Source organism: Vitis vinifera, chromosome 18, assembly GCF_030704535.1.
Source record: "Vitis vinifera cultivar Pinot Noir 40024 chromosome 18, ASM3070453v1".
Classification (NCBI taxonomy): domain Eukaryota; kingdom Viridiplantae; phylum Streptophyta; class Magnoliopsida; order Vitales; family Vitaceae; genus Vitis; species Vitis vinifera.
This window is the reverse complement of record NC_081822.1, coordinates 26,103,475-26,175,563: the sequence shown is the minus strand read 5'-3', so window position 1 is coordinate 26,175,563 and position 72,089 is coordinate 26,103,475. Positions and strand designations below refer to the sequence as shown.

General features: G+C 34.1%; 1 protein-coding gene and 1 pseudogene across 1 annotated transcript; both read left to right on the top strand.

Moving 5' to 3' along the window:
* Window positions 1-18,983: 18,983 nt before the first annotated feature.
* LOC100261094 (disease resistance protein RPV1-like) lies at window positions 18,984-55,997 on the top strand (annotated as a pseudogene).
* A 3,495-nt stretch (window positions 55,998-59,492) lies between these two features.
* On the top strand, window positions 59,493-70,606 carry LOC100266302 (disease resistance protein RPV1). Its single transcript, XM_002264363.5, has 8 exons — window positions 59,493-60,142; window positions 60,927-62,010; window positions 62,125-62,463; window positions 62,560-62,662; window positions 62,750-63,513; window positions 65,677-67,206; window positions 67,283-68,065; window positions 70,419-70,606. The coding sequence occupies exons 1-7, from the start codon at window positions 59,679-59,681 to the stop codon at window positions 68,018-68,020; spliced, it is 5,022 nt and encodes a 1,673-aa protein (XP_002264399.1). The 5' UTR covers window positions 59,493-59,678; the 3' UTR covers window positions 68,021-68,065; window positions 70,419-70,606.
* The last annotated feature ends 1,483 nt before the right edge of the window (window positions 70,607-72,089 follow it).

Sequence of the window (72,089 nt, the reverse complement as noted above, 5' to 3'; positions counted from 1 at the left end):
TGAATTAACTCCATTGTTTTATGAAAGTATTTAACATGCTATTAAGATATGCTCATTCATTTCCTTGATTATTAATTCTTGGTGCATGACTTGTTTGAGTGATGTAAAATATGCTCTTATTGTAGTGTTGATTGTACATGATTACTACTCAAAAAGTGTTATTTGATAGCTTGTAATTAACTCTTTTAAACACTTTTGAGTAGTAGTTATTACCTTTTAACTCAATTAGCATATTAAGGACCTTTGCAATCATTTCTAATCAAATTGTGTAAGTTTTGGTGTTTTTGATAGTAATTTGATCACCAAAGCAATCCAAGATTGAGGAGAGTTCTATGGAATCCATGACAAAGAAATTGGAAGCTCATTAACATGAAGAACCAAAGCTTTGAAGCTTTATAGTCCTTTGCCATAAGCAAATCATGAATGCAAGGAGGGAAAGCAAAGAGAGAAATCTAACATGAAGAATTCAAGAGAACAGCCACTGTTGAAGACTTTTGGAGTACTTCCTGGACCTCAATTTATCATAATATATGTCGTTTCGAAGCTCGGGAAATTAGCAATCCAATGCTTTAAACGGTGCGCGATTCGGAGCTGAAATGAAGAAGTTAGAGCCATTGGAATCCGATCACACCAAGCTGAAAGCCAATTTCTCAGCCATCTTGCATGACTATGAAATCCTTCTGAGTGCTTCCAGATCTAAATCCCCATTTTCTCCTTATAATCCACCTATCATAGGATTTCTTAGTCTTTAAGTAAGAACAAAGGGTAAATAGCCATATATATATTGTTTGTAATTTCCATTACACATATATCTCAGGAGCTTGTTCTCAGAGACATCTTTGTATAGTTTTGGAAGGAAGTAAAATACAAAGCTTTGCTCTGCCTTACCTACTCAACTTGATTATATTGTATTTATTTTTTCTTATTAGCCAAACAAGCTCTGAGGATGTTTCCTCAGAGAATGGGTGGCTAGGCTTTTAGTTCCTTGGAGCTAATGTAGCCGGGTAAGGCCCCGAATGCAAGAATTGGTAGTTTTGTTGTTTCAGCTATTAATGAAGAGAAAGTGTGACCCGTTAATGATTTCTATGTTTTTAGTTAACTTAAAACGCCTTCAATGCACCTGGGCCAACACTTGGTAAGGCAAGTGATCTCCATTCATTGAGATGCACTAGTTTATCTCTTGCGAGCCTTTGGGAGGTGACTTGAAGGTAGGATTTTCTAGAATCGCCAACACTTGGTAAGCTTTTGGACTCTAAGGAGACATCCATTAGTTATCTCTTGCGAGCTTGAGAAAGGAAGTCCAAGGTTAATGATCACCTTGAATGGCAAATGCTAGGTGAGAGGCACGAGCCATTACAAGTTGCATCAGTGAGAGGGAATTAGTGCTGAAATCCATTAAAGGGAAACATATGTACAACACTGGTTAGAGAATTAACTATATGTTAATTCTCTAATGTGAGGAAAAGATTCAAGTGACCGGAGCTTTGTTTTTGCATGAGGAGCCTGATCCCAGTGAACCTAAAACTCCAAGGAACTCTTTTCTTCATAAGTAATTCCCATTACTTTCTTTTTAGTTAGCTTAAAACAAATCCTTTTTCAACCAAAGTTTATGTTTTCTTCTTAAGCTAACCTTGAAATGAAAAAGCACCAATTCAGCTTTGAATTGGTATCAGCTGTAAGTTGAAAACCCTTCCCAGTGAACGATCCTAGAGCCACTATGCTATGCTAGCTGAGGCTATCCTAGTATATGGTGTAATAGGTTATAAATTTTGTTGATTACTCCCGTCTAAGGACCAAAATCAAGGTACACTAGCTAGGCACGAATCAGTACATCCCTTGATTTTTGGTATCGGCATGATTTACCAATCAATTGTCATAATTACCTCAACTTGATTAGTAGAGACGTTTATTTAAAGCTTAAAGAGGTGCTACCTTATGGTACCTTCCTAATAGATAACCTGACTCTCGTACTTAGACTTGATTTTCAAAGACATGTTTTTCCGAATAAGGAGTCATTTTTAGGGTTTTATTTCTTATTTTATTTTCCCTTTAAAAAATAAATAAAAAGAAGTGATGATTCCAATTTTTATAAAAATAAATTTTTCACTAAAAAGCAAGTCTTACCATTGATTGGAGAGCACATGAAAAATGTAAGTCTACACATACGTTGGCTACTAAAACCAAGCTAAATTTCATAACCCCTACGGAATATTCAACAAACTATGAACCCTCATTGAAGATGAGTAAGGCCCAAAATAGAGCTATAGTGAGTTCTAACAATTCATATTGATCATAGCCTAACAAAATTTATAGTATTGATGAAAAAGATAATTGGAAAACCTTAGTCCCATCACCTCTATGTATCAATGGCCAAATTAAGCTAATGTTGATAGCAAGACTCACAATTAATCAACCTAGGTCCCTACAAATGATTTTCCACACCTAAACCTTTTTATATGTTCTTTTCATTATAACATAGAAACTTCTAACGTTACCACTTCTGGGGAAAATTTGCCTCTTAAAGTGGTATTTATCAACCTTGCTCTTATGAAGCCATTTGGTTCCAATCTAATCCATTTATTGCTTATAGGTAGGTGTATGCTTATGGTACCTAACCCCCCACCACCCTCATTTTTATTTTATTTTTTTGTTAGATTATGGTTACCTATTGTTGCAACAAAAAATGGTTGGCCAGGTGGATATTGTCAATTAGGTGTTGAACTAGCAGGTCCTATAGATTCTACCTATTTAGATCCTAGCCCATCATCCTAAGAATTCATGTATTGGACTTTCAATAGTTTTTTTCTATAAACCTACTTGTTTTATCTAATAGGGAACTATCAATTTTTCCGGGCAGTTAACTCCTCGTTGACCCACATGACCAAAAAGGCATAGTAAATTCCCTTCTAAAGCTACTTGCTAACAATATCTTATGGCTTCAATGCCATAAAAATGGGCTAAATTTTTATTTGCCCAAAACATATTGTAACTACTTACCCATGTTGAACACCACTGGAATCACCACCACAATGCCTATCTTAGGTTCATGCCAACTATTGAAGAACCGCCCATGAGTACTCCTACCGGATATAGAAGGCCTTTCCTTAAAGTTTTCTCTTGATGAAGTCTTCAAATTGAATGGAGAGCTTGATGCAACAACCATATTGAAGGAACTCATTGAAATTGTAATCCACATGGCTTCCTCCAATGGTAATTATAGTGCTCCACTATCCTGGAAAAAGGCAAAGGCTATATGTAATCGATTGTTATGATAACAATGAAGATTGCACTGAGAGATTACCAACAATTATAAAAAATATGATGACAACTATTAGTTTTAGCTCAAGCTGAATAAGATTTATATTATTGACTGGTTTGAGTTTACAAAAAATAGTAGAAAAGTTAAGATGTTTCCAAGTGAACTTACAAGAATTTGATGCATTGGTTTGTAACAGTGATAGGGAAATACTATCCATTGAGGGATTTGGTAGCTGATTTGAACTATGAATAGTTGTACTAAAAAAAAGCGTAATTCCTTTTAGATAATAAAATATGATGGCATGAAAAGAAACATATATACTAGTTCATCTGGCCACATTGCATCAGTATGGATCAAATTATCCATCATGTGTACATTCAGATATGGATAAAATTGCTTTCTACCCTTATATTTATGTAAAGAATCTAGTAAGCACATGCACAGTTGTGGACCCTCACTCGATCCACCTGACCGACGCGACTCGCTTTTAAAAGAAAAGAAAGAAGGAAAAGTTTGTGTTTTCCAGTTTTGAAAAACCCGCCCCTAGTGAGGAACGGTGTTGTTTGGAGTCGCCACTTACTTTTTATTTTCTTTTTTAAAATAGGGAAAATTAAGTAAGAACAAAAACCCCTAATGACCCCAGTATGGAAAAAGTGGTCTGCGAAAACTAGATTCTGGGTCCGAGGATCAGGTTACCCGTTGGGAAGGTACCTCATGCGAGGTAGCACCCCTCTAGGCCCGAAACTCGGTCTCTACTAATAAATTGGGTATGTGAGAGTATATGGGTCAAAGGTCAAATGAAACCCTAGGCTAAATAGATGTCATGAATCACACAATCCTAATTGGTATTTGGCATGCATATGAATTCAACCAAACAAAACAATAGGTGCGTACCTGTGGTCCCTAGCCAAGTGTTGCATAAAAGGTCAGTCAAGCACAGATGAACACATAACAAACATTCAAGATTAAGCACCATGCATGCATATGAATTCAACAACCAAAGCCAATGATGCGTACCTGTGGTCCCTAGCCATGTGCTACAGTAAAGGGTGAGTCAGCCACGCAACATGTATTCAGAATCAAGCATCAAATTTTGTGCTAAAAAGGAAGAAAGCTGATTGAAATCAGGTAATGGACTCCCCAAATGTCATACAAATCAAACTAGACTTACCTAGACCACACCACCCATAACCTCAAAATGGGCCCACACTAATTGAAATCAAACACTGAATTAAACCTTCAAGATGGCTCACAAGTGCCCCATAGCAAATGGGTTTGAGCCCCAATGGATGTGGGCTTGAAAAATGCCAAAATTGAGGGCTGCCCAAAGTCCTCTTGCAGAATAGGTTGAACCAGTTCTCAACTGGTACAACCTGTTGAGAAAAAGTTTCCAAATTTTTTTAGAAGACTCCTAAATAAATAAGGAATCAAACAAAAGCAATGGCACTCAATCCCGAGCTCGGACGAGTGAGAACCAAACAAAGAAAGATCAGGTATTCCTCATGACTGACAGAGTCAGCCAGCCATAGTGCTGAACTTGTTGAACCGGTTCCCAACTGATTCATTCGGTTGATAAAAAAATCCTAGATTTGGCCTGAAAGTTCCTAAATGATTAAGAAAGTAAAAAAAAGAAACGGTTCTCAATTTCGAGCCCGGATGAGTGAGAACCAGACAAAGAAAGGCAGGTGTTCCTCATGGCTAATAGAGGCAGCCAGTTATGGTGCTGAACCAGTTGAACTGGTTCCCAACTGGTTCATCTGGTTGATAAAAAATCCCAAATTTGTTCAGAAATTTCCTAAGTGATTAAGGAAGAAAAAAAAAGAAACGGTTTTCAATTCCAAGCCCGGATGAGTGAGAACCAGACAAAGAAAGGCAGGTGTTCCTCATGGCTGACAGAGGCAGCCAGCTATGGTGCTGAACAGGTTGAACCGGTTTCCAACTGGTTCATCTGGTTGATAAAAAACCCCAAATTTGGTCAGAAAGTTCCTAAGTGATCAAGGAAGCAAAAAAAAGAAACGGTTCTCAATTCTGAGCCCGGATGAGTGAGAACTGGACAAAGAAAGGCAGGTGTTCCTCATGGCTGACAGAGGCAGCCAGCTATGGTGCTGAACCGATTGAACCGGTTCCCAACCGGTTCATCCGGTTGATAAAAAATCCTAAATTCGATCAAAAAGTTCCTAAGTGATTAAGGAATCAAACAAAGGAAACGGTTCTCAATTCCGATCCCGGATGAGTGAGAACCAGACAAAGAAAGGCAGATGTTCCTCATGGCTGACAGGGGCAGCCAGCTATGGTGCTGAACCGGTTGAACCGGTTTCCAACCTGTTAAGCCGATTGATAAGAAATCCCAAATTTGGTCAGAAAGTTCCTAAGTGATTAAGGAATCAAACAAAAGAAACGGTTCTCAATTCCGAGCTTGGATGAGTGAGAACCGGACAAAGAAAGGCAGGTGTTCCTCATGGCTGATAGAGGCAGCCAGCTATTGTGCTGAACCGGTTGAACCGGTTTCCAACCGATTCGGCCGGTTGATAAAAAATCCCAAATTCGGTCAGAAAGTTCCTAAACCATTCATAACCAATCAACAACAATCATGTGTGGCCTTTATTATCCATACCCAAGCAATACAATCTTCATATCAAAGGAAAGAAAAGATGATGAGGAAGGAGAAAAAGCATATGAAGATGAGGAAGATAAACTGTAGGTAAAAAAAAATTCAGCATGCTTACCTCAGAATCTCCACCAAATATGATCTGTGTATGCCGATGATGACTTCCAAAACTGAGATGTTGTCATTCTCTTCTTCAAAAAAACCACAGTGTTGAAGCTTTCCCCCATGTTCTCAACTCAGAAGATGCTCCTGACCTTTTGTTTTTCTCACCAGCAAAATTTCCCCTCTCTAAAATGTCTCCTCTCCTTTCACCTTTTATACTCATACCCCTCTCAACATTTGAGCCTCCTGGGTTCCTTCCCCTTCAGCACCGAAATCCCCTCCATCAGCATGGGAACCACACCCTCCATTATTTCTCTTGCACTTACGAGGCCAGCTCACTCTCTTCAGTTTTCAGCTTGCTTCACCACCAAGAATCCATATGGATTCGTGGTGGGCTGCAAGGAACCCAAACCAAGGCCCAAAATGGGCCCACAACATTGCCCAAAACCGATCTAGAGCTTATGGGCCTGAGCCATGTAGGATTTGGGTCCCAAAATTACCAAAATCAGTGTTTTACACCAGCTAACTCGATGAACCGGCTGAACCGGATGCCAACCGATTGAACCGGTTGCAAAAAATCTTGAAAATTTGATAGCATGTTCCTGGAAGAGTGAGGAATCCATGAAAAAAAGCGGTACGCAATTCCAAGTTCGGAAAAAGGAGATATGATCAAAATAATTACCAAAAATCAGTGTTCTACACCGGCTGACTCGATGAATCGGCTAAACCGGATGCCAACTGATCGAACCGGTTGCAAAAAATCTTGAAAATTTGATAGAATGTTCCTGGAAGAGTGAGGAATCCATAAAAAAAATGGTATGCAATTCCAAGTTTGAATGAGAGAGCTATGATCAAAACATGCTGAGTGCTCCGAACCTCAACATGCCCTTATAAACTCCAACTAAGCTAAAACATCGGGATGACCCCACTTCCTTCCTATAGGGTGATGTGAACGACTAGGAAAATGGCCACAATGACCCTCCAAAATGAACCACATACGCAGCACAATAGACCACAGACAAGCCCACACGAGGCTCGGACACCGACTAAGCCTAAAAGGGGCCCTAGTGGTGCCATATGAGAACGATGGGTGCAGGTAAACCCAAAGGATAAATGTCAGTGTCGAGGGACAAAATTGAGGGTCTACAACAGTGTAAATGGCCTAATAAGACTGTTAGATCAATGGATGACATTGTGGAGTATGATAACAATCAACAAACCCTCAAGCACAACATCTCATTCACACCAAAATAACACTAGAATAACCTCTCAAACCTACCATTTGTTACATTGTTACATGTACTCATAAGTGGTTGTTTAGTTGAAGTTTTGTTACAAGTTCTCGTATAAATAGTTAAACAATATCAGATGTAAGAATTGATTCTTTTATAATCTGAACGTGAAACTCTTTCTTGGTATCAAAGCCTACATCCACATTTTCATATTTTTTTTCTCTTTATTTTCTAAGCCAAATTGATCCAGTTGTAAGCTTACTCATCCACAAAGAAACAAAAACCGAATATGAACACCTCAATTCAATATTCCAACCCACCAACCATTCCAAATATTATTTCATCATAGCAACAGAACATGGTTTAGTCACTACACATGATAAATTGTCTTTTTCCCATAAAGTTGGATAGAAACAACCACATTCTTTAGAAAACCCAAATGGAGAATGTAATGTATGTTAATGCGTTTGAAGAACATATTAAAGGGTTAAGGAATTATGCTCCCAAGACCAACATAGTCGATGCAATCAATCCAAAATTCCTCACCTAGCGTCGCTTTGATCACATGATCTGGAGTTAGATCTGTTCCTCCCTAACTTCTGAAATCATGGGACAAATAATTGGATATCAAATATGCAACACAACATGGACTACTCTTGAGAAAAAAATTTCAACATCATCTAAGGCAAAAAGAATGTAGCTCATGCTTGCATTCCAAACTACCTAGAAAGGATCTTTATCAATGATGGAATATATCCTCAAATTGAAGACATTAACTGATAACCTTGCTGTAATAGGAGAACCAGTCACTAAACAAGATCAAATCTTGCAACTTCTTGGAGCCCCAGGAGCCAATTACAATTCTATTGTAATTAAATTCCCTAATAGCCTACGATGATAATGTAATTCTACATTCTGTACATAGTCTCTTGCAGACTCATGAGCAAAGACTTCAACTCCAGAATTCAATACCAGAATATGAGGCTATTGCAGCACATATTGCTGCCTAAGGGCATCATTTTCATTCAAGAAGAACTCAAAATGGAAAGTTCACCACTTCATCTCATCATTAGAATACCAACTATCACACTCAAGGATGGGGCAAATCATGTGGTCGTGATCAAGGTCATCATACATAGCATTCTGGTGATAGACCACGATGTCAACTTTGTGGCAAACATGGTCATACTGTGGTCTCTATTATCATAGGTTTGTCATTAATTTTCAAGGACTCGATAACTTATCTACAAACTCTACTAAGCCTTCATTTACAGCACAAAACCAATACATTCTAGCAATGATGGCCTCACCCACTCCAAGTCTCAATGATTCTTGGCTCCTTGACATTGGTGTCAATCATCATTTTTCACACAAGAATGAAAATATCTCCAATTCACAACCTTTTCAAGGCAAGGATACAATCACTATTGGCTAAGGTAAGAAACTCTCCATATCAGATGTTGGCTCTAAGCATCTTTACATCCCTCATAAACTATTTCATTTAAAACATGTATTTTAGGTTCCTCACCTTACCATAAACCTTATCGGCATATCAAAATTTTGTACTAACAACAACTTGTTTCTTGAATTCCATCCTCACTTCTTTCTTATCAAGGTCAAGAAAACCAAGAAGACTCTTCTTCAAGGACTATTGAACATGGCCTCTACAAATTTCCCATTGTTAACCCCTCCTCAACATTCTCTTCATTAAACCACCTAGCATTCACCATCCAGTCCACAAATGAATTCTCTAAATGACATCGATGACTAGGCCACCCAACTGTACCAGTTTTAAAACAAATTCATGTTTCTTGTAACATTTCTTGTAATAATAATACTAATAATACTAATAATAATAATACCAAACAAATTTTTTGTCCTAAACTTGCCAAAAGCCACAAACTACCATTTACACCATATACATCCAAAGTCTCCCATTTACTTGAATTAATCCACGCAGATTTATAAGGGCCTACTCCTACTCTCTCCACTACAGGAGCCAAGTATTTTCTCATCTTTGTAGATAACTTTTCCAGGTGTCTCCAATGTTTCTTCAATTTAAAACTTTGGTAAAAAATCAGTCTAATTGTTCTATCAAAAGCCTCTAATATGATGAAGGAGAATTTAAAGCCCTTGCACCTCACTTTGTAAGATCTAGAATTCAACACCGTTATTCTTGTCCATATACATCATAACAAAATGGAAGAACTAAAAGGAAAATTTTCCATATTGTTGAGACCGGTTTAGTTATTCTCAACACTACCTCATTACCCCACAAATTTTGGGTCTATGCTTTTCAAATAGCCATGCACCCTATCAAATCTATGCCCATACTTGTTCTTGCTAATATATCTCATTTTCAACTCACTTTTCATAAACCACCAAATTACAAGTCCTTCAAAACCTTTGGTTATTTATGTTATCCATTCTTATGACCCTATATCTTCAACAAATCTCTTCCCTGATCAGGTCAATGCATTTTTCTTGGTTACAATTTGTCTCATAAAGGCTAGTTCCTTCACCCATCCACAAATCAAGTATATATTGTTGAAAAATGAAACCACAAACAGGATCTCATGAAAGACATTAAAGCATATAATAAAAAATTGTGAATTAAGAAAAGTTGACCTTGATTGATCCCATGGAAAGCCATTCCTATGCTCTTCTGGTGTTCAAGGATGCGCTCAATTCATGAAGGAGAAAAACCCCGGGTTCAATTGGCTCTTCCCTTTCTACACCCAAAAACTGTGTGTGATCTAAAGAGTTCATTCGTGTGGTACGTTCTCTTCTTAGCCCCTAAGAGAAAACAAAACATAATAGGATAGCCACCCTGCCTTTTTTCCCTTATATATATATATATATATATATATATCATATATCACATATCACATATATACAGTTTGGACCACTTGACTTAATGGGTCAATCAAGTGAATTAGGGTGAGCCCATAGAAATCAAGCAATAATGTGTCCAGCCCCATTATGGACCACAATGCAAAAATTAAATTAACACTGATTTATAGCATTATCAAATTGATTATGTAAGTCCACACATAAAATTTCAACAATTCTCCCACTTGGACTACATAATCAAACATCACAACATACACATAATCATAAATCAATGTCCCATAGAATCTTATAAAAAAATAATAATAATCAGAAAGCAATCATATATGCTTCATTGCTTGATTCAAAGGGAAATATACAATAATAGCAATCCTTCCAACAATAGCATAATATTACAATACCAAAAGTGGTTCCCACTAACTTAATACAACCTATTTCATCTTCCTTTTTCTAATTCTTTTTCTGTAATTGCACCATTTATCCGTCTCTCATGCTATTATTCCACTTGTCATTCCAATACCATTCCATAATACATCCAACAATTCTTCCAACCCTTCTACAACCAACTACCATCCTATGATAACCTGGTCTAAGGCTAGCATCATAAAAAAAAAAAAAAGGCCTATGTTGTTTCCTCACCTATTGAGCCACGCACTTTCAAACAAGTTATGACATATCACAACTAGTGCCAAGCAATGGCGATTGAATATGCAACTTTACTGCAAAAATCAAACATGGACCCTTATTCCACCACCCTCTCAAATAAACATTATTTGTTGCATATGGATTTTTAAACTCAAATATCAACCAGATGGTAACATTGATTGTTATAAAGCTAGGTCAGTTGCCAAAGGTTTTATCCAAACTTAGGGCATTGATTATTTTGAAACTTTTAGCCCAATTGTTAAGCCTTCAACCATTCGAATTGTCATTAATATTGCTCTGTATTCACATTGGTCAATACATTAACTAAACATTCAAAATGCTTTTCTTAATGAGGATCTTTATAGCAAGTATATATGCATCAACCACTTGGCTTTGTAAATTCGTAATTCTCATCTCATGTTTGTCATCTCAACAAGGCACTTTACGGGCTCAAACAAGCTCCTAGAGCCTGGTTCACTAAACCCAACAACCATCTAGTCTCATATGGATTTCAATGCTCCTAAGCTGATACTTCATTATTTTTTCATCATTCAGTTGTTGATCTTATTCTTCCACTTATCTATGTTGATGACATTTTGATCATTAGTAGCACTACTCAAGGATTTTTTAATTTATCAAGCATCTCAACAGCAATTTTGCTCTTCGAGACCTTGGTAACCTCAATTATTTTCTAGGAATTGAGGTCATTCATAAATCTAATTCACTACATCTCGGTCAACATAAGTCTGTTCAAGACCTTCTTTAAATAACAAAAATGGCAGACACCAAACCAACACTCACACCTAGAGCTCTTGGCAAATATGTCTTTCTTACTAATGGTGATCCAATACCAGATATCTCCCTATATTGCAACACAGTGAGAGCGTTTCAATACCTCATGATCACCCATCTAGAGATCTCTCATTTGCAGTGAATAAGGCATGCCAATTTGTGGCACAACCAACCACAACACACTAGCTTGTCATTAAACAGATCCTTAGGCACCTCAAAGGTACCCTCTCTCATGGAATATCACTATATGCATCTTCAAGATTTGATCTCCATTGCTATAGAAATGCATATTGGGCGTCATGTCCTGATGATCGGTGTAGCACAGGGGGATACTGTCTCTTTTGCAGCCTCAATCTCGTCTCCTGGTCCTCATTAAAACAAAAAAAGTCTCTTGAAGTAATGATGAATTAGAGTATAGGGCACTTACATCTCCCACAGTTGAAATTGTATGGGTACAAGAATTATTAAAGGAATCATGCATCCCACAAATTGTAACTCCATTGATATGGTGTGACAACAAAAGTGTTGTTGCCTTGGCTGCTAATCTAGTTTTCCATGCCCGGTTAAAACATATAGAAATAGACCTCCATTTTATCTGAGACAAGGTGCTTCATCATGAATTCAATAATCAGTATATTCCCTCCAATGAATAGGTGGTCGGTATCTTCACCAAACATCTATCAAGTTCTTAGTGCATCACACTTTGCAGCAAGCTATCTGTTGTTCCACACCTTGTGGGCTTTTTAGGAAGAGTGTAAATAATTTCTATTTTTATTTTTGGAAATTACTTTTAATTTATTTTATTTTATTCTATTAATCTTATATTTTTGGGAAGTGTCCTATTGAGAATTATTTTTTATTTTATTATATTATATTTTATTTTATTCTCTTAGTGTTATATTTTTTGGAAGAGTTCTATTGGGATTGTGCTAGTGGAGTTTCATTCTTTTTATAAGTAGATTATCATTCTACTTCGTATCATCTCCTAATTACAAGTAGATTCCTTTTGGGACTGTGTTAGTGGCCTATAAAAGTAGGTCACCCCTCTCTATACTTGAATACCAAATTTTCAGAGAATTTTTTCAGGGAGTATTTTCATAGATCTATTTGGAGGAATTTATTCAAAAACCTGAGTTGTACACATCTCGTTTTCAGAGTGCACCCAAGGCAAGATCTAGCTGTTGAATCCTGGAGGTAGACCATTGGTACCCTAGTGCACCGAGTTCGTCTTTGAGGAGGGTGGATCTATTTCAAGGATAGTGCTTGTCACACGTCAGCCGATAAGTTTTTCTTTTTATTCATTCTGTTCTTTGTTTATGTCTTTTGTTTCCATACCCTTAAATTCCAATAGGCTTATGGGGGGGGTGATAACAGTTAACAAACCCTTAACTCATCCACACTAGAACAACACCAGAATAACCTCTCAAACCTACCATTTGTTACACTATTACATGATTACTACTCAAAAAGTGTTATTTGATAGCTTGTAATTAACTCTTTTAAACACTTTTGAGTAGTAGTTATCACATTTTAACCCAATTAACATGTTAAGGACCCTTGCAATCAATTCTAATCAAATTGTGTTAAGTTTTGGTGTTTTGATAGATTTTTTATCACCAAAGCAATCCGAGATTGAGGAGAGTTCTTTGGAATCCATGGCAAAGATGTCCAGACAGGGCGTCCGGACACACCATCGGAGGGCGGCGGAACGTGGGTTGTGGCAGGCTGTCGGAATGACGTAGCAAGGCTTGTGCACTTTAGTCAATGTTTCATATCCGGACAACATATCCGGATAGGATATGCTATCGTCCGGAGTGTGATGATCGCGAGTGTCGTGTGCTTCTCCCTGAAGGAGTCCGGATAGGGGAGCGCGCCACATGTCCTCTTAGGGAATCCGGATGGAGTTGCTCCGCCGACATTCCACCCGGATGTATCACATCCGGAATTCTTCTCCGCCGACATTCCATCAGGATATTTCACATCCGGCACCTTCTCCGGATATTTCACACCCGGCGCTTGACGCCGGATGGGAGAGGAGGGCGTTTCAACTTCCCCGGTCAGACATATCCGGATCCTCTGATAGCGCTTACCCGGAGAGTTTCGTAGCCATTTTGCACAGTGCTGCGCTATTCTCCTGAAGCTTCCCGATATTTGCGACCGACATTTTGAGATATTTTGATTTAGATATTTGATGTCTAAATCCCCAAACTCTCCTTGTAACCCACCAATTATAGGATTCCTTAGTTATTAAGTTTGGAAAAAGGATAAATAACCTTGTATATATTATTATTGTAATTTTCATATAAATATCTTTGGGGAGCTTGTTCTCAGAGAGACGACGCATCCTTTGTTCAGTTTTGCAAGGAAGTAAAATACAGAGCACTTGCTCTACTTTTCATATATATATTTTTGTTTTCTTGTTAGTTTTCTTTCTAGCCAATCAAACTCTGAGGATTTTTCCTCAGAGGATGAGAGGCTAGGCTCTTCGTCTCTTAGAGTGAAAAAAGCCGAGTAAGTTTCCACCTGCATAAATTGGAAGTTTTGTTGTTTTAGTTTTTAATGAAGAGAAAGTGTGACCCGTTAATGGTTTTTATCTTTTTAGTTAACTTAAAACGCCTTTAAATCACCTGGGCCAACACTTGGTAAGGCAAGTGATCTCCATCCATTGAGATGCACTAGTTTATCTCTTGAGAGCCTTTGGGAGGTGACTTGAAGGTAGGATTTTCTAGAATAGCCAACACTTGGTAAGTTTTTGGACTCTAAGGAGACATCCATTAGTTATCTCTTGCGAGCTTTTGATGGGTAATCCAAGGTTAAAGATCACCTTGAATGGTAAATGCTAGGTGAGAGGTACAAGCCATTGCAAGATGCATCAGTGAGAGGGAATTAGTGTTTGAACCCATTAAGGGGAAGCATCTGTACCACACCGGTTAGAGAATTAACTATATGTTAATTCTCTAATGCAAGGAAAATAAACAATTGATCGGAACTCTCCTTTTTGTATGAGGAACTTGAGCCTAGTGATCTAAACTCCAAGAAACACTTTTCTTTGTAAGTAAAATCAGTTACTATTTTTGGTTAGTTTAAAACCAAACCTTTTTCAATCAAAGATTGTGTTTTCTTTTAAAGCTAACCTTGAAATGAAAAGGCACCAATTCAGCTTTGAATTAATATCAATTGTGAAGTGAAAACCCATCCCAGTGAGCGATCCTAGAGCCACTATGCTATAGTAGCTTTGTCTTTGCTACCCTAATTCATGGTGTAATAGGTTATAAATTTTGCTGATTACTCCATGAGGACCAAAATCAAGGGACACCAGCTGGACATGAATCAGCTGAGACACCAATTGGGAACGAATCATTACATGTACTCATAAGTGGTTACTTAGTTGAAGTTTTGTTACAAGCTCTTGTATAGATAGTTAAACAATATCAGATGTAGGAACTAATTCTTTTACAAACTGAACCTGAAACTCTTTCAAAATATGTAATGTGTATAGTTGCAATCGCTACTCTTATAAAGTTAAACCATGAGCTAAGGTAAGATTATTACTAATCACTCCTTATGAAAAACTTGTAGAGGCTAGTACCTCAAATATGAACTGGTTGATGCTCTAGTACTATATTTATAATAGGAATTTAAAGAAATGAATGACAAACTCGAGAATTGATGGCCTACACCAAAAGAATGTGAATGAGAGGTTTTTATTGTAGTCTTGTCCATATGCAAATTCTATCAAGGTTGAATGTCGTAAACTTATTTGCGTCAAGGGCCCAAGACTTAGGTAAGATCTCTTTCCTATACATATGGCACACAAAAACACTACTAACTCTTTTGAATCTGTTTTTTTGCAAAAATCTCTTAGTTAGGTGGAGAATTGACACTCTCTAAAATGGTGGTGTTTGCTTATAAAATATGGGATACAAATTATGAAGACCTACTTGTTAGACTCCACAAAGCCATAATTCTAAGAGGTTTGGTGAAGAATGGTAGGAAGAAGATTCTTTACAATGAAGACAGTTTCAAAAGGGAAGACATGATCCCACAAGATAGCCCTAGCATTATCTTTATAGAGGAGGGTTATGAAGCTGAGGGTATTTGTGCAGCTTTGTTGGCCTTGGGGATCAAGTGATTTGTTTTCCTCTTTATATTATATTTTTTCATTCTTCAAGTTTAGATGCATATAAATTTCGTATATAATGTAAAAGCCAAATTCTAAGTATCTGATATAAGAAGCATTTATACGTTTAAATTAGTTTTATATGTCTAAACGAGTGTATTTATGATACTTCTCATAGTGATGAATCACAAATTTAGCACATCTAACACATTTCAAACTTAGTTATTAGATTTAAGAACCAAATAATAATACAAAGGTAACTCTATGTATGGCCATTACTAAGCACAATGCTATGCAATTTCAATTTTCATTTGTTCACAATAATGATTTTTCAATCCTTACAAAGCATAATGCCTATCAATCTTCAGGACCAGTTGTGCAATTCCATATAGATATAAAACTCAATTCAAATTAAAAGTATTAATTTGTAATAGTTCTATAAAAGAATATAATAAGTGGGTTATGATACCTATCAATCTTCAAACCACCAAAATCAAATTTCCAAAACAATAATTAAACAAAATCTATAATAAAACAAAAAACAAACAAACAAACAAACAAACAATATATATATATATATATATAAACTAGGAATATTATTCAGTGGAATAGTCTAAACAACATAATATTTGAAGGAGTTTCATACTAACCATTTAATTTAAGAGGAAGAAAAAGATATTCCAAAGGAAATTTTGGATTGCAATTAACATTAAAATAATGAGAGATCCAACTGGCTTGTCACTTTTAAAAAATGTTGGTTAATACTTTGTAAAGTGTGAAATATTACTTTTCTACCTCACTCTTTAGACTTAAGCATTTAAAGATAACATAACATTACAAGAAGTTAAACCTTTAGCTACAGCCAAGGCCCGCAACTTAACGCAAATTAAATTGTAACCATATGCTATAGGGCGTGCAACATAGGCCGCAACAGGGCGTGGCCATAGCTGACGCAAAGAAATTATGTAGCTGAGGCCGAGTGTGATTGTGTGACTGTACCTTAAATATATGCTTGCAACCACTTTTTTCTACAACTAAAACTTGTATGGTTGCGGCAGCTCATTGCTGCAACCATAAGGATCCAATTGTGACGACAAACTGCTGGCCACAATTATAAGCCTCCATGTGACTGCAAGCTGACCTTGCCCACTGCTATAGGTGGTGATGTGGGTCTACAGCATAATAATGGATGCAATAGTAGCCATGTTAATTGTGCACCGACGTCTGATTTGTTTAATATATTATTATTAAAAGTATACTATTATTATTATTATTTGGTTTTCGCTTCCAATTAATATATTGTTTAATATATATATATATATATATATAATTAAATATTTAAATAAATATTGCAATAATTATTTGTTAAATAATTAAATGCAAAAAACTAAAATAATGAATTTACACAAGTAGGCAAACCGGCCAAAGAAATGATTAATAAGGCAGATCAGAGAATCTGCTCGAGCAAACACCACATTTTTTCCAAATTCAAAAACATTCATAACCAAAAACAAAAAATCACGGAGAATCAACCATCCAAAATATAAGTAGTATCTTCTTCTGTGGAGGAAGGGTTCAAACATCTAGAACAGGATTTGGAGTTTCTGGTGAGGTGGGATTGAGCTCAAAGACGTAGAGGATCTCCTACCTTGAGCTTATTGGATTCATAGTACTCATGCCAACCACATCCCCAGCTTAACCGATGCCCCCGCTTGGTAATCTAAGTTTCACTGGCCACCACCTATTCAGTGGATCTCTGAGAGCTTATGCTGCCTTAGTTATGATATCGTTTGATCTCCAAAATTCTCTGGGGATATTCTGCCACACCCAACTCAAATATTAATTAGGCCATGTCTCAGTGAATATATATCATCTTTGATATGATTTAAACAGAAAAATAAACCTTGAGATGGAAAAGAGAAGGCAAAAGCTGACCAGATAAGGGTATCCACGGTCGTAGTCGGTTGGTGTGATTGTTGTTGTAAAATAGGGTCTCCTGGGGGCAGAGGAAGCATTGCTGCTGCTTGTGGGTTTTGTCAATTGCTACATCGGAAAATTAAAAAGAAAAAACAAATAATAATAAGGGAACAAGTATTTATTTAGAACTCACCTATGAGCTGCTTGGCATGGTCATGGGAGGAGATTTTTTCTCTCTGTCTTTCTTTAGTAGCAAAATATCAAGGATAGAGCTAAGAAAAGAGAGTGCATTTTCATCTTTGCGAATAACATCATTGTGTAGGTAAGATTTATGAAGCTTTATTGCTTTCCCTTTTTTCTTTCCACATACTGAACCAATCTGGAAACCCTCCTGTTCAAGAACAGAATCAAGCAACTGGCTTAGAGTGGAGCATGTAATCTGCAGCAACAAAAGAGTGCCAATGAGTCAACCATGCATTGCTTGAATTTATTCATAGGAGCTACTAACTTTTGAGAAGTATAACTAATAGTTGTCTATGAAACTATTACCTACCTAAAAGTGTTTCTATAATAAGTCATTATACAAATATTTAATAACTTATCATGTGAACTTGAAAAGTTTTAGGTTATGTTTGGTTATATGGAAATAAAATAAATATTAAGAAAAAAAAAAGTTCTTGTGATGTTTGGTTTTATTGTAGAAAATATAAGAGAAAATCAAATATAATTAAATTTTAAACTAAGATGGATAAGAATAAAATTTCCAACAAACAATAATAAAAGTTAATGTCCTAACAATAGTATAATTTCCAACCATCTTTATTATCAAAGATAAATTTTGTTCTAGTTCTTGATGATTGAACTTCAGTGTAAAATGCTAAGTGGACAATGTAAATGCTAAGAGGAAAAGTGATTTTGGAAGTAGAAGAGCGAAGCGTGCCAACTATTGCCTTCCACTGAGTGCACAAATGGAAGTTAAAAATAAAGCAAAAGAGAGAAGCATTAGTTTGACAAAATGGAAAAAAAAGGAAAAGAAAAAGCATACGAGGGAGATTGAGGATATAAAAGAAAAAATATTGCATCGAAGAGAGAGAGAGAGAGAGAGAGAGAGAGAGAGGAGAGGAAGAGAGAGGAAATAAAAGGAAACATGTGACAGCCATAAGGAACCACAATGATTAAAAAAATAAACCTCTTTGAGGCCATGTCTTACCTCATCAATTAATTTAATATATTTTTAGCATTGGTTTTCGTTCTTCTTGTTTTTGTTGTATTGAAAACAAGTAAAGACAAGTAAGATGGGATCCACCAAGACTGAATTAATAAGAATGCTAAAGAAGTAAGTGAGAGCAATAATTGATTTCAACTTTATTGAAATGCAAAATGACAATAAGGACTTCAACTTTGTTGATTTTTAAGCACCATCCCCTCTAAAGATTCTTTGGGGATAAATGAGAATAAAGAAATCTCAGGCCAAACCCAAGGTATTACTTCACATTTCCTTCCACTTAGCAAAGATACCTCTACCTCTGCCAACCACACCCTATTCTTCAACCCCCTGCCTATCCTCCATACCATCTTCGCCACTCTCTTCTCTACACCTATCAGAACCTGACCACAACTGTTTGGCTGGATCTTTGATGTTTATCTTCCAAAAGGTAAAATATGTGTGTGAATTTCTCTTATAACATACCGCCTCAGGCCACCAAATTTTGTACACAGGATAACAAAGAAAATTTGCCAAAGAGGCTTTATATGTTTTTTTTCTTTTTTGGTCTGCAGATGAAGCTTTTCTGCTGCACCCCCTCTCAGCTTGGAGTTCTGTTCATGGTGAAGAGGCCTGGAGCCAGCAGTCATTGAGCATCCAAGGATCCTCTCTCTTATTTTCTTTGATTCCAAACTCCCTTGTAATTTTGGTACAAGCAATCCAAAAATGGCTTCTTCCAGCACCCATGGAGCCTCTTCTTCTACTTCTTCTATTTCTCCTAATTATGATGTGTTCTTGAGTTTTAGAGGTGAAGACACTCGCAAAAATTTCACTGATTATCTATATACCACTTTGGTTAGACATGGAATTCAAACTTTCAGAGATGATGAAGAACTAGAGAAAGGAGGAGTTATCGCATCTGATCTCTTAAGAGCCATAGAAGAATCAAGGATTTTTATTATTATTTTCTCCAAAAATTATGCTGACTCTAGATGGTGTTTAAATGAACTTGTAAAAATCACTGAATGCGCGAGGCAAAAGGGATCAATGGTTCTACCAATTTTCTATCATGTAGATCCATCAGATATCCGAAAACAGTCGGGAATTTTTGGAGATGCATTTACCCACCATGAAAGAGATGCTGATGAGGAAAAGAAGGAGACGATACAAAAATGGAGGACTGCCTTAACCGAAGCAGCAAATCTATCTGGATGCCACGTGGATGACCAGTAAGTATGCTTCTCTTCATCTCTAATTAGAAATTCTATCCCACTGTATTTTTCTCGTTCTAAATTTGGGCCTAAAGTTATTAGCAACACATTTATATGGTTATTAGCTCTAAATTTTGCTGATTCCTTGTGTTGAATCTAAGGTTCATCTCTTTGAAATTCAACAGCCAAAAACACAAGCTAGAGAATCTACGGAATTTTCCTAGTATTAATAACAATTGTCCACAGCCCCAATTTTAAATATCTTTTGGCTTTTGATGTTAAACTGGCTTCTCATTGGATGAATTTGAGGCATGTTTTAAAGTTTTCAGTACTCAGTCCTCTATGGAAATGCAAAATTAATTAGCAAACTATGAATATTTATAGTCCTTTTCAACAATATTGATAAGTTGGTAAGCAACTTGTTTGTGAAATAAAAGCTGAAAAAAGTCATTAGAGAAGAGTCCTAATTTCCTAAACAATGACCCAATTAGTGTCAATAGATTGGGAAGCTCGCATCGCAAATTAAAAGTTGGCAACTTAGGACATTAATTAGTAGTTTGATACTTGCAAAATTGGAAGCTTAAGTATCAGACAACACCATATATGACTCGATTTATTCTACATTTATCATATTTTGCAACTCATTCTAACTCATCATTATGCTTTATAATTGGCAGGTATGAGACTGAGGTTATCAGTGAAATTGTTGATCAAATTGTTGGAAGTTTAAATCGCCAACCTTTAAATGTGGGCAAGAATATAGTTGGAATTAGTGTTCATTTAGAAAAATTGAAATTGATGATGAATACTGAGTTGAATAAGGTTCGTGTGATTGGAATATGTGGACCTGGTGGAATTGGTAAGACTACTATCGCCCAAGCAATTTATAATGAGATCTCATATCAATATGATGGTAGTAGCTTTCTTAGAAATGTTAGAGAGAGATCCAAAGGTGATACACTTCAATTACAAAATGAACTTCTTCATGGCATCCTGAAAGGAAAAGGTTTCAAAATAAGCAATATTGATGAAGGAGTTAATATGATAAAGAGGTGTCTTAACTCTAAAAGAGTCCTTGTTATTTTTGATGATGTAGATGAGCTAACGCAACTAGAATATTTGGCCGACGAGAAGGATTGGTTTAAGGTAAAAAGTACAATCATCATTACATCTAGAGACAAACAAGTGCTTGCTCAATATGGAGTGGATACACCATATGAGGTTCATAAATTTAATGAGAAAGAAGCAATTGAGCTCTTTAGTTTGTGGGCCTTCAAAGAAAATCTTCCCAAGGGAGCTTATAAAAACCTCTCATACAATATGATAGAGTATGCTGATGGCCTTCCATTAGCACTTAAACTTTTAGGTGCCTCTCTTTTTGGAAAGAAAATAAGCGAATGGGAAAGTGCATTATATAAGCTAAAAAGGATACCCCACATGGAAATTAACAAGGTACTTAGAATAAGTTTTGATGGACTTGATGATATGGATAAGGAGATATTTTTGGATGTTGCATGCTTTTTCAAGGGGAAGGACAAAGATTTTGTTTCAAGAATATTAGGCCCTCATGCTGAGTATGGAATAGCAACTCTAAATGACAAATGTCTTATAACTATTTCAAAAAACATGATAGATATGCATGATTTAATACAACAAATGGGCAGAGAAATTATTCGTCAAGAATGTCCTGAAGATCTTGGAAGAAGGAGTAGAATATGGGATTCTGATGCGTATAATGTGCTAACAAGAAATATGGTAAGTGCCAAATGCAAGAACTTTGGTTATCTGTGCTTATGCAAACTTCAATATTATTGTTATTGTTTTAGAAATTAACCATCTAAAAAATTTAGTTAAGCTTTACGCATCTTGTGTTTTGCTTATTCTTACTTTATATTTTTCAGGGGACACGAGCAATCAAAGCACTATTCCTAAACATTTGTAAATTTAATCCAACACAGTTTACCGAAGAATCTTTCAAACAGATGGATGGACTTAGATTGCTCAAAATCCATAAAGATGATGACTATGATCGCATATCAATATTTCGTAGCTATCCTCATGGAAAGCTATTTTCTGAAGACCACCTTCCAAGGGACTTTGAGTTTCCTTCTTATGAGTTAACTTATTTCCATTGGGATGGATACTCTTTAGAATCTTTGCCAACAAATTTTCATGCAAAGGACCTTGCTGCACTCATATTAAGGGGCAGCAATATAAAGCAACTTTGGAGAGGGAATAAGGTATTGTTATCATCATTTACTTACACATTTTTTTATATTAATTTTTAATGTTTATGTAAAATTATCAATTGATTGTTTTTTTTTTTTTTTTCCAGCTTCATAACAAGTTGAAGGTTATCAATCTCAGTTTCTCAGTGCATCTCACTGAAATCCCGGACTTCTCAAGTGTGCCAAACTTGGAGATTCTAATTCTAAAAGGTTATACAATGGTACTTAAAATGTTCATGCATCAGTATTAGAGTTATTAAAACTAATTTGTTTTTTTTCCTCCCTTGAATTGGACAGGGTGTGAAAACCTGGAGTGTCTTCCAAGAGACATTTATAAATGGAAACACCTTCAAACTTTGTCTTGCGGAGAATGTTCAAAGCTAAAGAGATTTCCGGAAATCAAGGGCAATATGAGAAAGCTAAGAGAGCTCGATTTAAGTGGTACGGCTATAGAAGAGCTACCATCATCATCATCGTTTGAACATCTAAAAGCTCTTAAAATTCTCAGCTTCAATAGGTGTTCAAAGCTCAACAAAATCCCTATTGATGTTTGTTGCCTATCATCATTGGAAGTATTGGACCTAAGTTACTGCAATATAATGGAAGGAGGAATTCCCAGTGATATTTGTCGGTTATCATCACTGAAAGAACTAAATCTGAAATCGAATGATTTTAGAAGCATACCGGCCACAATCAATCAACTTTCTAGGCTGCAAGTCCTTAACTTAAGTCACTGCCAGAACCTTGAACACGTTCCAGAGCTTCCATCAAGTTTAAGACTTTTAGATGCGCATGGTCCAAATCTTACTTTATCAACAGCCTCATTTTTGCCATTTCATTCTCTGGTCAATTGCTTCAATTCGAAAATTCAGGTATATATGATTTTCATGTCACCGACTTTTTTTATGCAGACACTAGATTTACATGGTGCTTTTGTGCAGGATTTGAGTTGGAGTAGTTGTTATTATAGTGATTCTACCTACCGTGGCAAGGGAATTTGTATTGTTCTTCCACGAAGTAGTGGAGTTCCAGAGTGGATAATGGATCAGAGAAGTGAAACAGAGCTTCCCCAGAATTGTTACCAAAATAATGAGTTTTTGGGATTTGCTATATGCTGTGTTTATGTTCCACTTGCTGATGAATATGAGAACATATCCGAAAATGAATCAGACGATAAATCTCAGGATGAATCTGCTCACACATCGGAGGATGAAACAGATGATAAATCTAAGAATGAATCCACGGCTGAATTATTGTTGCAGTATACATATTCACCCTCTTGTAGACTGACATGTTCTTTGAAAATCTCTGGTGAAAATAGAAAATTGGTGGATAGTCCCCAATTTGTATCTCATTGTTTTTGCTATAACCAAGGTAATGACAGTGTATCACGTCAAACGTGGGTGATTTGGTATTCCAAGGAAGCTATTAAGGAGCGGTGTCTCCCTGGTCAACGGCACGGCTTTTCACCTATTTTTCGGGGCTATTACAATATTCTTAAGAAATCCTTTAAAGAGGCAGAGTATAGAGTCCGCCTTATATACTCCCAAGACACACAGGATGCGGAGGTTAGAAGATGCATCCAATGCCAACAAGATGGGATATGCCGGCGGGGTGGTTGTTTTAAGGATAGTGATATGCAGGAGCTACCCATTATAGAGAATCCCTTGGAGCTTGATGGTTTATGTTTGCGGGATTGCGAAAACCTCAAGAGTCTGCCAACTAGTATTTGTGAGTTCAAATTCCTTAAAACTTTCTCTTGCTCTGGCTGTTCACAATTAGAGAGTTTTCCAGAAATCCTGGAAGATATGGAAATCTTAGAAAAGCTTGAATTAGATGGAAGTGCCATAAAAGAGATACCATCATCAATTCAACGTCTGAGAGGGCTTCAAGATCTGAATCTGGCATATTGCAGAAACCTTGTGAATCTTCCGGAAAGCATTTGTAATCTGACATCTCTTAAAACTCTCACTATCACATCCTGTCCAGAACTCAAAAAATTGCCAGAGAACTTGGGGAGATTGCAATCTCTAGAATCTCTTCATGTTAAAGATTTTGATTCAATGAATTGTCAGTTGCCATCTTTGTCAGTGCTCCTTGAGATTTTTACGACTAATCAACTGCGGTCTAAGGGAAATCCCCACTGATATTTGCCACCTATCATCACTGAAATATTTATTTCTCATGGGGAACCCGTTCAGTAGCTTACCTGATGGGATCAGTCAACTTCACAAGCTAGGATTTCTTGACTTGAGTCACTGCAAACTGCTTCAACATATTCCGGCGCTTCCATCAAGTGTAACATATGTTGATGCCCATCAATGCACATCCCTGAAAATTTCATCGAGTCTACTCTGGTCTCCTTTTTTTAAATCCGGAATTCAGGTATGATTTTTCATATATGGCATTTGACCTTTTCCTTTTACGGGGACACAATATTCACACTGTACTTTTTGTGCAGGAGTTTGTACAGAGAAATAAAGTCGGTATTTTTCTTCCTGAAAGTAATGGAATCCCAGAGTGGATAAGCCATCAGAAAAAGGGATCCAAAATAACTCTGACACTTCCTCAGAATTGGTACGAAAATGATGACTTCTTGGGCTTTGCTTTGTGCTCTCTTCATGTTCCACTTGACATTGAATGGACGGATATCAAAGAAGCCAGGAATTTCATTTGTAAATTGAATTTCGACAACAGTGCGTCTTTTGTGGTGAGAAATATGCAGCCCCAACGCTATTGTGAAAGCTGCCGTGATGGAGATGAATCAAATCAATTGTGGTTGATAAATTATCCCAAGTCGATTATTCCCAAGAGATATCACTCAAATAAATATAAGACCTTGAACGCTTCATTTGAAAATTACCTTGGTACGATATCAGTGAAAGTGGAGCGATGTGGGTTCCAGCTTCTTTATGCTTATGGACAGAATCATCTCACATTGGTACAAGGCAGCAGCTCTTCTCATGGGGATTTGGGCAGCCATAGATCAGCTGTACAAGATACCAATGCTTGCGACAACCAAGAAGGCACTGAGCACAACCATCCTCCAATGACACAGTACGTTGATCATAATGTTGATGCTCACAATAAAAGGAACCCAATAGACCAGTACCCAGTAGAGGAGCCACAACATAAAAGATTCAGAGAAACCAAAGACTGATCTCATTCAGACTTCTAACACCAATGCTCTCATCTTTTACTGGTATTATTTCACCTTCCTTTCTCTTTCTAATTTACATGGGGCTTGAATTTCTTTACCATGTTTATTCTTTTCAAGGCATGCAAAAGTTTGAGGCTATTTTAGGGAGTGCTCTTATCCTTGTATCTAAAAGTTAAAGCTATCTCTTTTTTATTAAGGCTTGTTTTCATGTATTTGTAGAAAAAATTGATCTTGTTATTGCTTTTGAAAGGTGTCATGCAGAAAATTACACAATCTATTGTCTTCACCTTAAGCTTGATTGACATCTAAATGCAGTACCTCAAGCAGTCTAAGGGAAAATGGTTAGTCAAAGATCCAACACTCAGGTTGGTCACACATGTGTCCTTGTTTATTGAGGCAAGTAATATATATCTAGTAAATTGTCAATTTTGATTACAATGCAGTCAATTGAGTCACATGGTTTGGTGTTCTACTATTTTTGTTTTTATCTTTATTTTTTTAATATTTGTTCTTGTACTGAAGGTAAAGAGAATTCAAAACAAGAATTAGCGATTACTTAGGAGAAGAGCATTTCTGCTTCAAATATGTACTTTGGAAAGTTTTGAGAGGTAGGTATATTTTCTTCACCTATTACAAATGAGTTAAAAATGAAACTCAAATTTATGTAAGTATGAATTTTAAAACTTATTATAAAAAAGTATGACATTTAAATGTTAAAAAATTGAGTTGATATATTTTAACTACAAAGTCCATTGGTTGATGGCATGAACTTATACATGCAAAGTCTATATATATATACTGGATACTACTAACTAATTTGTTCTTATAATGATTTTTTTATATGTCCATTTTCGTTAATTTGGAAAAGAATAATGAATGCACCATATCTATATTTCTTTGTATTAGAATTTAACCTAGTAGAAAAAAAATGTCCTAATGCTCATTCTCATAATCATGTACCTGCCAACTTTGTTTTAGGATTTTATAAATTGTTGTGGATTTTGTGTTGTACATGATCTCAATTATACTCTAATGCTAAAGTGGAGTCATCATTTCCCCTCTGAAGTAAGAAATGTTTAGAGATAAGGAAAAGAGGGAAAAAGAAAAAAGGGAAAAGAAAACCTAGTTGATTTCTTATTTGGTAAGTTTCTTATTAGATGTCTTTTGAGATTAACTTTTTGACAAAAGGATTCACTATGCACTACAAGAAAAGGGAGATATAGTGACATGGTTTTAGTTGGGGCCAACAAAATCCACTACAAAAGCAACATTATAATTGGGGGAAGGAATAGGTGCTGCCACAAAATCTCTTATAGTTGGGGAAGAAATAGTAGCTGTTATAAAAGCTCTTATAGGTGTGGGAAGAAACAGGCTGCTGCCATAAGAGCTGTAAAATTTGGAGAAGGAATGGACCACCATACTATATATGAACTAATAGAGCCCACACCCATATACCCACTATATAACCACTGCTTCTTCCACTCACTTCCTCTCCCGCTCAGTTCGGATTGGTGAGAACCCACTGGGAGTCATTTCCTCACTTCAAACTGCCAAGAACCCACCAGTGAGAATCTTCGAACGACAATTTTCTTTCATTCACTCTTCTGAGCCCTCAATGTTGATAATTGTTACTGGTGATAGCTATTGAACTCTTCTCCCAAAGCCACAAAATCTTAGGAATTGAGTCTCTAACTAGATTGTTGGTGATCAACAACCAGCTTGCTCATCATTATTTATTATTTATTATTATTATTATTATTATTATTATTCACAATTTCCCCATATTAATTACTATACATCAACTTGAACATATTTTAATTTCTCAAACTATTGTTTTTTTTAATGCCCTAAATTAAATTTCTCATTTCTCAATAAAACAATTTCTAATAATATTAAATCATACACCTATATTTTTATCAGCAAAATTAATTTCTTCAAATCAAAATTATTAATTCTAGTAATAGGTAAAACATATCTAACTTCTTAAGAAGTTCTCTATAGTTTATCTAATATGTCACCAATTCAACTCTCTTATTTGTTGTGAAAAACCATAATAAGGGATAATAATATAAAAAAAAAAAACAAAAATGGAAAACACATAAAATACCACAACAATTTATGTAGTTCGGCCTAAAGTCTATATCCATAAGAGAATACAAAGAAAAAAGTCCACTATTGTTGAAGGAGATAACAACTCTAGAGCTCTCAAATCCCAAAAAGATACTCTCACTTTTTGGTCAAAATCTCTTCCTATATTTTTTTTTTCCTAATTACATAGGAAGATTCCATATAGGAAACTAATTGTATAATTGTCAAAGATACCTATTCCTAAAACAAAGATCTCACAAAAGGATATTTCCTTTACAATAATAGTAAAATCTCTTATCTATATATTATATTATGAAACTATCAACAACTTTCCAATTTACTTAAAAATATAATTTGAGACACTTTCTAACAATCTTCACTTTGACTCAAATTCTTAAGATTCAAACAAACTCGAAAGTCTTCCATGTTACTTTGCTTCCACATCCCTATGTGGCCTTCAGATACTAACAACACCAATTAAGTCCAAGTAATGTCTGAACTTAAATGTAGAAATGAGCTTAGTTATCATATTTACAAGATTTCTCACTGTAAGGAATTTTTTTTCATTATATAGCACCCTATGCAATCATATTTTTAATAAAATGTATTCTGACATCAATATGTTTAGTTCTCTCATGGAACATTTGATTTTTAGTCTAATGTATGACACTTTGGCTATCACAATACACAACAATCAACTCCTATTATAAGCCCATATTATAACGACCCGCTCCCAATCGTGTAGATATTGTCCGCTTTGGACCCAAAGGGACCTTCACGGCTTTAAAACGTATCTACAAGGTTAAGAGGAGCCTCTACATATATAGCGCCAAGAACTTTCTCCCCTATCCGATGTGGGACATTACAAACACCCCCCCCATGCAGACACAATGTCCTCGTTGTGTCCCATGGGATTGTGGGGTCAAACAGACAAACACCCCTGAGCTTGAAGGGATAGTCAAAATAGGAGCTATCACTAATCTGTTCTTTAACTCTTAGAAACTACGTTCATAATCATTAGACCACTCAAACTTAACCCCTTTCTGAGTCAACATGGTCAGAGGTAAGGCAATCTTAGAGAACCCCTTAATAAACCGCCTATAATAACTAGCCATTCCTAAGAAACTTCGAATCTCGGTCACAGTATTAGGTCTTCTCCAATTTGACACGGCATCTACCTTTCCAAGGTCAACAGAGATGCCATCCTTGGTAAGCACATGCCCAAGGAAAGAGACTTTATCTAACCAGAACTCACACTTTTTTAGTTTAGCATACGGTTGCTTATCTCTGAGAGTCTGCAATACAGTACTCAAACAACGCTCATACTCCTCCCTACTCTTTGAGTACACCAAAATATTATCTATAAAAACCACCACAAACTGATCTAGATAGGGCTTGAATACCCTATTCATTAAGTCCATAAATGCAACAGGTGCATTAGTCAAACCAAAAGACATAACCAAAAACTCATAATGCCCATATCTAGTTTGAAAAGCAGTCTTGGGTACATCTTCACTTCTAACCCTTAACTGATGATAACTAGACTGAAGATCAATCTTAGAGAACACATATGCACCCTGAAGTTGATCAAACAAATCATCAATACGAGGAAGGGGATACTTGTTCCTCACCATCACCTTATTCAACTCTCTATAATCAATGCAGAGTCTCATAGATCCATCCTTCTTCTTTAGAAATAAAACAGGAGCTCCCCAAGGTGAAACACTAGGTGTCACTCAATAAACAAACATAGCGGTACAGGGACCCTTAGTTCCCATTTCCCTTTATTTGATAGTTTGCCTAGTGGTATAACCTCAATCCGGTACATGGAAATATACATCGACAACCAAAGCCTTCTTGTTAACAGAACCATAGGAAGGATTATGGGGTCAGTTTGGCTTGAATGATTCAACTAGACAAGTCCTGTTTGCCGCCTCGACCTTTGATATATACAGTTCTTAGCGTTGGGGGTTTGTTTGGCTCCGTAAGGGGTGTTTGCCTGTTTGACCCCACAATCCCATGGGACACAGCGAGGATGTTGTGTTTGCATGGGGGGTATTTGTGATGTCCCACATCGGATAGGGGAGAAAGTTCCTGGCGCTATATATGTAAAGGTTCCTCTTAACCTTGTAAACGCGTTTTAAAGCCGTGAGAGCCTCTTTGGGTCTAAAGCGGACAATATCTACACGATTGGGAGCGGGTCGTTACACATATTGTCAACCAAATTCTTAAGTCAAATAGCTTCTTTCATTGCTTCTGTGGCTACCATGTATTCTTCTTCAATTGTTGACAAAGCAATTATAGATTGCAAGGTTGCTTTCTAACTAATAACACTATCACATAAAGTGCATGCATGCCCTATTAGAGACCTTGTTCTATCTAAATCTCTAACATAGTTGGAATCAACATAGCTAATAATTGTCCCGAAGACGTCACTATTTTTATCATATGCTAAGCCAACATGTGTTGTTCTTCTCAAGTATTGAAGTATCCATTTCACTTCTTACCAATGGATCTTTCTAGGGTGATCCATATATCTACTCATCACTCTAACTACATGTGAAATGTTAAGCCTAGTGCAAACTATAGCATACATAATGCTCCTAGTTGCACTAGCATAAGGAACATGTGACATATGCTGCCCTCATTCCTCATTTGTGGTGATAAAGCACTTGAAAGTTTGAAGTGAGCTACTAATGAAGTACTCACTAATTTTGACCCTTGCATTCCAAAATGTTCCAACACTTTCTCAATATACTTTTTCTATGATAAGTACAATTTATTTGCTTCTCGGTATCTATTAATTTCCATACTTAATATTTTCTTCGCAACTCCATGGCCTTTCATTTCAAATCTCCTCAAAGTTGAATTTTCAACCTGTTGATGTTAGACATGTTCTTACAGGCAATTAAGATGTCATCGACATACAATAATAAATAAATGAAAGAACCATCAAACAATTCCTTGTGATATACACAATTATCATACTTCTACGCTAGCCATTACTAATCATAAAAGTCTCAAACCTTTTATACCACTACCTAGGAGATTGCTTCAAACCATAAAGAGATTTATTCAACAAATAAACATGGTCTTCCTTTCTGGAAATAATGAATCCCTCAGGTTGATGCAATCAAATTTGCATAAGCATACCTCTGAGGTGGTTTAACTTGTCTCTTCGTTCTATCTCTAGCCAAATAATATTGTTGCTCTTGTAGTGATTTCTTTTATCATCAAGATGTTGTACCCCTTCCTCCGTTGGCTTTATTGAAATAATTCTTTTTGTGGTTATTGAAGCTTTAGGCACAAACTTTACCTTTTTTCTCATAGTAGGATTGTTTTCTACATCAAATTGCTCTTTCTTAGGACTTAACATTGCAAACTGCTTTAAAAGCCACATCCTTACTAAGAAAAAATTTGGCAAACTTTGAATTCGGGCACCACAACCTACACTCTTTCACTCCATTTGCATATCCTAAAAATATGCACTTCCTTGCCCTTGGTTCCAACTTTCCTTCATTCACATGAGTATAAACAAGACAACAAAAAATTCTGATTAAATGAGCATAATTAGAAGAGTAACCAAACCATATCTCTTCAAGAGTCTTATAATTGATAAGAATTGAAGGAGATACATTCACAAGATAACAAATTGAATTTACTATTTCAACCTTAAATTCATTTAACAACCCTATATTGGAAAGCATGCATTATGCTCTCTTTAAAGGAATTCTAATCATCTGTTTTGCAATACCATTTTGTTGTGGAGTATGCTTAACTGTGCAATGTCTCATAATACCTTCATTCTTGCAAAAGTCATTGAATTTTTTCCCATAGAATTTCCTTGCTATTGTCTGTTCATAAGCACTTGATTTGTTTTCATGTCTACTTCTCAATCATAGCTTTCCATTGCTTGAACTTCCCAAAGACGTCATTCTTATGTTTCAGGATATATACTCAAACCTTTTTAATTAAAGCAGTATGTGATATAACCTAAGAATGACTCAAAAGATCTGAATGGATGTAATCCAAAGAACATTTAGTCCTATGAACAATTATCTTCTTGTGAGCTTAAGTTACTTAAGCCCAAATTGGGCTAGGGTTACCTAATATAGCCCATCTAAGTCCTAATTAATTAATTAATTATAATAAGCTTCAATTAATTAATTAGCCCATACCAAAAAGACAATTCATAAGATCTAATAAAACCTTGTGCTTTACCAAAACACTCTTATGCACGCTTATGAACCAAAGCCTAAATCCTTCAAACCAAAAATGTCATTGTGACGTAGGAGCTTAAGTGGGAACCACTAGGACCCATAGAAAAATACTAGTTTCTTTAAAATCCAATTCTAAAGTTGATTCAATACTCTTTTAGAAAGAATCAATTGAACTCTAGTATTCTATGAAATTATAATGAGCATAGATTGAGTTTGTTTCCTACTATCTACTATAGGAAGACACCCCATGAACTAGTGTATATAAGCTAACAAGGTAGTATCATCACCTATCAAGATACATCTCAAATCCTTGAGTTCTAGATCCCTTTTATTATGTGATCAATTGGCACATTTGACTCCAAGGAGCATACATCAAATTTCACTAAGTAAAGTGTTATAGTCAATCTTCTAGATCACATGTCCTTTGGATTACCTAGAAGGACACATTGTCTCAATACCATGAGATATTATGGTGCCTCTATTGAGAATATATGTTGTCATCAACCTTTATCAACAGTAACCCAATCCTAGGGATATATGATCATTTTAGGGTCTCACTCATAAGTCAAAGCCTCCTATTGATTATGGTATAAGCTTAATACCCTCTTAAGGTTAAGAGTCCATGTAGTATAGTAGCTTCGTGAATCATAACAACTGATAATCTTATATCGTGATTCATTGTAGGTCCTATCCAGTGTGCATCACGTACACTAGTGTACTCACTATGGGAAAACCATCCTAATGACCAAGACAAGTTATCCCTCAAATTAGGAAGTAATGCACTAAATCTCAGATAGATTGCCTAAATTTATGAATAGACTATGGACTACTCATCACCCTACAAGGAGCCCATAACTTGGATCTTTTGTGCAACTCCTAATGTACATAAGCCATGAACAATGCAAGTGATTTGACCATGTATGCTCAAACAACCAATTAATGAATAAGGGATAGTAAAAAAGGAAACCATAAGGAACATAAATAAATAATTTTATGAATAAATCTCAATTTTTTATATCATGTCATGCTTTCTATGGCTTAATCCCAATAGTTCTCCCTCTAGCCACAAAACTTTCACCTGATTCGTCTTCTCTACTCTCAAACACCCTCTACTTCAAATCCTTTGAGTAACATCCTCTATGAAGAGAGTATCTCTACCACATATTATCGTATCTATGAAGTGCTCATTGGAATTCAGTAGGGAACATATCAAAATTATGGTTTGGTCTTCATCATCAATTCTAGCATCACTATTCCTCAAATACATGATAGTTTTATTAAACTCATTAAGTGGTCTTTAATGGATATACCTTCTTTCATATTGAGAGTGAACAACCGCTTATTCAAATATAAGCGATTTGTAAGATACTTCGTCATATATAGACTTTTTAACTTCAACCATAACTTGGTAGTTGTACCCTCTTCTGCAACCTCATAAAGTACTAGTCATTACCTAAGCATAACAACATAGCACTCTACGCTTTTTCCATAAGTTCATCTTTCTCTTCGTCAGGAATCATTGTTGGTAGAGCCTCTCTACCTTTCAATGCTTTGGACAACCCTTGTTGAACCAATTAAGTAAAAGTTACAACTTTTTGTTTATATTTGCCAACAAAGTTCTTTCGTTGGCGATTGCATTATTTCCTAATGAAATAAGTATTGCTAAATAGTGTTATTTATTTATGACATAGGTAATATTGATAAATAGATATATAGCTGATTAATCTCTTCTGATTTATTTCTTTTGATCCCATAAACTGCCCAAATTCAAGGTAGTTTTGTGGAGTAATTTTGATAGTTCCATTATTGTAAGGTTACATAACATATGGCATGCTTTAAATTAAATTGTGACTATGGTCCATTACAAAATAACGTAAAGTGGTTATGGATTTTGTATACTTGGCTGCATTAAAGAAGTCTATTAATTGATTAAATGCTAGATCTGCTTGAGAAGAATGATTGTTTAATTTGCAATTAAGATTAATTTACAAGTATGAATATAACTATACATCTATTAATTAATTAATTAATTAATTATCAAAGTTGTCTTCACTTACTTAGTAGAAACATATGTTTAGAACCAAGGGGATGCCTAACACCTTTCAACTAAGTAATTTGACTCTTGAAGTAATTCCTAGTTTATAAACTTTTTTTTTAAGGAGTCATTTGAGATCATATAGGTCTTTATCACCTAGGTTTATTTCTTATTTTATTTTTTGGATGAGTTTAAGTCAAATAAATATTTATAAAAATTTAAACATTTTATTGGAAATTTATCTAAATTTTTTTTTAAAAAAAAATAAAAAATAAAAGTGTGTATTAAAATTCTTAACATAAAAAAATTAAAAAAAAAAAAAAAGCCTCCACCAATATTATTGACAAATTATATCTTAAGGTATGTTTATAGGAAATAATTTATATATATATATATATATATATATATATGCATCTAGTTTAAAGCCTTTTCCTTCACAAGCAACCTCATCATACTTGGATTGAACCTTTTGGAGACCTAAATCATATCCCTTGATACTACCTTCCTCAACACACCTCTCCCTCTTATAGACCACACTCCTTATGGTAAGCATCCTCCCCATCCATCTCTCATTCTATGAGTAAGAGTGAAGAATGGTAAGAACAAGCTGTTACTTTCTTATTCCAGCTTTTGGCTTCCTATACAAGTCTCATTTCTTCATAAAATCCCCAATACTCGGTTCTTAACACTCTCCACTCCTTTATGCCTTTTCCAAACTATTTTCCTTTTCTTCTTCAACCAAGATAAGCGTGAACTTGAAGGGACAACATCATCGAACTCTCTGTGGTGGGCAAATCCACTCTCTCCAATGTCATTGTAAGCCTCTACCACCTCGAACTTTGTTTGGTTATTGACAAAATTAAACTAGGGAAAATAAAAAGAACTTTAAGGGTTTGAGTTTTACATTTTTTTTTTCTTTTTTAGGATATGAGATATAGGAGTTGGAATCAGTAAAGGCTTGGTTCCTATGACCGTTTTCTTTGACTTGGTTTTTTGGACACACAATCAAGGAATAGTGGAAAAAATGGGCCTCGTATTGATTTTTCTATCTTGGGGATCCAATGTTTTATAGCTTAGGGAACTTTAATTTATTATACTTTTAGTTTCAATGTAGATATTAATTTATTAATTGGAAACATTATTTTTAGTTAAAAAGAATAGTCTTTTGATGAATCTCAGTTTTAGTTTCAGTTTAAGTATTAACTTACTAGTCTTTTGATGAATGGTATAATATGTTTAATCTTTCAGTGGAAAAGAAGACAATTTCTTATTAGTTCAAAAGCATTATTTTAGATTCAATTTAGATATTAATTTATAAATTTCAATTTAGGTTTTATTTTTGTTCTTCATATCGATGGATTCGACATTTTGTACCCAAATTAGTGCAAGAATATTTTCTTTGTTAAAATTTCTCAGTGTTGTGTAGGATTTAGATTTTCTTCCACTTAAGTTTTAGATTTTTTTTTTTTTCTGAATTTTGTCATTGACTTCGTCAATTATTAGCATCCAATATATATATATATTTGTTCTTCATATCGATGGATTCGATATTTTGTACCCAAATTAGTGCAGGAATATTTTCTTTGTTAAAATTTCTTAGTGTTGTGTAGGATTTAGATTTTCTTCCACTTAAGTTTCAGATTTTTTTTTTTTTTCTGAATTTTGTCATTGACTTCGTCAATTATTAGCATCCAATATATATATATATATATATATATATATATATATATATATATATATGACCTTGTCCTGGGTGTCTATGGTATCAGAGCCATGGTGAAGGGAAGTTGGGTTTATTTTGGGTGTTTTGGCCTATCCTAAGATACGTAGCAGTGTGTCTAGGAGCGCGAGCCCTGCCGGTTGAGCCGTTGTTAGCCGTGGATAGGCGTTTGTTAGGCTGTAAGAGGGTTGGGGTGACGTCTCATAAGGTTTGTCAATCTGCTATTAGGCTATAGATCAAAACCCTAAAATGAGTTCAATTCTCAGAACCATGTTTAGGAGATCCAGTGATTCTCAAGATACTGTTGTAAACAGTGAAGAGATCAATTATCCTAAGATCCAAAATGATTTAGATGATTGGAAGTTACCCAAGGTGTCTAATCAAGAAATTTATAAGAAAGGAACCTTTAAGTTCTTCACAGATTATACCATCAAGACCTCTGAAATGTCAGTCAGCTTAGAACAAGACGACCAAGTCATAAGACTTCTAGATAACAGATCCATTGAAAAGCATAAGAGAGATGGCTATAACTTCATACACTTTGGTATGATTCAAGTAGCAGCTAAGCCTTTGACAAGATTATGTTTAAACACCTCTATTGTCATGTGTTTAAGGGATAATAGGCATCTCGAATATCGATATTCTATTATAGGCGCAGTCCAAGCTGGACTGAATGATGGCCCAGTTTATTTCCAGTGCTATCCTAACTTCACAGTTAGAATAAGAGATGCAAACATCTTAGATTCCGTTGTCCTGCATATTAAGACCCATGACTTTAAGATCAAACCAGGAAACAGTCTTGTTTCAATCATAACCAGGTTTGCCTATAAGAGCATGAACACAAGCGTTGGATCTGGGGCTCTTTGCACCCACTACAAGGAAAAAGGTATATGGTGACATTTATAACGAGTCACCATAAACATAAGGTGTCACTACAATATAGCGTCACCTTCTCCACTGACACCATAGAGGGTACCAATTGGTGACGTATTTGGAAGTGACACCAAAGTAGATAAATAGTGACCCATTCAGAAGTGACACCATATATTTCTAGTGATGATAGGGTGTCACATTAAATACATCATCTTTGAGTTATGATGTCACATTAAATGCATCACCTTTGAGTTATGGTATCACATCATTGTAAATTATTGAGGAATATATGATTGGTTTTAGTTGTTGATTTTTGCAATGCTTATGAATTAATAAGATTAACCTGTTTATATTTTGTCCATAAATATAACAATCATATTATATTTAACTCATTTTTCTGTAATGTTTCTAGAATAACTCATAATACATTGATCATCTAATAATATTTGTATATCAAATGTTCACAAAAGGATAGTATGTCCAACATATCAAACCCATCAAAACTAAAAAAGAAGAGTGAATACATACCAAAACATGATTTAGAAATGTTAAAGATCCCAAGATTCATGTATACCTCCATTTCATAAGCATAAAACCGGCTAACCATAAAATGATATAGAAGTCCCATCTAAAAATCTAAATTTCTCAGTTGCAATTAAAGTAATGTTTATGTCCTACAACGTATGACATAAGAGTTGCATTTAAAAACCCAAAATCTTGTTGCCTTCTTCTTTCTTTTTATTCTCCATTTCACCCTCCCAAGAGTGTATACCTGCATTTCAAAATTTAATGAGTTTTAGAGATTTTTATTGAAGAAAATAAACATGGATCTATGTTATCATAAATGAACAAATCTAAGAATTAATTTTTTTTTTCAAATAGAAACATTATTCAAAGAATAAGCATTACTATACAATACCTATGGAAAAATTCATGTAGTAGCTAAGGGACTCACCATGCATGGTGATCATGATGCATCAACATGATTCATGATTAGTTGTAGCACAAAAGTAGCCCATTCTCCTCTAATTTCATCGAATTCTACTTGAGAATATGTTTTTTTTATTACCAAACTGAAATCGAATAAGAAAATAACATTAAAATGCATAACATTTGGAAGCCTAAAACTATGTACAATTCATTAAATAAGTAATACCTTTGAAGCAATAATTGTAGGATCAAAAATTATATCTTTAATGAATCTCATAACAAAGTAGCCACATTCGAACCCTTTTTCTTGTCTTGGACACTAATCGATCAATTATAAAATAACATTAGTACTCACATATATAAATGGTGCAAATGCATAAGCTAATATGTAAAGAAAAATTTTTGGATGTCACCTGCACTAGTTGCTAAGATGGCTCCCTCTTAGATGTTTTCTTTGTAGATATTCGAAGAGCCCTATGTAAATAAGTTCAATGGGAACATTTTTAAAATAGGTAAATGTTATATGTTTTAATATATATAAATAATAAAAAAAATGTGTTTGAGGTGAATGTATTTTTTTTATTTAAAAATAATACTATGAAAAATAATAGGAAGAACTTACATGTTTACGATATCCTTTAAGTCCTCACATGGTTTGTGATGCATAGGGTCAAGATAGTGGACTATCATTTTCCTTGGCTCAAGCACTACCTAAATATAAACCCTTTAAGTCCTCATATCTATTTCTATTAACAAAATATAAAAACTTTCCAAAACTCAACTACTTAAATATAAAAACAAAATCAAATAAAATATCTAGCTAATTGGATTTTAGAAACTAAATAAACTATAAATAAACTAAATATAAAAACTAAATAAAATATCTATGCCCATGAATTAATTGAAGAGGATAGAAAGACACAGAGAGAACATGACTATGGTTATGATTTCCATCTTATCATTTCCTGTCAATACCACACATGCCCATTTTAAGGTTGGACACTACTTTTGTTGCTGGACTTGGAAAGGGAACTTCAAAATTGAAAACATAAATTAACCCTTATGTAAAAAAAAATAACATTAAAATATAATTGAGCATTAAAATATTTACTCTCTTTCATCACTTTCATTTGAATATTAATAATCTCTTATTGAGATAGATACTTACAATTTAATAAAATAGAAATTCCTAATAATAAAAAATATAAAATTTCTATTTCTATTAACAAAATATAAAAACTTTTCAAAACTCAACTACTTAAATATAAAAATAAAATAAAATAAAATATCTAGCTAATTGGATTTTAGAAACTAAATAAACTATAAATAAACTAAATATAAAAACTAAATAAAATATCTATGCCCATGAATTAATTGAAAATGATAGAAAGACACAGAGAGAACATGGCTATGGTTATGATTTCCATCTTATCATCTCCCGTCAATACCACACATGCCCATTTTAAGGTTGGACACTACTTTTGTTGCTGGACTTGGAAAGGGAACTTCAAAATTGAAAACATAAATAAACCCTTATGTAAAAAAAAAAAAATAACATTAAAATATAATTGAGCATTAAAATATTTACTCTCTTTCATCACTTTCATTTGAATATTAATAATCTCTTATTGAGATAGATACTTACAATTTAACAAAATAGAAATTCCTAATAATAAAAAATATAAAAAATTTTATTCCTATTAACAAAATATAAAAACTTTCCAAAACTCAAATACTTAAATATAAAAACAAAATCAAATAAAATATCTAACTAATTGGATTTTAGAAACTAAATAAACTATAAATAAACTAAATATAAAAACTAAATAAAATATCTATGCCCATGAATTAATTGAAGAGGATTGAAAGACACAGAGAGAACATGGCTATGGTTATGATTTCCATCTTATCATCTCCCGTCAATACCACACATGCCTTCCCGGATTGGTCCTTTTGGGGTTGGATACTCTCAACGAAATTCTATATCTCATTCCCACTTAGATACAAACAGAAAAATCATTCTTTTTTTTTTTTCCTCTCTCGTTTTTTAGAAAGGATGAAGATTATATGATAGTATATCTTAAAAAAAATTTGTACCTGTCATTCTCACACAAATATATATTAAAAATCATTCATTTTTTCCGGTTTTTCACTTTTTTTTAAGGACTTGATCATGTGTTTGGTTTAGATTAAAAAAATCAATTAATCTATAGTTTTTTCTTTCATGCTAGAAGATTAAACCTAAATTTTTCTTCCCTACAACTCAAGAAAACACAATTCACAAAAACCATAATACAAAGATGTTGAAACAATTAATATAATGACATTAATAAAAGAAAAAAAATGATAGATCCAAGAGATTTTGGGTTACCTGGGAGTCCACAAAGTGAAGAATGTCGGTTTTGAGCGTGTTGACTATGGATGGGTGAGAGAAAAGGTTGAAGAAGATCATGATTTTATATATAGGATTTATATATTGAGATTTTTTGGATTGTGGGTGAGATATGGAAACAATGGGATTTTTATATAGTATAATACTTAAAAAATTTATTTTATATGATGTCACTTCCCAAAAAATGACACTATAAATATAAAATTAATATCATCTAACTACCTCAATTGAAGATTTTTTATATGATGTGTCACCTTTATTAATTATAAACCCTATGGTGTCATTATTTTAAAAGTGACACCGTAAATAGTGACATCATAAACTATTTTTGTAGTAGTGACCAGTCCTAAAGGTGAGACCACTTACTTTCACTCAAATATGCTAGATAAGTCAGATTTCATCATCCCCAAGAAGATCTTGTGGAAAGATGTTGAGTTTCCTAAAAATTGGCATTTTGCTATTGCTGTTTCAGCCATTGCTCAACGATCTGAAAGTATTGAACAAATTGTTCAATATCCAGATGGAGGAGGAGAACTGGTTTTCTCCAACTCTTTCAGACTTTCCAGCAATCCTAGAGTTTCAGTTTATGAACCCTCTAGAGCTTCAAGCTCTTCTTTCCCAGTTAGAACCACTAGGGAAGAAGAAGGATCCATCTCAGGAAATCCTAAGAACATTAAGTTAACAGGTGTTAGAAGTCACACCAACTTGGCTAGACCATTTTACACAGAGGAAAATGAGTCTACTCAGGAATCCCAACAGGATGAGTCCCCTGTAATGTCTCCTACCTATTCCCAGATGATTAACACAATAAGCCTAAGTGATAAGGACTTTGAGATCAACAAGGATCTCTTAAGAGAGGACTTCTATTCTGAAGTCAATAAGCAAAGAAATGATTGGTTCTTTAGCACTATCCCTAAAGTCATTAGAGCCATTCACTAAGAAGAATTCTATGCCTACTTAGGACAGGAAAAGAAAAATATTAAGTTTTGGATTTGGTTTGAACTCTTCAAACAAAAGGATTATCCAGATTATCCTTATAAGCATGTTAATAACATTAAGAGCAAGAATAAAACTAAGTCCTTTGAATTTTCTAAGGAATTCCAGGAAAATCCCCAAATCAACCAGGCTTTTGATGATAGGATTAATCAGAAGATTAAGGATAATCTTGTTGCCCTTTTAACTGTTCAACCTCATAAGAGAATCAATATGGTTAAATGTGATATTAGTTCAGAAGAAGAAGTTGATGAACTAATTAAAATGTTTGAGGAACCCCATAATCAAATTATTTCAAAAGATATTAACAATTTAGAAACCTTTAAGACTAGGAATTACTATCCTAGACCTACATTTCCTGACATGTAGTTTGAGGAAATAAATCAGTATACTAAAGCCTTATACACCAGTGGTACTATCTATGAATGGAACATAGACGGTATGACCGAGAATAACATACTAAGCTTCAAGAAATGACCATGGTAAGTACATCCTATAAATTAAACAATAGACTGCCAGATTATGCTGTAGCTCAGACCATTGTTGCTGGGTTTATAGGTCAGCTTAAGGGTTGGTGGGATAATTATCTCACTTTTGATGATAGAAATAGTATCCTAAAAGCCTATAGGATTAATGAAAATAGTGAAGTTGTTAAGGACAAAGATGGCCAAGATATAGAGGATGTAGTGGCTACTCTAATCTACTCAATATCCAAGCACTTCATCGGAGATCCTGCAAAAATTAAAGATAAAACTGCAGATCTCTTAACCAACCTTAAGTGTCCCAAGCTTCATGATTTTAGGTGGTATAAGGAAGTCTTCCAAACCAAAGTCATGCTAAGGTCAGATTGTAATCAGTCTTTTTGGAAAGAAAAATTCATCTCAGGATTACTCAAGCTTTTCTCTGAGAGAATTAGGATCAAGATAAGGGAACAGTATAATGGTCAAATCCCTTATGATAAGCTAACCTATGGTGAGATTATAAGCATTGTCACAGTTGAAGGGATTAAGTTGTGCAATGACTTCAAGCTTAAGCAACAAATGAAGAATGAATAAAAAATCTACAAGAATGAATTTGGATCATTTTGTAGCCAGTTTGGTTTCAGCCAAAAAAAAACTATGCCTCCCTTTAAGCAAAAACCAAGTAGGAAGCCTAGCAAAGATAAGTTTTACCACAGTAAGAGAGGTACCCATGACAATTATAGGATGAATAATACTAAGCAGTCAAGACACTTCCAAAGAAGAGTCAACAAAGATACCCAGAAAAAGGTAGAAACTCCTTTAGATGTCAAGCCAATTATCTGTTTTAAATGTGGCAAAGTTGGCCATTATAAAAAAGATTGTAGAGTTAAGCAAAAGATTAATAACTTAAGTGTCTCAGATGACCTAAAAAATATGCTTTGTAAGGTAATGTTAAACTCCACAGATTCTGAATCAAGGACTGATTCAGATAATGAAGATGACATTAATAACCTAGACAGTAGTGGTGGAGTTTCTAGCCAATCTTCTAGTGACCAAGCTGAATGTATTAAAGGTAATTGTAATTGTCATCCTAAAACTATAAATGTCATAAGTCAATATCAGGAATTTATCCTTGATACTTTAAGAAAAGTTGAAGATGAAAAGACTAAGAAAAATCTTTATGAAGTTCTTAAGAAATCTGTTGTTAAAGTAGAAGCCAAGCAGACTGTAAATCCTTATAACCTTCATGATATCTTAAATAGGTTTGACCAACAGTCTCCCAAGGAAATTAGCATTAAGGAACTTCATGATGAAGTTAGGTAGTATAAAAAGGAAATTAAGGAATTAAGACAATTAATAGGTTTAGGTCTCTCTGATCTCCAAGAACAAATCAATAGAATTGTCAACCAAAGAAACCATATGGATATTCCAGAATCTTCTCATGTTAATGATAATGAGACAAATACCTTTTTGAATACTATGAGTAGGGTTATCTTCCAGAGGTGGGAAGTCTCCCTTACTATAGTAGTCAAAGATAAATTTGTCCTTGATATCATTGCTTTGATTGATTCAGGAGCAGCTGAAAATTGCCTTCAAGAAGGTCTTGTACCTATTCCTTTATGTGAAGAGACTAGTCAGTCTCTATTTGGAGCCAATGGCAAAAGACTTGCTATTAAGTATAAATTAACAGATGTTCATATCCGTAACCATGACATCTCTATAAAGCAAACCTTTATCCTTGTTAAGGATCTTAAGGAAAAAGCCCTTCTAGGAATACCCTTCTTAAGCTTTATTTATCCCTTGTGGGTAGATAACCAAGGTATAAGAACAAAGCTTTTTGATAAGGAAATTCTTTTTGAATTTGCTAATCCTGTTGAAAACATCACTTCTTGTGATCAAAAAATTAATCTTGTTAGAATTGATGACCCACCTAAGATATTAGATACCCAATTCATTCATAATCTCATTATAAATGATATTTTAAGCATTCCTTTATGCATTTCAAAATTTCAAACTGATATTTTGAACCAAGGAATTTTAAAAGTTGTTTTCACATCTGAGAAAACAATTAAGTATATAGCTTTTAAGTATAATTTAACTGATTGGATTATTTTAAACCCTAATTTTTAAATTAAGTTTATTAAAGGAGAAAGTTCCATTCCTAATCACTCAACTCGTGGAATTTGCAGGGTTCACGAGACCATGGCCCCTGAAAAGAATACCCAAGCTCCTAACACGAAAACCCAACCCAGTCAAGCTCCTTCTCCCCATAAAATGCTATGGAGCCAACAAGTTGAGGAAGAAGAAGCAAGGCTTCATTCTTCTAACCCTATGCCTAACAAGATGATGACCTTGTATTATGATCATTCTGATCCAGCTAATCCAGTCAAGGCCACCCAGTACCCAGCCATTTCAGGGTCCCAAACCTTCAAGCAAGTCACTAAGGCTAATCCCTCTCAAAAGGAATTAGCATCAAGCTCTTCTTTTTCAAACAAGCAAATTGTGGTGGCTGCCAATCCCACACATCTTTCAACAAAATCAAGATATTGGCAAAATGATTTAAATCAACCTCTTTTGGCTATAGAAAGAGAATTTTTCTCTGAAAACCCTAGAAAGATTGCTGCAAAAGCTTTTCAAGAAAATTTTCATTATCCCTCTGGTGATATTTTAAAAACAAGAGAGTTTTATGAAGCAGTCCTTACAGAAACTGGTTCTGTTAAAATTAAGCATAATGCTGACAAATTCAACAATATGGGTTTGGCATTCTCCACCTGCCATATCTATAAGATTCTTACTGTCAAGCAATGGGGTGGAAATCCTAATCTTTCAAGGGAATTTTCTGAACCATCAAAGCCAAGGTTTTTTAATTATTGGGATTATCAGAGAGCATGGTTTAATGCTTTTCTGATCCAAAATAGGGACTTCCATCATTCATGGATGTTCTATTTTCCATCTAAGAATCGGTTTTCCTCTTTCCCATTTTGGTTCTACAGTTGGTGGACTTATTATGGTTCGACTATTAAGATTTTTCCTAAGTCCATCCTGGATGGCTTTGAGCTATTCAGAAGTTCTTTTGATATCCCCAGAGAACTTTCAGCTTTTCCCCCTTTACTATTCTTTTTCAGCAAATTTGGCCTTGCTTGGATAGTCTAGTGGGACTATATTATCATTACAGATGAATCAGCAGTCTTTCCATCTCTGGGAAGGACTTTTAAAACTAAATGGGGGGATGCCTTGAAAAATGATGCATCTATTGATGCAGTCAAGCAGTATTTCCTCAAGAACCCCACACAAGTCTCAGCTAGTGATGGCATGTCTCAGTTTCTCCTCAAAAAGCAACAGTTACAAGCCATGTTGTAGCAACTAAGACCCCTCAAGATTTCCAAAAAATCCTTGAAGAAGGAGGCTCAAGCTTCTGCCAAGAAAATTCTTATGCAAAGTCTGATGATTCAACAAGCTACCTTCCAAACAATGGTGATGACTGTGAAGGAATCCTTCCTCCAATAAGAAGATCTAAGTAAGCATCAGCCTTATTTCTTCCATCAAGAATTTTTCAAGCTTTGCAGTTTCTGCACCAAAAGCAGCAAGCATGTGTCTACACAGTCTAAAGAAGCCTGTCAGAAGTCATTTCAGCCGAAAGCAAGATTCCGGGTCAAAAGTCAAAAGTGTTACAGTTCCCTCTTACTGTTCACTTTTACTATTCAAGCACGGGTCTACTCTTCATTATTGCTATTCAAGATTCCTTTTTGCCTATTTAAGGAGGCTCGGTCCTCATTTGTAAGCACGCATAATTTTCTCTCCCAAGCTTATGCTCTCTCTTCTCTCTCTCTCATCATGTAAGCCCTTCAAGCCCCAAGCTTTCTTCAAAGCTTTCCTACTCTTGTCCATTGTAAGATATTTCTCCTTATGTATAATATAAATATGTTTTGATTACCTCCTATATGGATGGTTTTTAATTAAGTTTTGTTTTCATTTCATTTTATGTTCTTATAACTCCTACATGGATGGTTTTAATTAAGCTTTGATTTTAATTTTATGTTTTTTTTTTTTATTTTGTACAGCCTACATGGTCGGTTTTAAGCTTATCATGAACTAACAAGTTTTTTGGTTCATTCTCTTTAAATTTCTTGTTGGATATCTTTTTTATTTTCTAACCCTCTTCTTTGTTTTGAATCATGGCATAATTCCTGTTTTCATTGCATATGACCTTGTCCTAGGTGTCTATGGTATCATATCAATGAAAACATGAATCATGGCATAATTCCTATTTTCATTGCATATGACCTTGTCCTGGGTGTCTATGGTATCATATATATATATGATACCATAGACACCCAGGACAAGGTCATATGCAATGAAAATAGGAATTATGCCATGATTCAAAACAAAGAAGAAGGTTAGAAAATACAAAAGATATCCAACAAGAAATTTAAAGAAAAGGAACCAAAAAACTTGTTAGTTCATGATAAGCTTAAAACTGGCCATGATAGGCGGTATAAGAATAAAAAACATAAAATTAAAATCAAAGTTTAATTAAAACCATCCGTGTAGGAGGTACAAGAACATAAAATGAAATGAAAATAAAACTTAATTAAAAACCATCCATATAGGAGGTAATCAAAACATATTTATATTATATATAAGGAGAAATATCTTACAAAGGGATGAAAGCTTTGAAGAAAGCTTGGGGCTTGAAGGGCTTACATGATGAGAGAGAAAGAAGAGAGAATGGAGAGCATAAGCTTGGGAGAGGTTTCAGATCTAAAATTATGAGTGCTTACAAATGGAGATCAAGTCTCCTTAAATAGGCAAAAAGATGAATAGCAACCTCGTGCATGAATAGTGAATAGTGAATAGTAAAATTCACTTTTCTACTGAATTCCACCGAAAAACCTACTTTCGGCTGAGAAGACTTCTGACAGGCTTCTTTAGACTGTGTAGTCACATGCTTGCTGCTTTTGGTGCAGAAACTGCAAAACTTGTAAAATATTCTTGATAGAAGACATAAGGCTGATGATTACTTAGATCTTCTTATTAGAGGAAGGATTCCTTCACAGTCATCACCATTGTTTGGAAGGTAGCTTGTTGAATCATCAGACTCTGCATAAGAATTTTCTTGGGAGAAGCTTGAGCTTCCTTCTTCAAGGATTTTCTGGAAATCTTGAGGGGTCTTAGCTGCTGCGAGCATGGCTTGTAACTGTTGCTTTTTGAGAAGAAACTGAGACATATCATCACTAGCTGAGACTTGTGTGGGGTTCTTGAGGAAATACTGCTTGACTGCATCAATAGATGCATCATTTTTCAAGGAATCCCACCATTTAGTTTTAAAAGTCCTTCCCAGAGATGGAAAGGCAGCTGATTCGTCTGTAATGATAATAGAGTCCCACTAGACTATCCATGCAAGGCCAAATTTGCTGAAAAAGAATAGTAAAGGGGGAAAATCTGAAAGTTCTCTGGGGATATCAAAAGAACTTCTGAATAGCTCAAAGCCATCCAGGATGGGCTTAGGAAGAATCTTAATAGTCGGACCATAATAAGTCCACCAACTGTAGAACCAAAATGGGAAATAGGAAAACTGATTCTTAGATGGAAAGTAGAACATCCATGAATGATGGAAGTCCCTATTCTGGATCAGAAAAGCATTAAACCATGCTCTCTGATAATCCCAATAATTAAAAAACCTTGACTTTGATGGTTCAGAAAATTCCCTTGAAAGATTAGGATTTCCACCTCATTGCTTGACAGTAAGAATCTTATAGATATGGCAAGTGGAGAATGCCAAACCCATATTGCTGAATTTGTCAGCATTATGCTTAATTTTAACAGAACCAGTTTCTGTAAGGACTGTTTCATAAAACTCTCTTGTTTTTAAAATATCACCAGAGGGATAATGAAAATTTTCTTGAAAAGCTTTTGCAGCAATCTCTTTGGGGTTTTCAGAGAAAAATTCTCTTTCTATAGCCAAAAGAGGTTGATTTAAATCATTTTGCCAATATCTTGATTTTGTTGAAAGATGTGTGGGGTTGGTAGCCACCACAATTTGCTTGTTTGAAAAAGAAGAGCTTGATGCTAATTCCTTTTGAGAGGGATTAGCCTTAGTGACTTGCTTGAAGGTCTAGGACCCTGAAATGGCTGGGTATTGGGTGGCCTTGACTGGATTAGCTGGATCAGAATGATCATAATACAAGGTCATCATCTTGTTAGGCATAGGGTTAGAAGAATGAAGCCTTGCTTCTTCTTCCTCAACTTGTTGTCTCCATAGCATTTTATAGGGAGAAGGAGCTTGACTGGGTTAGGTTTTCTGGTTAGGAGCTTGGGTATTCTTTTTAGGGGCCATGGTCTCGTGAACCCTGCAAATTCCATGAGTTGAGTGATTAGGAATGAAACTTTCTCCTTTAATAAACTTAATTTGAAAATTAGGGTTTAAAATAATCCAATAAGTTAAATTATACTTAAAAGCTATATACTTAATTGTTTTCTCATATGTGAAAACAACTTTTAAAATTCCTTGGTTCAAAATATCAGTTTAAAATTTTGAAATGCATAAAGGAATGATTAAAATATCATTTATAATGAGATTATGAATGAATTGGGTACCTAATATCTTAGGTGGATCATCTATTCTAACAAGATTAATTTCTTGATCACAAAGAGTGATGTTTTCAACAGGATTAGCAAATTCAAAAAGAATTTCCTTATAAAAAAGCTTTGTTCTTATACCTTGGTTATCTACCCACAAGGGATAAATAAAGCTTAAGAAGGGTATTCCTAGAAGGGCTTTTTCCTTAAGATCCTTAACAAGGATAAAGGTTTGCTTAATACAGATGTCATGGTTACGGATATGAACATCTGTTAATTTATACTTAATAGCAAGTCTTTTGCCATTGGCTCTAAATAGAGATTGACTAGTCTCTTCACATAAAGGAATAGGTACAAGACCTTCTTGAATGCAATTTTCAGCTGCTCCTAAATCAATCAAAGCAATAATATCAAGGACAAATTTATCTTTGACTACTATAGTAAGGGAGACTTCCCACCTCTGGAAGATAACCCTACTCACAATATTAAAAAAAGTATCTGTCTCATTATCATTAACATGAGAAGATTCTGTTACATCCATATGGTTTCTTTGGTTGACAATTCTATTGATTTGTTCTTGGAGATCAGAGAGACCTAAACCTATGAATTGTCTTAATTCCTTAATCTCATTTTTATACTGCCTAACTTCATCATGAAGTTCCTTAATGCTAATTTTCTTGGGAGACTGTTGGTCAAACCTATTTAAGATATCATTAAGGTTATAAGGATTTACAGTCTTCTTGGCTTCTACCTTAACAACAGATTTCTTAAAAACTTCATAAAGATTTTGCTTAGTCTTTTCATCTTCAACTTTTCTTAAAGTATCAAGGATAAATTCCTGATCTTGGCTTATGACATTTATAGTTTTAGGACGGCAATTACAATTACCTTTAATACATTCTGCTTGGTCACTAGAAGATTGGCTAGAAACTCCACCACTACTGTCTAGTTGATTAATGTCATCTTCATTATCTGAATCAGTCCTTGATTCAGAATATGTGGAGTTTAACATTACCTTACAAAGCATATTTTTTAGGTCATCTGAGACACTTAAGTTATTAATCTTTTGCTTAACTCTATAATCTTTTTTATAATGGCCAACTTTGCCACATTTAAAACAGATAATTGGCTTGACATCTAAAGGAGTTTCTACATTTTTCTGGGTATCTTTGTTGACCCTTCTTTGGAAGTGTCTTGACTGCTTAGTATTATTCATCCTATAATTGTCATGGGTACCTCTCTTACTGTGGTAAAACTTATCTTTGCTAGGCTTCCTACTTGGTTTTTGCTTAGAGGGAGGCATAGTTTCTTTTTGGCTGAAACCAAACTGGCTATGATTACTACTCAAAAAGTGTTATTTGATAGCTTGTAATTAACTCTTTTAAACACTTTTGAGTAGTAGTTATCTCATTTTAACCCAATTAACATGTTAAGGACCCTTGCAATCAATTCTAATCAAATTGTGTTAAGTTTTGGTGTTTTGATAGTTTTTTTATCACTAAAGCAATCCGAGATTGAGGAGAGTTCTTTGGAATCCATGGCCAAAAGATGTCCGGACAGGGCGTCCGGACACACCATCGGAGGACGGCAGAATGTGGGCTGTAGCAAGGCTTGCTCACTTTAGTCAATGATCCGGACAACATATTTGGATAGGATATGCTATTGTATCTGGACAACATATCCGGATGGGATATGCTATCGTCCGGGTGTGATGATCGCGAGCGCCGCGTGTCCTCTTGGGGAATCCGGATGGAGTGATCCGGATAGTGATGGCGCCGTCATCAAGGGGAGGGGTCCCTACACCTTGCACACGCGGACGGTCCCCCTTGCGACGTTCTGCCTTCTCCGGATATTTCACATCCGGCGCCTGATGCCGGATGGGAGAGGAGGACGCCTGATGCCGGATGGGAGATGAAGGCGTTTCAACTTCCCCGGTCAAACATATTCGGACGCCGGATGGGAGAGGAGGGCGTTTCAACTTCCCCGGTTGGACATATCCGGATCCTCTGATAGCGTTTACCCGGAGAGTTTCGCAACCATTTTGTACAGTGACGCGGTGTTCTCCTGAAGCTTCCCGATATTTGCAACCGACATCTTGAGATATTTTGCACAGTGCCGCGGTGTTCTCCTGAAACTTCCCGATATTTGCCACCAACATTTTGAGATATTTTGCTTTAGATATTTGATGTCTAAATCCCCAAAGTCTCCTTGTAACCCACCTATCATAGGATTCCTTAGTCTTTAAGTAAGAACAAAAGGGTGAAATAACCTCTTATAAATAGTTTGTAATTTCCTTTACAAAAGATATCAAACATATATCGATCGATCCTTTGTACAGTTTTGCAAGGAAGTAAAATACAGAGCCTTTGCTCTGCCTTACCTTCTCGTTTTAATTGTTTTGTATATTATATATTTTTGTTTTCTAGCCAATCAAACTCTGAGGATTTTTCCTCAGAGGATGAGAGGCTAGGCTCTTTGTCTCTTGGAGTGAAGAAAGTCGGGTAAGTTTCCAAATGCATAAATTGGAAGTTTTGTTGTTTTAGTTTTTAATGAAGAGAAAGTGTGACCCATTAATAGTTTTTAACTTTTTAGTTAACTTAAAACGCCTTTAAATCACCTGGGCCAACACTTGGTAAGGCAAGTGATCTCCATCCATTGATATGCACTAGTTTACCTCTTACGAGCCTTTGGGAGGTGGTTTGAAGGTAGGATTTTCTAGAATAGCCAACATTTGGTAAGCTTTTGGACTCCAAGGAGACATCCATTAGTTATCTCTTGCGAGATTTTGACGAATAATCCAAGGTTAAGGATCATCTTGGATGGCAAATGCTAGGTGAGAGGCACAAGTCATTGCAAGATGCATCAGTGAGAGGGATTTAGTGTTTGAACCCATTAATGGGAAGCATCTGTACAACACCGGTTCGGGAAATAACTATATGTTAAATCCCCAATGCGAGGAAAAGAAACAAGTGACCGGAACTCCCTTTTTGTTCAAGGAACCTGAGCCTAGTGATCTAAACTCCAAGAAACACTTTTCTTTGTAAGTAAAATGAGTTACTATTTTTGGTTAGCTTAAAACCAACCTTTTCAACCAAAGATAATGTTTTCTTTTAAAGCTAACCTTGAAATGAAAAGGCACCAATTTAGCTTTGAATTAATATCAATTGTGAAGTGAAAACCCATCCCAGTGAACGACCCTAGAGCCACTATGCTATAGTAGCTTTGTCTTTGCTACCCTAGTACATGGTGTAATAAGTTATAAATTTTGTTGATTACTCCCTGAGGACCAAAATCAAGGGACACCAGCTGGACACGAATCAGGCTACAAAATGATCCAAATTCATTCTTGTAGATTTTTTGTTCATTCTTCATTTGTTACTTAAGCTTGAAGTCATTGCACAACTTAATCCCTTCAGTTGTGACAATGCTTATAATCTCACCATAGGTTAGCTTATCATAAGGGATTTGACCATTATACTGTTCCCTTATCTTGATCCTAATTCTCTTAGAGAAAAGCTTGGTAATCCTGAGATGAATTTTTCTTTCCAAAAATGCTAGTTACAATCTGATCTTAGCATGACTTTGGTTAGGAAGACTTCCTTATACCACCTAAAATCATGAAGTTTGGGACACTTAAGGTTGGTCAAGAGATCTGCAGTTTTATCCTTAATTTTTGCAGGACCTCCAATGAAGTGCTTGGATATTGAGTAGATTAGAGTAGCCACTGCATCCTCTATATCTTGGCCATCTTCGTCCTTAACAACTTCACTATTCTCATTAATCCTATAGGCTTTAAGGATACTATTTCTATCATCAAAAGTGAGATAATTATCCCACCAACCCTTAAGCTGACTTGTAAACCCAACAACAATGGTCTGAGCTACAGCATGATCTGGCAATCTATTGTTTAATTTATAGATTGTACTTACCATGGTCATTTCTTGAAGCTTAGTGAGTATGTTATACTCGATCATACCGTCTATGTTCCATTCATAGATAGTACCACTGGTGTATGAGGCTTGAGTATACTGATTCCTTTCCTCAAACTGCATGTCAAGAAATGTAGGTCTAGGATAGTATCCTAGTCTTAAAGGTTTCTAAATTGTTAATATCTTTTGAAATAATTTGATTATGGGGTTCCTTAAACATTTTAATTAGTTCATCAACTTTTTCTTCTGAACTAATATCACCTTTAACCATATTGATTCTCTTATGAGGTTGAACAGTCAAAGGGGCAACAAGATTATCCTTAATCTTCTGATTAATCCTATCAACAAAAGCCTAGTTGATTTGGGGATTTTCTTGGAATTCCTTAGAAAATTCAAAGGACTTAATTTTATCAGTACTCTTAGTGTTATTAACGCGCTTATAAGGATAATCTGGATAATTCTCTTGTTTGAAGAGTTCAAACCAAATCCAAAACTTAATATTTTTCTTTTCCTGTCCTAAGTAGGCATAGAATTCTTCTTGGTGAATGGCTCTAATGACTTTAGGAATAGTGCTAAAGAACCAATCATTTCTTTGCTTATTGTCATCAGAATAGAAGTCTTTTCTTGACCAAATTAAGGAATTAAGACAATTCATAGGTTTAGGTCTTTCTGATCTCCAAGAACAAATCAATAGAATTGTCAACCAAAGAAACCATATGGATATAACAGAATCTTCTCATGTTAATGATAATGAGATAAATACTTTTTTGAATACTGTGAGTAGGGTTATCTTCCAGAGGTGGGAAGTCTCCCTTACTATAGTAGTCAAAGATAAATTTGTCCTTGATATTATTGTTTTGATTGATTCAGGAGCAGCTGAAAATTGCCTTCAAGAAGGTCTTGTACCTATTCCTTTATGTGAAGAGACTAGTCAGTCTCTATTTAGAGCCAATGGCAAAAGACTTGCTATTAAGTATAAATTAACAGATGTTCATATTCGTAACCATGCCATCTGTATTAAGCAAACCTTTATCCTTGTTAAGGATCTTAAGGAAAAAGCCCTTCTAGGAATACCCTTCTTAAGCTTTATTTATCCCTTGTGGGTAGATAACCAAGGTATAAGAACAAAGCTTTTTTATAAGGAAATTCTTTTTCAATTTGCTAATCCTGTTGAAAACATCACTCTTTGTGATCAAGAAATTAATCTTGTTAGAATAGATGATCCACCTAAGATATTAGGTACCCAATTCATTCATAATCTCATTATAAATGATATTTTAAGCATTCCTTTATGCATTTCAAAATTTCAAACTGATATTTTGAACCAAGGAATTTTAAAAGTTGTTTTCACATATGAGAAAACAATTAAGTATATAGCTTTTAAGTATAATTTAACTGATTGGATTATTTTAAACCCTAATTTTCAAATTAAGTTTATTAAAGGAGAAAGTTTCATTCCTAATCACTCAACTCGTGGAATTTGCAGGGTTCACGAGACCATGGCCCCTAAAAAGAATACCCAAGCTCCTAACCAGAAAACCCAACCCAGTCAAGCTCCTTCTCCCCATAAAATGCTATGGAGCCAACAAGTTGAGGAAGAAGAAGCAAGGCTTCATTCTTCTAACCCTATGCCTAACAAGATGATGACCTTGTATTATGATCATTCTGATCTAGCTAATCCAGTCAAGGCCACCCAGTACCCAGCCATTTCAGGGTCCTAGACCTTCAAGCAAGTCACTAAGGCTAATCCCTCTCAAAAGGAATTAGCATCAAGCTCCTTTTTTTCAAACTAGCAAATTGTGGTGGCTGCCAACAACCCTACACCTCTTTCAACAAAATCAAGATATTGGCAAAATGATTTAAATCAACCTCTTTTGGTTATTGAAAGAGAATTTTTCTCTGAAAACCCCAGAGAAATTGCTATAAAAGCTTTTCAAGAAAATTTTCATTATCCCTCTGGTGATATTTTAAAAACAAGAGAGTTTTATGAAACAGTCCTTACAGAAACTGGTTCTGTTAAAATTAAGCATAATGCTGACAAATTCAGCAATATGGGTTTGGCATTCTCTACCTGCCATATCTATAAGATTCTTACTGTCAAGCAATGGGGTGGAAATCCTAATCTTTCAAGGGAATTTTCTGAACCATCAAAGCCAAGGTTTTTTAATTATTAGGATTATCAGAGAGCATGGTTTAATGCTTTTCTGATCCAAAATAGGGACTTCCATCATTCATGGATGTTCTATTTTCCATCTAAGAATCAGTTTTCCTCTTTCCCATTTTGGTTCTACAGTTGGTGGACTTATTATGGTCCGACTACTAAGATTCTTCCTAAGCCCATCCTGGATGGCTTTGAGCTATTCAGAAGTTCTTTTGATATCCCTAGAGAACTTTCAGCTTTTCCCCCTTTACTATTCTTTTTCAGCAAATTTGGCCTTGCTTGGATAGTCTAGTGGGACTATATTATCATTACAAACGAATCAGTTGTCTTTCCATCTCTGGGAAAGACTTTTAAAACTAAATGGTGGGATGCCTTGAAAAATGATGCATCTATTGATGCAGTCAAGCAGTATTTCCTCAAGAACCCCACACAAGTCTCAGCCAATGATGATATGTCTCAGTTTCTTCTCAAAAAGCAACAGTTACAAGCCATGCTCGCAGCAGCTAAGACCCCTCAAGATTTCCAGAAAATCCTTGAAGAAGGAAGCTCAAGCTTCTCCCAAGAAAATTCTTATGCAGAGTTTGATGATTCAACAAGCTACCTTCCAGACAATGGTGATGACTATGAAGGAATCCTTCCTCTAATAAGAAGATCTAAGTAATCATCAGCCTTATGTCTTCCATCAAGAATATTTTACAAGCTTTGTAGTTTCTGCACCAAAAGCAACAAGCATGTGACTACACAGTCTAAAGAAGCCTATCAGAAGTCTTCTCAGCCGAAAGTAGGTTTTTCGATGGAATTCGGTGGAAAAGTGAATTTTACTATTCACTATTCACTATTCATGCACGAGGTTACTATTCATATTTTTGCCTATTTAAGGAGACTTGATCTCCATTTGTAAGCACTCATAATTTTAAATCTAAAACCTCTCCCAAGCTTATGCTCTTCCTTCTCTCTTCTTTCTCTCTCATCATGTAAGCCCTTCAAGCCCCAAGCTTTCTTCAAAGCTTTCCTCCCTTTGTAAGATATTTCTCCTTATGTATAATATAAATATGTTTTGATTACCTCCTATATGGATGGTTTTTAATTAAGTTTTGTTTTTATTTCATTTTATATTCTTGTACCTCCTACATGGATGGTTTTAATTAAGCTTTGATTTTAATTTTATGTTTTTTATTCTTATACCGCCTATCATGGCCGGTTTTAAGCTTATCATGAACTAACAAGTTTTTTGGTTCCTTCTCTTTAAATTTCTTGTTGGATATCTTTTGTATTTTCTGATTCCTCTTCTTTGTATTGAATCATGACATAATTCCTGTTTTCATTGCATATGACCTTGTCCTGGGTGTCTATGGTATATATATATATTTGTTCTTCATATCGATGGATTCGATATTTTGTACCCAAATTAGTGCAAGAATATTTTCTTTGTTAAAATTTCCCAGTGTTGTGTAGGATTTAGATTTTCTTCCACTTAAGTTTCAGATTTTTTTTTTTTCTGAATTTTGTCATTGACTTCGTCAATTATTAGCATCCAATATATATATATATATATATATATATATATATATATATATATATATATATATATATAGCATTAGGTTGTAAAAACAAAATCAATAGATAAATCAAGAAAATTTTCTAAGAAAATATGGTAAAAAAACTCTAATCTCCATGAACTTTTCTCCTTTCAAATTGAATACTTCTTTTCTATACCATACATGATTTTTTTGTTCATTGGTCGTGTAGTTAAAATTTTCACTTGGAAAGATTTTAATCCAAAGATTGATAAAAGAAACAATGGGCTCGTATAGGAAAAACATATCATAACAATATGTTTAAGAAATACGGGAGATCATGTTGGAATTTTGATGAAAATTTCAATTACTAATTTATTATATTTTGTTTTTTAATTTATTTTTTGTTTGTTTTTTTTTCTTTTTTATTTATAGGAGAAGATGTTAGAGCTTTAATATCGCCAATTGTAGAGGGAGTTGTGGCAACGATGGAGGCAGAAATTTGTGAGAAGGTTTAGGACAAAGATGTCAGAGACTTTGGTTTTGAAGGTCAATAACATAAATAAAAAAGATCAAATAACATCAATCAAAATTTGGAGAAATTTTGCATCATCAGGCCAAGTGTCCTCATGACCCTCTTTTATGATATGTATATGGTTAATTCTCCTCATTTTTTTTGTTCATATTGATGTGGTTATTTTGTGACTAACACTATGTTAGAATGACACTTTACTTTTTTTATATAACTTTTAGCATACATATTTATTGTTATGATTACTTATTATGGTTACATATATTACCAATGAGGTTATGTGTAATATATTTTGATTTTTATAAGGTTTTGGAATAAAAATATTCATTGTAATATTTTAATTAGATTTAAATAGTACTAGAAAATGTATAATTATAATACGAAAAAAAAAATTGTAAATACATTTCTTGATGAAACTATTTAGATTTAAATAGTACTAGAAAATGTATAATTATAATATGAAAAAAAAATTTGTAAATACATTTCTTGATGAAACTATTCATTTTTGAAAGGTAACACCCCATGAAATATTTTATTATTGAAGGTTCTTACATCATTTACAATAAATTTATAATTCATTGGTGATACTTTTGGAGACGAATTATTTTACCAGTAAAGAGATTTGCTAATGAAATGAATTTTTTATTGTTAATTATTGACCACATTGGGGACAATCGATGATTTTTTTAGTGATACAATTCTTTTACTTTTGTTGATGAAATATTTTGTATGGAAAAACCTTCATTGATGAAATTTCTATTTCATCGTAGAAAACTTTGGGCAATAAAATGAGATTTTTGTGGGTATACTTTCAATGACTGGTGTAGGGAGATGAACATGACACGAGACACTTTTTGTCGGGAAATGTTTTTTTAGATGAAATTCAAACTTTCAATAAGAAAGCATTTTATTACTAAAAGTCAATTTTCTTATAGTTCCATTGCTATAAGTCATATTACAAATAGTGCTTTTAAAATATTTTTTTGTTGAATTTCTCAAATTGCTTTAAAATATTTTTTTGTTAAAACATTAAAACAAATAATCAAAATATAATTTCAAAACATTCATTCATAAATCGTCACTAATTTTACATTTACTAGTAACAAATTTCTTGAAAAAAAAATATCAAATAAGAAACCAAAGTCCTCAAAAGTAAAGTCATCCTAACAAAATAAAAATAGTTGGCATGACCAATATCCCAAGTATGTTGCTTCCTTCCTCGAATATAGAAAAGATAAGTTACCATGCATCTTATGGAAGGAAAGAATCATGAAAAGTAAATTACCCTTTCTGCAAGTACATTTATTCAGATTAATTGCAAGAATTGGAACAAAGAAACTAAAATGAATTCGGCCATAGTATATACGATGAAAATCCTTTCTTTCCAAATCAAGGAATTAAGAGATATTTTCTAACTCATTTGATCTAGAATTGGTGGGAACTAAAATGAATTGACTTCCAGTCATATTATTTACAATGAAACCCTTTCTTTCCAAATCAATAGTTTACTTCAAGTTAGATCAAGTGTTTCTAGCCATTCCAAAAACCCCCAAAACTAACTTTTTTTTTTTTTTTTCTTCTTGGAATTGAACTTCTAATTTTGCCAATATGAAATTGAAATGATACAAAAACTAACAGGCAACTAACAGAATTGAGAAATTTGATATACTAGTACAGTATTGAATATGAACTACCTATTCTGTGTTGAATGATTAATTCAACAATAAAAGTAAAAAAGGAGAAGCTCATTTGAAGGACTTTATCTTTGATTCACAGAAAATTGTACCAAAGGCCTTCTTAATTTAGATAATATATTGTCTAAGTATCAAGTGTTTGCCAAATCAGCAAAACTAGGAAGAAGAGAAAGGAAAAAAAGAAAGAAGAAGAAAAAAAGCACAAGCACATCCCAAACCACAGAAACATGTCAAGAAAATGCACGAAATAATCTGATCAAGAGAAGAGATTTCCATCATACCAAGAGAGTTTGACCCACATATTTTAATGCCATTATCAATCATATACAATGACTAGATAATAGATATTAGATAATCCTTGATTCAAAATTGTTTTATCTTCCTAACATCAGAAGGAAGTATTATGAAACTGATGTGATTCTGATCAAAATTTTGTGTCTTCAAAGCACCAGTCAATTCAATAAATATCATCTGGTCGTTTAAAAAGTTAAATGAATAAATTGGGTTTGTTTCAAAATAAGTGCGACTCCAACATTCTTTGTTATTGACCATAAATTTTGTTCTAGTTCTTGAATGCATGATTGGTCTTCAATGTAAAATGCCAGGAGGAAAAGTGAGTCCGACCATCCACCGACTGCACAAATGGGAGTAAAAGGTAAAGTAAAAGAGAGAAGCATTGGTTCAACAAAAAACTAAAAAGAAAGAAAAAAACAAAAGAGAAAGCAAAAGAGGAAAAGAGGTGACCTGAAAGAAAAAGCACCACAATGAAAAAGAAAAGCAAAAAAGAAAGGGAGAATTATGTTTTGGGGGTAGATGACCCCCCAAATTAACAAAAGGTCCATGTAACTCTTCAAATTGAGCCCAAAACCCAATGAAAGTATGGAAATTGAGTTGAAGGATATCATCCTTCAATATTTTCAAAAATGCCCATTGTTGATTTTGAGAAAAAAATTAATATTTTTTAAAAATACTTTTATTTAATTTAATATTTTTTATTTAATTTAATATTTTTTTAAAATACTTTTATGTAATTTAATATTTTTTAAAATACTTTAATTTAATTTAATATTTTTAAAAAATAAATTTATTTAATTTAATATTTAAAAAATATTTAATTTAATTTTTTTAAATACTTTAATTTAATTTAATATTTTTGAAAAAAAAAATTAATTTAATATTTTTGAAAAAAAAATTTAATTTAATATTTTTGAAAAAAAAATTTAATTTAATATTTTTGAAAAAAAATTATTTAATTTCATATTTTTGAAAACTACTTTTATTTAATTTAGTATTTTTGAAAAAAAAAATTATTGAAAAAAAATTATTTAACTTAATTTTATAAAATATTTTATATGTGTTCTTAAAGGGTATATTTGTCCGTTACTATTTCATATCCTTCAACTCAATTTGAAGAGTTATACGGACCTTTTGTTAATTTGGGGGCCCATCTACCTCCAAAAGATAATTCTCCCAAAAAGAAAAAGACAAAAAAAAAAAAAAGGAGAAACCGAAAGAAGAAAGAGAAAATTAAAAAATAAAATACAAATTAAATGGGTTGATGTAAATATGATATGAACATTAATGCTTGACTATATATTTCAAATAAGTGTTAAAAGGCATTTGCAATAAATTTCCATAATTTTTTCTTATGGTATATTTTTTTAGTGCCTAACTATATTTTCGATTTTACTAAAACTTCGAGAAATATTTTATCATGTCATATTCTTCTTCTGATATAAATATTAGAGGCTTTGTCTTACCCCATCAATTAATTTAATATATGTTTAACATTAGCTCTCTTTCTTTCTGTCTTTGTTGTATTGAAAGCTTAATGGATGCAAATATAGTATAAAAGAAGTGGCCCCAAAGCATAAAAAGGGAAAAGGAGGAAAAGTAAAGACAAATAAGATGGGATCCACCTGGACTCAATCAATAAGAATGCTAAAGAAATACTTGTTTTCAACTTTATTGAAATGCAAAATGACAACAAGGACTTCAACTTTGTTGATTTTCAGGCACCATCCCTTCTAAAGAGGTCCAACAAATGGGGGATAATTGAGAATAAAGAAGACTCATGCCAAACCCATGATTGGCAAAAAGATATTTACTGCCTCTAAAGTTGTGCCCTTCCTTCCATGATCATTATGTTTTAAGGGTAGGGGAAGTCACTCAGCATCCAAAGCCCTCCTCAAAACTCTTGCAGTTTTTGGTACAAGCCATCTAGTAATGGCTTCTGCGGACCGAAATTACGATGTATTCTTGAGTTTTAGAGGTGAAGACACCCGCAAAAATTTCAGTGATCATCTCTACACCACTTTGATTGCAAATGGAATTCATACTTTCAGAGACAGTGAAGAACTTGATAAAGGAGGAGATATTGCATCTGAACTCTCAAGAGTAATTCAGAAATCAAGGATTTTCATTATCATATTCTCAAGAAATTATGCTACTTCGAAATGGTGTTTAAATGAACTTGTAAAAATCACTGAGCGTATGACACAGAAAGAGTCAACAATCCATCCTGTTTTCTACCATGTGAATCCATCAGAAGTGCGACATCAATCCGGAAGTTATGGAGAGGCCTTTTCCAACTATGAAAAGGATGCAGACCTAGAGAAGGAGAACATAGTGAAGTGGAGGGCTGCCTTGACACAAGTAGGCAATCTATCCGGATGGCATGTGGATAACCAGTAAGTATACTTTCCTTCACCATTTAATTTAGAAATTCACTTCTAACTAATCAAGCAGCAAAAGTTGGCACAAATCTTATATAAGTTTCCTTTTCTTTTCTTCACTTGCATGTAAACATGACATAACTAAATTATACTTACAATAAATTGGCTAGACCCCATTTTCCTTTCCATTTTAGGGGATTCTATTTTGGCTTCAGTTCTTTTCCCTTCTACCATCCAAATCTTTTTTAATACAAAATTAACATAACAAACTATGATAAATGTCCTAATATTCTTCCTTAACCCTAATCTTAACACCATTTCCTTCCCTTTCTTCTCCACGTTCCTTGCACTTCAAATTGAGGAAAAGAAAAAAAGACAAACAAAGAAGGGAGAAATAGGGATGGTAATGCCATGGCCAAGGCAATGATTCCTCCTTGTCTAGGTCTCTCAATTTTTTTCCCCTTTATCTTGAAGTGAGGAAGAAAATGGGAAGGAAAAGAGAATGAGATGTGAAAGGATAAGAAACTAGATTAGGATCAGGGTTTCATTGGAAGGAAGAAAAAGAGAAAATTTTCAGAATTTCATATATCCATATTTTAATATATATATATATATAGAAATTATGGGGTATGGAAAGAAAATCATTGGTCCAAATACTATCCACCCACATTCTATTGCATGCCAATCGTACAAATCTAATGGATAACATCAAACATCACCAAATTTCTCCAAATTTTGTTCTAGTACTTCAATCGGCAGCTCATTCTAACTCATGATATGTACTTTTTAATTGGTGCAGATATGAGTCAGAGGTACTCATAGGAATCACTAATGACATCATCAGAAGATTAAATCGTGAGCCTTTAAATGTGGGCAAGAACATAATCGGAATGAGTTTTCATTTGGAAAAACTCAAATCATTGATGAACATTGAGTCAAATGAGGTTTGTGTGGTTGGGATATCTGGAATCGGTGGAATTGGTAAAACTACTATTGCTAAAGCTATTTATAATGATATCTCATATGAATTCCATGGTAGTTGCTTTCTTAAAAATGTTAGAGAGAGATCTAAAGATAATACACTTCAATTGCAACAAGAACTTCTTCATGGTATCCTAAGGGGAAAATGTTTGAAAGTAAGCAATATTGAAGAAGGACTCAAGATGATAAAAAATTGTCTTAACTCAAAAAAGGTTCTTGTTGTCCTTGATGATGTGGACGCTCTAAAGCAATTGGAATACTTGGCTGAAGAGCCTGAGTGGTTTAGTACAAAAAGCATTGTCATCATAACCACTAGAGATAAACGTTTCCTCACTCAATATGGGAAGCATGTATCATATGAGGTTGAGAAACTAAATGAAGAAGAATCTATTGAGCTCTTTAGTAGGTGGGCATTTAAACAGAATCTGCCTCAAGAAGCTTATAGAAACCTCTCCTACCACATAATAGAATATGCTAAAGGCCTTCCATTAGCACTCAAAGTTTTGGGCTCCTTTTTTCTTGGAAAGACAAGATCTCAATGGAAAGAAGCATTGCATAAGCTAGAAAAGATACCTCACATAGAGATTCAAAATGTACTTAAAATAAGCTATGATGGACTCAATGATATAGAGAAAGGAATATTCCTTGATATTGCATGTTTTTTCGAAGGGGAAGATAAAGAAGTTGTTTCAAGAATATTACATAATGTCTCTATAGAGTGTGGAATAAGTATTCTTCATGATAAGGGTTTGATAACTATTTTAGAAAATAAGTTAGAGATGCATAATTTGATACAACAAATGGGTCATGAAATTGTTCGCCAAGAATGTCCGAAAGAGCCTGGAAAATGGAGCAGATTGTGGGATCCTGAAGATGTTTATCGAGTACTAACCAAAAATACGGTAAGAAACTAAATACATGAATGTAAGCCTTTGTATGTGTGTTTTTATAAGCTTTAATGGAAATATTTTTATTATGTGGTTTATTCATTGCTTATTTTAGCCATTTTGTTCTAGGGGACAGAAGCTATTGAAGGAATAATCCTAGACATATCTGCATCAGAACAGATACAATTCACTACAGAAGCTTTTAAAATGATGAACAGACTTAGATTGCTCATAGTACATCAAGATGCAAAATACGATTCTATGGTAGAACATCATGTTGTGGGGGATCAAGTGCAACTCTCTAAGATGCACCTTCCTGCAAACTTTCAAATTCCTTCTTTTGAGTTAACATTTCTCCATTGGGATGGATACTCCTTGGAATCTTTGCCCTCAAATTTTCAAGCAGATAATCTTGTTGAACTCCATTTACGGTGTAGCAACATAAAACAACTTTGTGAAGGAAATATGGTATGAATATTATTTAGTCCTAGCTATTTTGTTTTAGATAAATTTTAAAGTTTGTAGAAGTTTATCTACTAAAATAAATTTCCTTTTTTTTTCCAGATATTTAACATATTAAAGGTCATCAATCTCAGTTTTTCTGTGCATCTCATCAAAATCCCAGACATCACAAGTGTGCCGAATTTGGAGATTCTAATTCTAGAAGGTTATACAATCTAGTTTACCTATGGTTCACCAATCAATATATGGGGTTGTTGAATAACTTTTGGTATATTTTTTTGGAATTGGATAGGTTGTACAAACCTCATGAGTCTTCCGAGTGACATTTACAAGTTGAAAGGCCTTCGTACTCTGTGTTGCCGTGAATGTTTAAAGCTAAGGAGTTTCCCAGAAATCAAGGAAAGAATGAAAAATCTAAGGGAGCTTTATCTAAGCGAGACAGATTTAAAAGAGTTACCATCATCCTCAACAAAACATCTTAAGGGCCTTACAGACTTGGATTTGACAGGATGCAGAAACCTTATACATGTTCCAAAGAGCATTTGTGCAATGAGGTCTCTTAAAGCTCTCAGTTTTAGTTACTGTCCAAAACTGGACAAATTGCCGGAGGACTTGGAGAGCCTGCCTTGCTTAGAGAGTCTTTCATTGAATTTCCTTAGATGTGAACTGCCTTGTTTGTCAGGTTTATCCTCCTTAAAAGAATTATCTCTAGACCAATCCAATATAACTGGTGAAGTAATCCCGAATGACAATGGCTTGTCCTCATTGAAGTCCTTAAGTCTTAACTACAATAGAATGGAACGGGGGATACTCAGTAACATTTTCTGCCTCTCTTCATTGGAAGAATTAAAACTCAGGGGGAACCATTTTAGTACAATACCTGCTGGCATAAGTAAACTTCCAAGATTGAGATCTCTTAACTTGAGCCACTGCAAGAAGCTTCTACAAATTCCAGAGCTTCCTTCAAGTCTGCGAGCTTTAGATACACATGGTTCACCAGTTACTTTATCATCAGGTCCGTGGAGTCTCCTCAAATGCTTCAAGTCGGCAATTCAGGTATGATTTTCATGGCACCTTAGGGCTTGTTCCACCATGTTTTCTAAATTAGATTTCAAGATTAAAAATAAAAAATAAAAAAAACTGAAGAAAGGATTTTTCTATATTTTTTTTTTATTTTGTTATGATTAGTATATTTGACAAGTTTTTCAAAACAGATTTCAAGAACAAACTAAACAAAGAACACTTCGAGGAAAAATATTTATAGTAGTGTTTTCAAAAGATAAATAGTTTTTGATAAAATATGGATAGTAACACTATAATAAAAGAATAAAGCATTCTTTCTTAGAAAAAAAATGATCATAGTTTAAGTATATTATTTTGTTAAAAGTGAATAATAATATTATTTTGTTAAAAGTGAAAAATAATATTTTGTTTAAAATAAGTTATGAAAGAAGCACTATTCACTATTCACTTCTTTTTTTATATATATGAATAAGTGAGGTTTTTTCATTGCATATACACAATACTACCTAAATAGTGACAAGATGTTTTGTATCAAATTAATTTTAAAATTATCATATTCATTATTGAATAAAATGTAATAAGTCTCATTTGATTTAAAATCTATTTACCCATGAGAAAACTAAAAAAGTTTATAGTTATATGTAAATGAGAAATAATAGAATTAGTCCATGAATTTTGGTTTTTGAGGTGTAAATTATTTTTAAAAGTTATCAAACTTATGAAAAAAATTGATCTATCAATTGGGTTGCTTGTTCATGTATTTGTTTTTCTTTTTTTGTTAGGTTGTTTGTGTTGTGGTAGTGGAAGCACCAATGTAAGCATATTAATGGAAGAACACAAAAAATAAAGCAAACTATATAGAAAGATAATACCTACTTTCCAAATATAAGAGAATATTTTATTATATGATATAGAATATTATAGAGAACAAAAATAGATACAACTACTGGATCTCACAACATCTCATTTTTCTTCACTCTTTGTATCTCCACCTTGAACCATGAGTCCTTTTACTTCACTAGGTGTCTCTCACTCTTTCTCACATATACACTTAAATAAGCTCTTTCGCTCCCCTGGGTGTCTTTTGCTTTTCCTCATATCTCTATTACATCTCTCTCATAACTTTTTCCCGACTTAGAATATTTATAAAGATATTCTCACTAACTTTCCTTATTCTATAAAGACAGATCTAATTACAATCACATGTAAACTTAGAAAATATTCTATGTAATATTCCTTTTACAAAAAGAAGTATATTCCACTTAGAATCAAATTTCATTAAGTTGATCTTCAATCTCTCCATGATCTATGGTTTCCTTGTGCCCGTTGCTCTCCTCGTGTGCCACTTTTCCTTTTGTGTACCACATTCTTGTTGCATTCCACAATCTTCTTGTTTCTTGTATTATTGATGATAGAAAAATTGATTTCACCTTTCACTAAAATTCTATGTAATCTTCTTTTGGGCTCTAATCCCTTTGCTTTTCCTGAAGTCTTCAAATTTGGAACATCTTCAACCAAGTTTCTTCTAGGCATCTTCACCCATGGCTCTTCCTAGACCTCTTCAACCAAGGCTCTGATACCACTTATTATGCCAACGAAAGTACCAATGTAAACATATTAGTGGAATAATACAAAAAATAAAACAAACCACATCGAAAGGTACATGAAGTTTTAACGTGATTCAACCAATCATGCCTACTTTTACTTATGAGAGAGAATATTTCAATATATGATAAAGAATTTATGGAGGATAAAAATAAATACAACTACTGGGTCCTAAAACATCCTACTTTTCTCACTCCTAGTATCGTCACCTTGAACCATGAACCCTTTTGCTCCACTAGGTGTCTTTCATTCTTTCTCACATCTACACCCTAGTGAGCTCTCTTACTCTACCAATTGTCTCTCAATCTTCCTTATATCTCTATCCCATCTCTCTCATAATTTCTTTCCCCTCATGACCTAGAATATTTATAGAGATATTTTCACTAGTTTTCCTTATTCTATAAGAAATCTAATTATTATTACATATAAAGGAAATATTTTATATAATGTTGCTTTTACAAAAAGAAATTAAACATAAACTTTTTTTTCTTGTTGTCAAGACTAGAGAATTGTTTTTAAATGTTGGCCAGACATTCCCTATACTTTTTAGGCAGGCACTGGACTTACATATTCCTTAATTTTATAATACAGGAGACAGATTGTAATTTCACAAAAGTTGTGTTCATTCCTGGAGATAGTGGGATTCCAAAGTGGATAAATGGTTTCCAAAAGGGAAGTTATGCAGAAAGAATGCTTCCTCAGAATTGGTACCAAGATAACATGTTCTTGGGATTTTCCATAGGCTGTGCCTATGTTCTGCTTGATAATGAATCTGACCGTGAATTTGACTACAGCTCTGAAAATGAATCTGAGCATACGTCCTCAGACGAATCTGATTACAGCTCCGAGAATGAAGAATCTCAGAAAAAATCTGCTCATACATCTCATAATTTAGAATGTCATTTGATTATGGAAGGTGAAGGTGATGATCTTAGAGACTTGGAGCATTTCCCATTTCCTTTTGATTGTGAGTGCTATGAAGATGATGAGGATGGGGTATCAGATCAGATGTGGGTAATGTATTATCCTAAGGTAGCTATTCCTGAAAATTTTCACTCTAACCAATGGACGGCACTTCAGGCTTCAATAGAGGGCTATAACCGCTATGGTAAACCCTTGAAAGTAAAATACTGTGTCATTGATCTTATATATGACCTAGCTCATCAAAACAGGGACCTGGCTGGGACATTTAGAGATCACGGATATAGCTGCTCAGATTGTCAATTGGATACGGAATGTGAATTGAAGCTTTGTTTAGCGGGCAATGAATTCTATGAACTGCCCACTATTGAGTGTCCCTTAGCACTTGATAGTTTGTGTTTGCGCAACTGCGAAAAGCTTGAGAGTCTTCCAAGTGACATTTGTAAGTTGAAATCCCTTAAAAGTCTCTTTTGCTCTGGCTGTTCGGAACTAAAGAGCTTTCCGGAAATCGTGGAGAATATGGAAAATTTAAGAAAGCTTTATTTAAACCAAACAGCTATAGAAGAGCTACCATCCTCAATTGATCATCTACAAGGGCTTCAGTGTCTGAGTGTGGAAAGTTGCGACAACCTTGTGAGTCTTCCAGAGAGCATTTGTAATTTGACATCTCTTAAAGTTCTTGTGGTTGATTGTTGTCCAAAGCTCTACAAGTTGCCAGAGAACTTGGGGAGCCTCCGAAGTTTAGAAGAGCTTTATGCTACACATTCATATTCAATTGGCTGTCAGTTGCCTTCTTTATCAGGTTTATGTTCCTTGAGAATATTAGATATACAAAATTCAAATCTATCACAAAGAGCAATCCCGAATGACATTTGCTGCCTCTACTCATTGAAACTATTAAATCTTAGCAACTTCAATCTAATTGAAGGAGGAATCCCCAGAGAAATTTACAACCTATCATCACTTCAAGCATTACTTCTAGGGGGGAACCATTTTAGTAGTATACCTGATGGCATCAGTAGACTTACAGCACTGAGAGTTCTTGACTTGAGCCACTGTCAAAACCTACTAAGAATTCCAGAGTTCTCATCAAGTCTGCAAGTTTTAGATGTACACAGCTGCACATCCCTGGAAACTTTATCAAGTCCATCAAATCTTCTTCAATCTTGTCTGTTAAAATGCTTCAAATCATTAATTCAGGTATGATCTTCATGGAATTTTGATTACATTTTTCGCTTTTATGCAGACATGAGATTTACATTGTACTTTTGTGCAGGATTTGGAACTTGAGAATGATATTCCAATAGAACCCCATGTTGCTCCCTATTTGAATGGTGGAATTAGCATTGCCATTCCTAGAAGTAGTGGAATTCCAGAGTGGATAAGGTATCAGAAAGAGGGATCCAAAGTTGCAAAAAAGCTTCCACGGAACTGGTACAAAAATGATGACTTCTTAGGATTTGCTTTATTCTCCATTCACGTTCCACTTGATTATGAATCTGATGACTTATTTGATAACCAAGACACTTGGAGTTCAGAATCTGATATTGAATATGAGGATGAAATTGATAACCAAGAAACTCCAAGCTCAGAACCTGACAATGAATCTGAGGATGGCCTTGATAATGAAAATACTTGGAGTTTAGAATGTGAATTAACTATAGGTGATGATCATCGATTCTGGTTCAAGGATCATGTATCGTTTCAATGCTGCTGTAAATGTGACATTGATGATGATGTACCAAATCAAGTGTGGGTGACCTATTATCCTAAGATTATTATTCCAATGAAGTATGCCTCCAACAAAAGGAGGCGCTTGAAGGCTTCATTTCAGGGTTTCTTTTGTGGTGAACCAGTGGAAGTGGAAAAGTGTGGGATCCAGCTTATATATGCCCGAGATGATGAGCAGAAGATCATATCCAGGCAAGATGATGCTAAGAGGAGCTGTGACGATGTAGAAGACAACCCAGCTGATGAGCCCCACCATAAAAGGTTCAAACAGCCCCAACACTGATCTCAAGCTTGAAGCTGAATAATGCAATTGCTTCTCTAATTATTGGTGAGTCGCTTTCCTTTCTCAGAAGTCTGATTTGAAGGGCGAAATTCTTTCATTTTTTTCTACTATTAATTATTTATCTTTTCCAAAATTTAACAAACGAAAAAAAATCCATTTTTTTGGAGATAACTTGAGGCAATTAAACACCAAAAAGATGATGCTAAGGGGATTTGTTATGATGTAGAAGAAATTAGCAATATCCCACTGACTACTCTTTGCTGATAAAGGACCATAAACTAAAGGCTTAGAATGTCAATGGTACGAGTAAAGCCCTCTGTTCCAACATCTTTTCTCTTGGTTGTTGATTTGAAATTGCGTCTTTCAAACCTCACAATTTTTCTTGTTTCAAATTATTTACCAGCTCCACTATTTTTTACTCGGTAGAAAAAAATTTTACCATTAGAAAATTTTGTTTTGTATATGCCATATGGTCTCACTTTGTTTTATATATAATAACATGCAACATGCACCTACAACACTACTTGTTAAGCCCTATTGTTTATATTTCTTGTTCACTTTCAATATCAGTATGCCTTATTGTGTTTAGAATAACTCATTTCTTTTATTATTTTTTTATATTTATAAATAGAACGTACACTTTTGATAACCCATTTTTATGTTGTTTTTTTATCTAATTCTTTTTTGAATCAAAGAGAGATTCAACAACTAAATGAAATATCGATTCTTTGGGATCCTTCCATTCTTCAAATCGAACTGTGAGTGTTTAACTAGGTTGGAAATTCCGAACAAAATTCCTAAGTGTCCCCTAACTCGGCTTTCCAATTCCTATTCGGACTACTTGACTTTGAAGACTAAAACTTTGCTAAGAGGCCAAGATATGTAGCTGAGTGTGTGGTGATTGGATGTGAATCAACCCGGTTTTTAATCTTTAAATGTGTTAGAAAGTTGGGAGAAATGGTTTTTGGTGCAGGGGTGGATCGATCCAACTAATTCTTTTTTTATCAAATCTTAGCCATTAGATTAAGGGTTTCTTTTTACACTTTAAAAAGCAATCTTCTCTCATTTTTGTTGGGGGTGACTGCAAGAAACGTGGAGAGAGCAGCCACACTCCTTGTGTTCTTCATTTTCTCATTTTGTTTTCCTAATTTGGGGCTTTTGATTGCAAATAAAATCCATTTCTTTTAATGTTTTCCAAATAAATTTTTAATGGATTTTCTTGAGCAATAAATGCATTAATTCATTCCTTTATTCACATCTCAATCTCTCATTCTATTTGGGTTTGGGTACATACCCATTTTCTTCTTGTGTGGATTCAAGAAGAGGCCGGGATTGAACTTGGTGTGGACTCCAAGTGTGCTCCGAAAGAAGAAGGAAGAAGCTAAAAATGAATGTACTAGTCAAGTAGTCCGGGAAGGATTGGTTGGCTTGAGCTAGGTAAAACCTTGTACTTAGTTTTTATTCTTCATAGTGGAGTTTTCAATCGGTGATAGACCCGTGATTTTTTATCTCTTCGGAGGTTTTTCACGTTAAAAATCCGGTGTTCATTGTCTCTTTCTCTCACTCTACATTTTGATTTATTTTTTAGGAATGTTGAAGCATTTGCATGTGTTTTGCATTGATAAATTGTTGGAAGAGTGTTGATGCATACATTCTTGCTTGTAGATGTTATGATTTGTTGAAAAGTTGTTGGAAGAAAAGTTTATTGACATTAAGATAGTCTAAGGTTAGGTAATCTTTGTTGGGAGAATTTTTAAATTGTTCTAGAACACCTATTCACCCCCCCTCTAGGTGTAGTCCATTATTGAGATTCACATTTTCAAGAACAAATATAGATAGAATTAGACTGATTCCTGAAATGCCTTTCTGGATATTCCTCAATGTCAATGTCTCGACTAATCACCGAACATGAAAAATAGATGATTATTCTTCTGTTTTCAAAAGAAATTGATTGAAATGATTTATCTATTTACAAATTATTAGAAGAGAAAATGATTTAATTTATTTTATTCAATTTTAGTCATTTTTATATTAAAATTTGAAAAGGTTTGAAAAAATTTAGATTTTTTTATAGTTTTTATTATTTCTTATTTTACTTTGGGATACTTTGTGGACATAGCAATCAATATAATCAAGTTAAAAATCTCGTGTTATTTTTATTTTCTATTCGTATGTGTGCGTGATTTGGTTAACAACAACCTCTATTGTTGCTCCATCTCTAGTGGTGTTGTACCTCCACAAGTGCTTCAATCCTCCTTGACTCTAAGATCATCAGGATAAACCACTACAACTTCACTAAGAGATTATATTCTATTTCTTATTTTTCAATTGAAGCCCTAAATTTGAAAATTACTTCTCATATTTCTAGAGTTTCCCTCCTTTTGGGGTTCATTTTCAGGTTGTGTTTGGTGGCCAAGAAAGCTACAAGAAAAAGGAAAATGGAGGTTTGTGTTTAGTGGCTGAGAAAGATGCTATATTGGGACAAAATGATACTTTTGGTTTTATTTTAATTGATATTAATATTGTATTCATTTTGTTTGTTTTACCTCTTGACCTTCCTCTCTAAATTCGTTCTTTGTTTTTCCACTTCCATCTCCCCACCCAAAACATAGAAACAATATTTATCATACACCTTTTTCGTGTGTAGATACGATAGAAATAAACATGAGAACTAGAACAGGGCATTTCCACATTTATTATATGCATACATTTATTATTCAATTACCAAGATAACTTTCTAAATTATTTTCTTTAATTTAAAATTAATTAATTAGTTTTTTTAGTTTCAAATTATTCTTAATAACTAAAAAATTCATTAAAGAATTTAAATAATTAATTATATCTATTATTTTTTTATAATCATTATATATTTTTTGAGTTTTAAATTATTTTTAAAATTATTAAACTTATTAATAAATTCAATACAAAGTTCCACTTTACTTGAGATTTATTTTTTCTAGTGAAAAAAAAATCGGAAGAATAGTTTTTCTATTTTATTTTATTTTTAAAAATTGTTTGTAAAGATCAACAATAGTATAAATTTTTAAAAAGAATTTTGTTTTTAAATTAAATGCCCAATTAGATTTTTATTATTTAGACAAAAAAACTCTCAAGGATTTGTTTAAATGAAAATAAAAAGTTATTTCAAATTATGTACAATATGAGATTTTTTTTAATAAAAATAAAAAAATTTATTTTCATTTTCATTGTCATTTTTACATAATATTGAAATGAAACCAAATTATCATTTTAACTTTATATTCTCATTTGCATCCAAACACAAGTATTGAAATTACCAAATTCATTCTTATTCAAGAAGGAACATAAATGAAAATAAAATATTCATTCCCATTCTTAAATCCCATGTACCAAACATGCCCATAATATATTCAATGGAATATATTATATTATCTTTATATTTAATTTTTAAAATTAATAAAAAAAATAGTCTATATATTATTTTTCAATGTATAAAAATAAAAATTATATTTCATTTCAATATTTTCTATTTAAAAAAAAAATGAAATTTCGTTATGTTTACAAATATTTATGCTTAAAATATTTAAACTTTATAAATAAAAGTTTTTTTATATTATATTATTCAATATATAAAAATAATTTATATATACATATATTTAATAATACATATATTAATATTGTTTTACAATATATTTTAAAAATATTTTTTAGTTCTTTTTCTTTAACCCCAATTTAACTTTATAATAAAAAAATTATTTTACATAATAATTAATATAAAAAATATAAAAAATAAATTTATAATATATATGGGATATGTATATTCTAGATATTAGCTTAGAATTAACATATTCTGTATAAAAGGAATATAAAAAAGGATCTTACCAGTTATCATATCTCATTACCAAATCCATACAAACCTATGATACTTGCACTGTCCAGGCCAAATCCTAAGAAAAATGTCACCATGCTCAAGGCTTTTGGAGAGTGTCGACAACCCCAATAGCTAGCCAACTTGGTAAAAAGTTTCACTTCCAAGCCTTCTCTCATTATCCAAACATAAAATAAATACAATTTTAACATTCATTCTGAG

What these genes read in the sequence shown, in the direction of transcription:
- LOC100266302 (XM_002264363.5), top strand. Translation starts at nt 59,679, where the DNA reads ATGGCTTCTGCGGACCGAAATTACGATGTATTCTTGAGTTTTAGAGGT. An exon ending in GAGTACTAACCAAAAATACG is followed by an intron (nt 62,011 to 62,124) that starts GTAAGAAACTAA and finishes ATTTTGTTCTAG; the next exon opens with GGGACAGAAGCTATTGAAGG. An exon ending in AACTTTGTGAAGGAAATATG is followed by an intron (nt 62,464 to 62,559) that starts GTATGAATATTA and finishes TTTTTTTTCCAG; the next exon opens with ATATTTAACATATTAAAGGT.